This window comes from Gavia stellata, chromosome 11, assembly GCF_030936135.1.
Source record: "Gavia stellata isolate bGavSte3 chromosome 11, bGavSte3.hap2, whole genome shotgun sequence".
Taxonomy (NCBI): domain Eukaryota; kingdom Metazoa; phylum Chordata; class Aves; order Gaviiformes; family Gaviidae; genus Gavia; species Gavia stellata.
Window position 1 is genome coordinate 10,124,092 of NC_082604.1, and position 71,905 is coordinate 10,195,996.

Below are 71,905 nucleotides of genomic sequence, written 5' to 3' on the forward strand. Positions count from 1 at the left end.
CAGAGGCTCAACACTTCACCCAAGTTAACCAGGAGGCGGGTCAAAGAGGTATGTATTAACGTGCCTCAGGGCCGCAGCCAACACCAGGTCGCGGTGCGTTCTCCGGCACCAAGGCGAAATCAGCTGCTTGCAGTACCCGGCGACTCCTGCCGCTACCCGCCGCTGTGGGAGCTCCTCTCCAAGTAAGGAAATCAGCGTCGGCCTGGAGGTAATTAACAGGCGTTTTAACAGAGATGAAAGACGCCAGATTCAGGCAGGAGGAGGCCGGGTAATTTCTAATTGCGGTGATCCCGGCAGCCCCCGACCAGGGCTCGCCGTGCCCAGCGCCGCAGGTCGCCCCGCGGGGCGGGTGGCGGCGGCGGCAGCGACTGCCCCTCGCCTCAGGGCGGCGGGAGAACGGCAGTGCGACCGCGCAGGCGCGGTGAGGCCGAAGCGCGGTAGGGTGCCGCCGATGGCGCGGCCCGGCACGGGGGGCGGGCCCCTCCCCGCCCCTCCCCGCCCCTCCCCGCCTCCCCAACGGTCGGCGCCGCACCCTCGCCCCGCCCACCGCCGCGGGTGACCTGTAGTAACCCCGCTCCGGCTCAGGCCCCCCCGACTATTCCTCGGGAGCCCGGCCCCGCGCGCCACCCCGCTCCGGCCAACCAGGAGGCGCCGTGCCGCATACGGAATGAGGGCGCCCAGCGGCGGCGGGCTGCCGAGCCGCGGCTGAGCCCAGCCAGTGGCGCGGCGCGGCCGGGCGCGCGCACTCGGGCCGCGGCGGCTGGAGCGGCTGCGCCGGGGCGGGTGGGGGCGGCCCGCAGCGTCCTCTGGGCCGGGGCCCGGTGAGTGCGGGGCTGCGGGGCGCGGGGAGGCCGGCGCGGGGGTGGCTGCGTGGCCCTGCGCCGCGGGGAGCGCGCCCGGCGCCGCTGTAGTGCGGGGCCGCCGGCACGGGCGGGTGGCGCCCCGCCGGGCCTCCCGGGGCCGCAGGCCGGGGCGGGGCGGCCTCCCGCCGCCTCCGCGGCGTCGAGTGCGGGCGCGGCGGCCATCCGGGCCGCGGTGGTGCTGAAGCCGGGGTGGGGAGGGGGGACAGGGCGAGGCGCCGTCGGCCGGCTTGCGGTGAGGGGCGGCCCGGCTGCGCACCGCCGGGTGCCCCTGCGGCGGCCGGTCGGCCTCCCTGCCGCTGTGAGGCGATTACCGCCCTCGCAGGGCGCCGGGGCTGACGGGAGCGGCTTGCCGGCTAATTACGCTTTTTCCTTCTGCTTTTCTTTGTGTTTCGGCTCCTACGTACGAGGAGGTGGGGAAGGCGCGCCCTGAGTCACCGAGCCGGCCGGGGCTGGGGGCAGAGGGCTGCCCGCCGCGGCCGCGGCCCGCCCGGCAGGTACCCGCCCGCAGTGCAGGGTGGGGGGAGGCCGTGTCCCAGCCGCTTCGTTGGAGTATCCCAGATCCTGCCGTTGGGTACCCGGCGTGCGTTTGCGCGTAGTCTTCAGTCTCGCCGTGCAGCTTGTGGTCTGTAAGTGCACGTAATGTGAAACCAGGGCGGTTGAAGGAGGTACGAATCAGAATTTCCAGTCGTATTTTACGGCTTCCATTCTGATTTCTGGGGGTTTGATGCGAGGTTTAGTGCTGAGGTACTTCCCCTTCGTGGACTTGCTCGGGAAAGACAGCAGAGGAGCATTCTTCCCTCGAAGCGTATGGGAGAGGAACAAGTGTTAAAAAGTTATTTCGGGTCATTCCATAAACAGCATGAGGCTCAGTTTGTGAGACCCATACAAAATCTCTGGGAAATAAGCAGATAGTAACTTTCAGAAAAATGAAAACAGTGACTTGAACAAAAATAGTTGTAAGGTAGCTTATGAGCGCTGCTAGATTTTTTTTTTAACTTGCTGAAGAAATAACTCCCACAAAACATCCAATAATTATGTACAACAACTGGTATATAATTTTTTTCAAATGAGAAGTACCGCATTTTGGTTGGAAGTACCAGATTCTAGAACATGGCTTTTTTTGGCCTATGAAATGGATTTGATAACACCAAAAGTGAAATTCTTGTGTTTTAAATAGCCTCGCTCTCTAACTTTAGAATTGTTGTTATCAATACAGAATTTGTGAAAAAGAGCAAAACCAATGGTAAATGCTTTTGAGTACTTCTTTTAAAAGAAGTCTGATAAGGGTAAGGGCACTCATTTTTACTCAAAATCTTTTAGAATATTCTAGAAGTCTTAAGGAATATTTGAGTTGACAGGAAGTTTTTTTATTATGTTGTTCTAAGCATCATGTAAAAAGAAAAAAAGGCACAAAATGAAACCAAAAAGACTTAATGGGATTTTTGTCTGATTACGTTCTGCTGTAGAAACAGTCTTTCTCCAGAGTGGGCTTAGCATCTTGTTGTGCAAAAATTCACTGTGACATAGGAATTTTTTTTTCCCCCCCCCGGAGGTAAAAAGTAAAAGTCAGAAATGGTAGATGCGTTATCAGGTCTTAATTATGTCCTAAGAGAAAGATAATCATCTGGGTGCACTCGTAAGACTTCAAACTCTTAACCATCTGCACCACTGAGAGAGCAAGCACATTTATTGTATTTGCCTGTCCTATGTGCTTTGAAAAATAAAGGAAGGACATTGTTAAGGCTGGTAGTTCCTCATTGTCCTGTGGGTTTATGCTTCAGGAATGGTTGAAGCTAAACATTGTGACTGAAAGACTTAATTTTCTTTGTAGTTGTTCAGCATGGTTGTTCTTGCTAGTCTCTAGAAGCACGAGGTAGGTCCAAATTTCATGCTTTATATGTTCAGTTTTGATGACTGACTGACAGACTTGAGTGAATCTGATGGATCTGCTGATCTATGTGGTCAAGACTTCTGAAACACATAACACGTTCAGTCTGTGGTATGTATCCAGTCCCTATTGGCTGGTCAGGAAAGCAAGCTTCTTGCTAATGGAAGCAGAATCACTTGTAGAGAAGCAAACCTACTGAATTTATCCTAAAACAGCCTGTTTGATCCTCAATAAGCTGTCACTTGGTTCTGAAAGTTGTGCCATCTCCAAGCGTCCCATTCCACTCAAACTAATTGTGAAAATAATAAACCTCAGCCTCAATATTATTCTGTATATTTCAGAGTTGTGTATCTGTTGGTGTACTGTGACATTTTGAGAGAGATCTAGCTTACAGCTGTGGACAAGGGTAGGCTGTCCATACATACCTGTGCATCCGGAGTGCTCTGGGGCTTTGACAAAAGCAGTGTTAATGTCCTGAAGTGAGGTGTCAGGACTGTCGTGTGTTGAATCTGGTTCCTCTTTTCAGAAGTGTTGGTGGGTAGTTCCCCTCTTCCCCGCTCCATTTCTCTTGCTTGGAGGATTCTGATTATGTAAGACCACTGAGTAGAGCGTGTTGGGCTGAGTATGCTGGTATGTGTAACTTCCCAATTTATGACACTGTTATAAAACCATAATGCCTATGAGAAATAATTTCTCAAATAAAGAGGTCTGGTTCAGCCTGAAGCCTAAGAAAATCTGAATGGAAAATTTATTGGAAAAGTGATAGTCTTTGAAGAACTAGGGGAAATGTCTGCATGCTTGACTTAGTGTGGTGTGCTCTTGCTTAACTGGTGAGCATTTAAGCCATTGATTCCCCCAGCCCACATTTAGTGCTGGTGTAGGGCTTTTATTCCTCCTTTCTGTAGGCCAGTGAATGGTTTGAGCCACAATCATACTAAAGACCAAATTTTTGTCAGTGGATCATCAAGACGTCTGGAACAAAGCAGCACACATGGCTCAGGACAAAATGCGAGGGAACTGTGGATAAAGCATCCTTGTTCAAGGAGATCCAGCTATGGAGTAAATTTCCAGAAGGTAGCAGGAAGAACTGAATCCTGAATTGTTTAGAAATCTACATTTTATTTAAAAATATATGTTCCAGTGGAACAGTAGCTAAACTAAAACCTGTCCTGACAAACAAGCTGCTACTTAACTGCCACGGTGACAAAACCAAAGGAATAGTGCAGTCTGACGTTGGAACATTACCAGACCTTAAAGACTAAGTTCAGGTGGCCTGAATTCCACTCAAGCCCCTTTTCTCAGTCAATGGAGAAATCTAGATGGTTTTGGAGAGCAATTCAGAGAATTTACGTAAGATGCTGAATGGGGAGCTGCCTGAAAGCCAGCTAATAAGAAATAGGAGGCAGAAGGATTTATGTGGAATTTAGGCCATCTGAATATGGCCTTAAGATGCGACTTAGTACTACTAAGTAAGGTGTATTAACACTAAGAAGACTTGGCTTCAATTTCTATCTATTTCATCTGCTGCTGATTACTAATTTACCATTTAAACAGCTATATAAGGGTGGGGGCTTCCTGGGTCTGTTTCCTGGCAGGAGTAAACCCTTGCACCAGCCCAGCCTGGCTGGGGAGCAGCTCTGCTGAGAAGGCCCCGGGGGACGTGGCGGACTGCAAGCCGAGCACGAGGCAGCCTTGTGCCCTGTATTAATAGGAGCACAGCCAGTAGGTCAAGTGAAGCGATTATCCCCTGCCACTTGGCACTCGTTAGACCACAACCAGAATACAGCATCCAGTTGTACTGCTCCCCAGGACAAGGGAAATGTTGGTAAACTGAATTCAGTGGAGAGCTACCAAGATTGTCTTGAGGTGTGAGCTTTTGCCTTGTGAGGAGAGGCAGAGGGAGCTGTGCCTGTTGTTGAGCCTGGAGAAGAAAAGGCTTGGGGGGCCCTTCTGGCACCTGTGGGGAGGTTTTCAAGAAAGTGGAGCCAGGTTCTTCACAGTGGTGCATGGTCGGAGGACAAAGACAGCAGGCATGAATTGAAGTCAGAGATGTCTGTGCACATTAAGGCATTTTTTACTGTGAGACCAGTCGAGCAATGGGACTTGTTGCCCAGAGAGGTTGTGCAGTCTCCTTCTGTGAAGGTTTTCAAGATCCAACTGGATGAAGCCCTGAGAAAGCAGGTGTGATCTCATGGGTGACCCTGCTTTGAACTGGAGGCTGGACCAGAGGCCCCTTGAGGTCCTTTGCTGCCTGAATTATCCTCTGGCTCTATTTAGTTTCTGCCCACGGAGCGGTTGCAGTGGAAGTTTCTGAGCCCGCTTATTTAGGACTGCATGTGGACCGGCAGTGCAGGTTTACTCACCATACTTGGAGGAATATAGCAAGCACTCAAGCCCATCTCAAGCAGCTCTCAAATGGCAGGGCTTTATTTGTTTAATTATGCAGTTAGAGTTGGAAGAACTCCTCTTCACCCTGAGATCCTGATCTACATGAGGGTTTGCCATGTAGTAAGGCCTGAAGGGCTCTCAAAGGTTCCAGTACTCTGCTTCAAGGTACAGTTTGGGATCTATTGATTTGGAGGACGTTGAAGGAGATGACCTGGACAAGGCCATGTCCTAATCGCACCTCCTGAATGACTATTACTAAATCCAGGAGTATAGGGTAGAAAAAAAGTACAGCTCTCTAAAGGAAACTCAAATCTCTTTCTGTATTACCTTCTAAATCAATTAGAGAAAAGTTGTTCAAAATTCAAAACAGTTTTAGAATCAGCCCATTTCAAAACTTGCATCAGTCTTTACTGATCTTTGGGAAGAAATTACTCACACATGTGTCCTCTCATTCCTTAAGTGAGCCTGCAGCTCACGGGAAGTCAAGGTGCTGACTTAGTGTCTGTAATCCTGTAGGAGGAGGAGGTGGCAGTGGTGGCAGCTTGTCAACACATTTGTATTGGGAAGTCATGTTTCCTGCAGTGTTCAGGAGCCTTGTTAATTACGAAGGTGTGCTAGTTAATTACAATATCTGAAATGGGACAAGCTGGCTTCTCAAGTTTTATGAGTTTCCTGAAAAGCAGGGAAGATACCATTATCGAAAGTTACTTACAGTTCTTCACTGTTGATAGTGGAAAACCACAATAACAAAACTGCAAGCCTTTTCCCATTTCACTTAAAAACTGGAAACCTAGTGCTTTGGTTTTTTAGGTACTGTGTAAATATCATCCATACCCTGAATGCTGATATCTACTAGATGAAACCACTGTGAGACCCGGAAAGGGAAAATAGCAAGTCACTTCTAATCTTTATTATCTGAAGATTAAGCAGCAGAATAGCAGTAGTACTGCACCACCAGATCCAGTTCCCCATCTATTTGCTGTGTTACGTTACTGTCCGTGTAGAACATTCTCTCCTCTTGTGATAAACTCATAAGGATACTGTCAACGGAAAACTGTATAAAAACTGTTTTTCTGCATCTTTAGAGGAAAGACTTTTCTCCCTTTCCCTTACTGCTGTCCAGAACAGGGTATGGAACATGCCTCATTTTGTTCAGGTTGACTGCTGAGACAGGCGAGAAGCCTCGACCATCCACAGGAAGGGTTTTTTTTGCCTGGATTCTTTGCTTCTTGACCAGAAGACTTCAGAGCAATTAGTGCAGTATCATACATCAGTGTGCATGATGACATAAGGGTTATTGGATCGGCCATGCAGTGTGATTTCTACCAACCAAAGTTTTAAGACAGTATCAGAATATAGTCTGTGAAACAGTGGAGCAAGGTCTGTGGTTGTTTCACCGAATCATTATTAAACTCAAAGTTTATGGTCTCATTCTGTGAGAATCCATGAAAAACGTGGAAAGTGGAGCATCTATGGCTAGTTTTTAAAAGTTAGATGTGCATGTAATTTGTGTTTAGTAAAGAGGATGTCTGTAGTCTGTGTTTTAAGTATGTGGGTATGGAGAAAGGCAGAAGGGAATGGGAGAAGCAGGAGGTGACGGCTTTGCGGGAGGGTTTAAGTGGTTATGTAGAGAGATGCATCTGCTTTTTTTTTGTCTGCAGATTTTGTAAGGATTTATGTGTTTGGTGTGTGCTGAAGAGGAGGGAGGTAAGGCAACAGGCATAGGAGGGAGACAGTGGTCCCAGTAATGCTCAGGCAGGGAGCCTGATTTATGTGGCAAAATGTGGGTTCAGTCTATTCTGCAGCAGTAAGTCCACAATACTTGTCAGTCAGTTATAGCTGCAGTTTAATTGTTCTGATGAAGTATTGCTGCACTGTATTGTTCTAAAGAAGCTTTGAATAGAGAAATGATTTTCCTAATGGACAGCTTTGAGACGCCTAGAAAATATTTTCCAGTTCTGTGGTGCTGATAACTGTAGATTTTTTTTTTTCTTCCCCTCCTTGAGGGGGGGGTTGGGGAGAAGATGCTTATGGAGATTTTTGTCTGGTTCTTTTACAGTCTGGACAAATAGCTTAACCTGATAACATCCAATACTTTGAAGAACAAGGTATAAATCCACTTCCCAATCAAGCGTAGCAGGGCTGTGAGCTAGTGTGTGAGTGTCCTAGTGACAAAGTCAAGGCTGTTAGTGGGTGTTAGAAGGTGGTGTGAGGGTTTTTGATCGGGAACAGTAACTAAAATAGACAGTCGTAAAGAAACTTGTGACAACTTTTTTTTTTTCAAAAATCTGTCATTTACCAATAAAATAAGTTTTATTTTAAAAAAATATTCTGTACACATCCTGTGTTATGCATTCATATACGCAGTTGTGGCCAGGTCCAGGGTGTGAAAGAATGGAGAGATCTGCCAGCCTGACTTTTTTGTCTATGCATCTGTAGATGTCTATACATCTAAGATATTAGAGTCTAAGAGTACAGTGGTTGAAATTGTTTATCTTTTAATTACATCATTAGCTTAATCTTTCATGATTCTTTTGGGGATTTTTTTTAAATGCGAGCCTTAATTCTTTTGGTTTTTGAAATGTTAGTGGCTCATGAAACAGATTAAATATTTCATTTTTATTCTTCTTCTAGAAATATTTAACAGTTTATTCTGGACTTCCAGCTTGTCAACTTGTATTAATCTAATCTGACCATCTGTATAACAAAGGCAAAATAATTTTGCTTGAGAATATTCATCAATTTCCCGCAAATGCTGTTGGTACTGTGGCACCTTCCTTTTTAAGAAAGGGTCAATGTTCTTGTTTTAAAAACTTAGCAGTGAAGGCTCTACCCAGCCAGGTACTTCAATAATTTGGTTATGTTTACATAAGCAGAGTCTAAGGGTGTGTTTGTTTTCCCTGAATAGAAAAACAAGATTCCCTTCTGCCAAACACTCCACCTACCTACATAGTATTTGTATAGAGATTCTGAACTACTGGCTTGAATTGTCTCCTGTGAGGCCTTGGTTACCTCCTCATCTTCATCCCCTCCAGTCCATATCTGTGGGCACTGGATGTTGTCCTCTGATTTTCAACACCTGTGTTTGTAACTTTTATTTTTAAGGCTGACACATAACGACTCAGAGCTGAGGATTATGCTTCTTCAATGCTTCTTTGCATAGAATAAAATGGCCTCTAATTTAATGAGTTCTTGTTTTGCGTTTGTTTCATGTTGTGCAATTGTTGGGCATCTTTGTAACTGATTCTGCCTTGCTTTGCTTACAAAAAAGAGAGAGAATAATAGAAAAAGGGTATTCCTTCCACTGTGATGGAGGAGAGAAGTTGTCTTGATACTTTGTTACTTCTAAGGTTAGAAAAATAGGATAACTCAAATGAGCAGGGTAGGCATCCTTATGCCATACTTAAATAAGTTCTACTACTGGATTTTGAACAAAGGAGTAATTTTCCCCAGCAGTATAGATATAAAACCTAGATAAAGCAGCTCTTTAGGAAAACACTGAATTTGAAATATTTTCTTTTTCCTTTGTTATTTCTTTATTTTGTAATACTGTGTTCCCCACTGTCCCTAGAATTTCAGAGCAGCCAAGAGAAATAAAAACCTTAAAGTAGTTTGCAGTAAACCAGCCTGCTAGTCTTTCTGTAACTTAAGCTTTTGTGTGACTCCCTGTGGGTCGCCCCCCACTTTTTGAGTTGAGTGCAAAGAAAGAGTGCTGTCTGCCCATAAATATGTGGTGGTTGAGGTTGAAGCAGTAACAGCTGAAACCTGCTTCTGCGGTAGCCTTCCCTGGACTTCATGAAGTGCTTAGTTCAGGAACCGTTTTGGCCAGCTTTGATGTTGCAGAGAACAGGACTGCGCATCTGTGACAAAGGCGGAGAAGTTCCTAAGTAAGTGGCTTCCAGGTGACGTTCCTTTTGGCAACTTGGTGTTTATAATGTCATGCTTGGATTCATAGGAAACATTTGTTTAAGTCCTATTTCTACTGATTGACTGTATGTGCAGCATTCCTAGTGTCTTATAAATCAGTTTGGTTTAGTTTGATCCTTTTTGAAATCTGGATTTAAATAAGCCAAGTAGTTTTTTAGCGTTAGGTTCTGGAAAATACTAGGAGAAAGGCAGTTTCTATGCATTGCAGTACAGTTGGGATATATGTTCAAATATAACTAGTCTTAAACAAAGTATTTCTGTTAAAACAGCTTAGGAGTCAAGGGTAATCATCTGTAAACCTGTGTGTTTAGAAGGTGGGATTTCACAGATACTAATGGAAGCAGTCTAAGAAACAGAAGCCTATGTTTTTGAGAATAGATTTAAAACTTGTGGCAGAGGTAAGATTACTAAAAGCGTACTTGAAAATTGCATCTTCACAGAACTTTGAATGAGCGAATTTCATTTCTCCCTTTCTATTTGTGCTCAGGAAAAGCTCCACAAGTTATTTTCTGCATTTATATAGTTGCTGGAGTGAAGTACTGCTTTTGATATGTCTTGCTTAGTCCTTGCGGAGTGGTTCACTTCATGAGGTATGAAACACCCAGTGAGTCTTGTGCAAGGCAACGCTTCCTGGAGCACAAGTCTTATGAGGAGCGGCTGAGGGAACTGGGGTTGTTCCGTCTGGAGAAGAGGAGGCTGAGGGGAGACCTCATCGCTCTCTACAATTACCTGAAAGGGGGTTGCAGAGAGGTGGGTGTTGGTCTCTTCTCCCAAGTGATGAGCGACAGGACAAGAGGAAATGGCCTCAAGCTGTGCCAGGGGAGGTTCAGGCTGGGTATTAGGAAAAATTTCTTTACGGAGACAGTGGTGAAGCACTGGAACAGGCTGCCCAGGGAGGTGGTGGAGTCACCATCCCTGGAGGTGTTCAAGGAGCGTGTGGATGTGGCATTGTGGGACATGGCTTAATGGGCATGGTGGTGGTTTTTTTTTGTTGATGGTTGGACTTGATGTTCTTACAGGTCTTTTCCAACCTTAGCGATTCTGTGATCCCTGGGTCTGTCTGTGATTTTTATAAATTGCGTTCCTGTTGCTTTTCTGCTGTGTGGCTGGGGGGGGATCTCTTCATTATATGGAGAGTGAATGTTACAAAACACAGTCTGAAGCATGCACGTGGGCTTGGGAGCAGTGGTCCCTTCTGAGGGACTTGTGACTTCCATCGCTGGCCAGAGCTGAGAGTTTGCTCCTGTTCCGGAGATGCAGTCACCACAGTGGAAAGTCGGGGGGGAGAAAAGCAGATGTTCCTATGGGAACTTCTTCATCAAATTTTTTTTGGTAGTAAATACCTGTAGATGACTGGACACAATGATGATGTTAAAACCAAAACCAAACACACCAACAAGCAATTGGAACCTGAAAAAGTATTTACCTTTCAAAAGAGGAAGTGTATTGAAAATGTTAACAGCTCAGCCTTTCAAATTAAGTGGTGAAACATCCCACTTTATCACTCTGATAGCTTTGATCATGCTGTGGATGACCTTATTCCTTTGAAATGTATTATAAAATTCCTCTTGAAAGTATCGTTCATCTGGCTGATGTTTTTCTTGTGAGGAACTTCTCTAAAGACTTGGAATAAATCCTTTACTTTTTCTTCTGAAGCTTATATCATCATTTTATTCTCTCAGATTTGCTTTGTTGCTTGAGTGTATTCATCTGCTGCTTGCTCTTTAAAGAGGTTCTGGCTTAAGGTTATCCCGAACAAAAGCCCATCAAATAAAGAAGAAATGTTACAGAAGAAGGCAAAGACGATATAAATATATGGGCTTACCAGATTTTGGAACTGGCCATCTGGTATTTTAAAAAAAAACTAATACAGGATAATGGGTAATAATTTTTAGTGTCACACTACATGAACTCTAATTCATCTAAAAGTAAATGAGAACATTTTAATGCATGTATAGTCTCTGCTAGAGGAAAAAAAACAGAAGTACCTTTACTGTTAAAAATCTCTGGTATCGTTATATTAGATTTTTGTTCTGATCCGACGAATACGTGACTAGAATACAGCACACAACCAGATTGAATATATGGCAACAGAACATCTATTTCTGTTCTGGTTTTTGGGAAACAAACAAACCAGACCTGTTCACTCTTTAGCATTTCAGATTTCCCAGAAAATAGAGAACTGATCTAAGGCTGTATTTTGTAGTAGAAAATGGCATATCAAACCATTCTGGTCGTTCCATTCAAATGGAAAGCAGAGTCTGCCTCCCAGTGGAAGTACTTAGGAAGATTGTGCTAAAGTTGGAAAATGATTGTAGGAATTTGGACAGTGATAAACTGGGAGTGATAACTGGGCTGTTACTCCACTTCTCCAGTCGCCAAAGGTTGGGGGTAATGATGAAGCTTCTGGTTTATTTTTATGCAGACTTTTTTCATACTCTGTGTGTAGAGGTTTTGGTGTTCTTATTTAAGTGCTCTTCCATGTTTATTTTGTATTTGTGGTTTAAAAATCTAACAGTATATTTGGGAAATTGGTGGGTTTATCTCTCTTTGACAGTTAATTTGCAGATACCGAAGTTACTCTGAGGTCTTCTCCAGTAGTAAGGGACTTTATCCATTAATTTCTCTGCTTCTCTGACACAAACGTGAAAACATTTAGTTTAGTTTGGCATTAAATACATCTCTTAATTGCTCTAATAACTGCTTATGAGAAGGAATGGAAGCAATATATTGACTATCTGATAAATTAAAGTGCGTCAAACGAGTAAGACACTTGTTTGCCATGAAGCAGTATTATGTAGTGGGAAGAAAAGGAGAAAAAGATGTAGCAGCACTGGATTGTGTTCCTGGCATAGCCATTACTTTGTTGAATGACTTTGAATAGATGTTTTTATCGCACAGTTTTCTTCTCAGTATTAGTAGTAATGGTGATGTTAACTTCTTGGGAAGTGCTTTCAGGTTTGCTGACAAGTGATACCTTAGAGCTGTGTTTTATTACTCTTATTAATAAAGATGTATTCATCAATCCCTTAAATATTTAATCTGTCTTGTATAAGTTAAAAAATTAACTTATTTAAGGAAAGTTAAGTTTTAAAATGTTTTGAATAGGAAAATTTCTAAGATGAAGAACTGTAATAGGGTTTGCATTTTCAGCTGATTTTAGTATCTTGGAAGGGTATTTGCGTTGTAGATAACAGTAGCTTTAGGAGTGCCTATTTAAGTGTTGCTCCTGAATTAGTGCTGAACCCATTTTGATTTAGTTTTACTCTTCACCTGTAACAAAGGTTTAAACTTCAGTTTGTAGCCCATGCAGTCAGACTGTGCATTGAAAGCCCCATAGTTTTTTGGGAAAAATAAAGCTGTTTGTCTACTTTGTGATTGTCACTTAGCTTTCAGGTCCTTATAAATATTACTGTCTTTGTTTCATTAGAAAGCAGAGGATAGATTGACGAACCTGAGCCTCTCACTCTCCTGCAATGTGCAGTGATACTTCATACAAGTGGGGCGTGGAAGTACATGGAAGTTGATGGCAAATGGACGTTTATTTCGGAAATAACTGAATATACCAAGGATCCATTTAATTTGTGTCCCTGTTGTCCGCCACCACTAGGTGTGATTTCCAATCCGCCCCCCATGTTGTAAATGGGCCTGCTAAGAGGAAACGAAAATGTTAATGTTTTGCAAGCTTTTCTAGGTAATAAAAGTACTGTATTGGGTTTGTGTGGCAGCGTTTTGGTAGCAGGGGGGCTACAGGGGTGGCTTCTGTGAGAAGCTGCTAGAAACTTCCCCTGTGTCTGATAGAGCCAATGCCAGCTGGCTCCAAGACGGATCTGCCACTGGCTAAGGCCGAGCTCATCAGCAACAGTGGTAGGGCCTCTGTGATAACATATTTAAGAAGGGGGGGGAAAAACTGGAAAACAGCAGCCGGAGAAGAGAGGAGTGAGAATATGTGAGAGAAACAACTCTGCAGACACCAAGGTCAGAGAAGGAGGGGAGGAGGTGCTCCAGGCGCCGGAGCAGAGATTCCCCGGCAGCCCGTGGTGAAGACCATGGTGAGGCAGGCTGTGCCCCTGCAGCCCATGGAGGTCCACGGTGGAGCAGATATCCACCTGCAGCCTGTGGAGGACCCCACGCTGGAGCAGGTGGATGCCCAAAGGAGGCTGTGATCCGGTGGGAAGCCCACGCTGGAGCAGGCTCCTGGCAGGACCTGTAGACCTGTGGAGAGAGGAGCCCACGCTGGAGCAGGTTTGCTGGCAGGACTTGTGACCCCATGGGAGACCCACGCTGGAGCAGTCTGTTGCTGAAGGACTGCACCCTGTGGAAGGGACCCATGCTGGAGCAGTTCATGAAGAACTGCAGCCCGTGGGAAGGGCCTATGTTGGAGAAGTTCACGGAGAACTATCTCCCGTGGGAGGGACCCCACGCTGCAGCAGGGGAAGAGCATGAGGAGGAAGGAGCGGCAGAGACAACCTGTGATGAACTGACCACAACCCCCATTCCCCATCCCCCTGCACTGCTCAGGGAGGAGGAGGAGGTGGAGAAAATTGGGAGTGAAGTTGAGCCCGGGAAGAACGGAGGGGTGGGGGGAAGGTGTTTTTAAGATTTGGTTTTATTTCTCATTATCCTACTCTGATTTTGATTGGTAATAAATTAAACTAATTTCCCCAAGTCAAGTCTGTTTTGCCCATGATGGTAATTGGTGAGTGATCTCCCTATGTCCTTATCTCGACCTACGAGCCTTTTCCTCATATTTTTCTCTCTCCTGTCCAGCTGAGGAAGGGGAGTGAGTGAGCGGCTGTGTGGTGATTAGTCCGGCTGGGCTTAAACCATGACACTTTGTCTCAAGATTTAGTTAATATAGTAGGAAGTCTTTCCTTAGGGTAGAGGAGTTCTTCAGTTCATGTAATTCCTACCGTTACAGTATCTTGGTGTCTAACAAGTATCTTGGTGTCTAACAAGTACATAATAATATATTTATCCTAAGAACATGCCTTCTGGCTGCACCCTAAGGAAACAGGAGTATCATTTTACAAATGTAACATCGAGATATGAAGGACACAAATTAAAACCCTTTGTATTTATAAGAATGTTTAATAGCCTACATCCAAAGTTTAGAGGTATTTAGGCTGTAGCACTTGAAACCACCAAGGGTGAGCTCCAAAAAAAGTAAGCAGCGAGATCATTAGTACTGAGAGCAGAAGGTTAATCCTCTAGACCACAGCTCTTCCTGATCCCACAGCGTGCTGGTGACGACCAAGTCACAAGGCGTTTTGCGTATCAGTCTATTCTGATCTTGGTTCTCCTGCAGCTGGGTTTGATTTACAGGATGACTGCCAGGCTCCTTCCCTCTCCTCCTCCAGCTGTGTGTTCCCTCTTTGTGGTGGCATTAATGCCTGTTCACAGTTACCCAGTTTGAGATAGCACAAGAATAACTTCTTTTGTAGTGCTAATTTTCTGTTGATTTAGGTGCCTGCAATGACTCAGCCTAGGCTCAAGTAAGTACCAAAGTTGATACAAAGGAAAATCCACCCTTCTGCCCTAAGAAGGAGAGGGTTTAAACTGGATCAGCGCGCTAATCTGACTCTAGCCCACGCAGGCACTCATGTGTTGGTACAATGGAGGGAAAGAGATGGATTACGTTTTGGAGATGAACAGTCTGTTTTTATTAGCAGCCCAGCGTTAAATCTGCTTGAGCCAAACTAAAACCATACCCTCAGGCTGCGCACTTCATGAGCAACCTTGGCTGCCCCAGTGGTCTGTTAAAAGCTTACCTTGGAAACTGGTTTTGTTGTCATTAAAGATTAATAGAAACTGAATGCCTTTGTACTATAAATTAGTACAGAAAATAAATTTTCTGTCTTAAAACAATGACTGTGGGTAAATAATGATCTGCAGGATTAAGAGTCTGTGAAAAAGCAATTCAGGTTGTCAAAACAAGTGAAGAACTGGGGCAAAGGTAATTCTGGCAGGGGGAGATCACGGCCACCGACTCAAAGACCACCCACTCAAGAAGCCCACTGACTCAAAGATTAAGGAAATGAAATAATAAAAATACCTATTGAGCAGGCGTGACTACTTGCATGCTAGGTAGGAAGTATAAACTAATTAAATTGTGTGTATAAATACCTGTTAACTTGTACCAATGGTGTGCTGGCTTGTACCATGCACCCGTATCTGCGCATTTATGTAATAAAGGAAAATACCTTGACTCTTTGTGTAAATTAGGCGATGCGCACTGCGTAACGAACCCAAGTTTTTGGGACAACTGTTTTTGGCAACCCAGATGGGACTGCGCTGACAGCCTTGCCCAGATCATCTTGCTGTACCCGACGGGGACAAGTGGCTCGATTGGGCTCCAGTGCTCAGCGACCTGTTGTTTGGGGACTCTGTCTGTTCCTCTCCTGCAGTTGGGTGGTAAGCGACAGAATGGTGCAATGCTATTGAAAAGAGGTATTTGCAAATACCAGAATAAAAAGGGGGGGAGATCTCTTGATAAGCAGTAAACTCCTGTGAAATATTTACCTGTGTAAGTTGCATCAGAAAAGTTCCGCAATGAGGAATATTTTGCCCTATATAAGGCGCTTTTGAATAGCGCATTAGGGATAGTTATTTTGTTTCCACACTCTGGTCTGGTTTGTCTGGAATTGTCTGGTTTATTGAGCGTATGCAATACTAAAAATTAGTGTGAGAAACACTGGTTTGATTTTTGGTACCGGAATGGGTTTAACCGCTTCTCAGGAAACACCCACTTGTTCCCCTTTGGGATGCATCCTGAAATCCTGGAATAAATTTGGAGGGGATCCTATGACTAAGAATAGATTAAAGATATTGTAAATAATGGTGGCTGCAATATTGTTTGGAAGATGGCGCAAAATGGCCTGGAAATGGATCTTTAAACTATAACACTGTTTTGTAATTAATGTTGGTTTGTAGCAGAACTGAAAAATGGGATGAGATTCCATATGTAGATTTGGTTTTTGCTTTAAGAAATGATTAGGAAGCCAGAAAGAAATGTTGTTTAGTAGATTCTAAACATCAGAATGGAATATATTTAGTTAAAAAGGAAAAGGAGGACTCTTGTATAGATTGTAAGAAAAAAAAACTGGAATGGAGGAGAATGAAAAGGATGTTCCGTTATTGGTAGTGCCTTCTCAGGTTAATGAATCTGAGAGTTCTGAAGAAAGGGATAGTCCAGTAGCTGGTAGGATGAGAGGTCATAAAGTTAGTGTCCAGGCTCCTTTGAGACAGGCAGTGGGGCCGGAAGGAAATCCTGTATATGTGCATATACCGTTTACTACCTCAGACTTATTGAATTGGAAACAAGCGGTAGGATCATACTGAAATAATCCAGGAGGGATGTATAGCACCGTAAAAACTGTAACGTTAAAACATAATCCCAATTGGGGAGATACACAGGCCCTTTTAGAATATATGTTTACTCATGAGGAACGAAGAACGGTTTTAGAAAAGGCTAAAGAAGAACTGTTCCAGCAGCATGGGGGAATACCAAATGCCGATGCATTTATCCCAAGAGAAGATCCAGGGGGGGATCCTGATACTGATGAGGGGATAACAAGTATAAAAGAATACCAGAAGTTGATTCTATCTGGAATTCAAAATGGAGTAGAAAAGCCCAAAAATTTATCCAAATCATATGAAATAAGACAAGGAGATAAGGAGACCCCATCTGCCTTTTATGAAGGAATGTGTGAAATAGCACGAAAATGGACAAATTTAGACCCAGATGATCCCAGTAACATGAAATTATTTAAAATGTTATTTATTGGTCAATCAGCTTCTGATAGTAGGAGAAAATTACAAAAAGTGGATGGTGCAGATGGAATGACAATCTCACAACTAATGTCCATTGCATATAAAGTTTATAATAATGGAGAAGAAGTGGAAGAGAAAGAAAAAAGAAAACGAAGCTGCAAACTTCTCTGTTAGCTGCCCTGACAAATGGACAGGGAAGAGGTAGAGGAAAAGATAGGGGAAATTTTCCCAGTGGATTAAGGGGCAGAGGAGGAGGTCGTGGAAACCTGAGAGATAATTGGTGTGATATTCCATTAGGACCTAATCAGTGTGCTTATTGTAAGCAAGATGGACATTGGAAAAGACAATGTTCCCATCAGCCAATGGGTCAGGAAAAGGGAGTGGAAACAATGGCTGAGGTATTGGCAGAAATCGAGTTAGATTGAAGGGGACTGGAGGAATCTATTAAAGTTTCCCCAGCTGATCCTCTGGTTCCAGTAAAGCTGGAGAATGAAACAATGGATTTTTTTTTTTTTAATTGGTAGCAGGGCTACCCATTCAGTAATAACTAGTTGTAAGGGACCTTTGAGTAAAACCTCGGAGCTCGTTGTAGGGGCAACGGGAAGAAAAACTTTGCAGCCATTCTTACAACCTATGGAATGTACAATTGGAGATACTAAACTGACTCATGAGTTTCTATACATGCCAGAGTGTCCCCTTCCTTTGTTAGGACAAGATTTGATTTGCAAATTGAATGCTCAAGTAACTTTCTCTGAGAATTTTGTACAGCTGCATATACCTCGAGAGATGGCATGGAAGGCTCAAATCTGCTTACTGACAGATAGTACCTTGGAGGAACCTGAAAATGACATCTCGGACACAGTGTTGAATGCGGTAATTCCTTTGGTGTGAGCCTCGGAGAAGTCAGGTAAAGCGAAGAATGTATTTCCCATTAAACCTGAACTCATTCCAGGGACAAGCCTGGTGAGGGTAAGCCAATACCCTAACAGATTGGAAGTACGCAAAGGATTGTAACCCTTGATAAATACTTTCATGCAAAAGGGACTGTTTAGAGAGTGTCAATCTGAATTTAACACTCCTATTCTACCAGTAAGGTAGCCTCGTTCTCAAGAATGTAGATTAGTACAGGATTTAAGAGCAATAAATCAAATAACCGTGGACATACACCCTACTGTACTAAATCCTTACACCTTGCTAGCCTTGGTGTGTGAAACAAATGCTTATTTTACTGTTTTGGACTTAAAAGATGCTTTCTCTTGTATCCCAGTGGACAAACAAAGCCAGACAATTTTGCTTTTGAATGGGAGAATCCCACAACGGGAAGAAAGACGTAGCTGTGTTGGACTGTGCTCCCTCAAGGATTTAAAAACAACCCCACTCCTGTTTTGTAACGTATTGGCAAAAGAATTGGAACAGCGGCAAGAAAAATATGACAGCATAACCCTATTATAATATGTTTGTGACATATTAATAGGAGCTGACACTAAAGAAAGTTGCTTGGAAGCCACGGTTAGTTTGCTGAATTATTTGGATTAGCAAGATAGAGAGTTTCCCAGAAAAAGACTCCAGTTGCAAAAGAACAAGTGCGATATCTGGGCTTTGAGATATCAAAAGGACAAAGAGAATTGGGAATAGAAAGAAAAGAAGCAAGCTGTAAAATTGCAGAACCAAAATAAAAAAAAAAACAGTTGAGAGGACTTTTGGGGATGGCTGGATTCTGTTGAATATGGATTCCTAACTTTGGATTGATGGCCAAACCTTTATATGAGGCAGTTAAAGGACCAGGAGAATTACTGGAATGGACTCCTGAATGTCAGAAAAGTTTTGAAATGATAAAGTCTGATGGATGCCCCAATGTTGGGATTGCCAGGTATGACAAAACCTTTTCAATTGCATGTGCATGAAGGACAGCATGTGGCCTTGGGAGTGATGACCCAAGTTCTTGGAAGTTGGAAAAGAGTCGTAGCCTACTTCTCAAAGCAATTGGATGAAGTAAGCAAAGGGTGGCTGGCATGCTACGAGCTGTAGCTGCAACTGCCTTGTTGATACAGGAAGCTTGAAAATTGACCCTGGGACAGCCTGTAACAGTATTGGTCCTTCATGCAGTAATGGCCATCTTGAATGATAAAGGACACCACTGAATTTCCCCTAACTGGGTGGCTAAATATTAAGCTATCCTGATAGATTAAGAGGATGTGACCTTAAGTGTGGTGTCCACCTTAAATCCGGCCACTTTGCCCATTGTGGAACAAGACTATTTACAGCATGACTGCATGGCCACAATTGAACCAGTTTATGCTAGCAGACCAGATTTAAAAGATGTACCATTGAAAAATGTAGATTCAGAATCTTACACTGATGGTAGCAGTTTTATGCGTAATGGAGAAAGAAAGGCTGGATACACTGTGGTGACTCTCTGGAAGGAGATAGAAGCCAAACCATTGCCTAAAAATAACTCGGCACAAAAAGCAGAAATCATTGCATTGCAAAATGTGCTTTCGGTGTTGTCCATGCTCATGGAGCTATTTGGAAGGAACGGAGGTTACTGAATTCACAGGCAAGCGGTACGAAATATGGACAGGAAATCCTAAAATTGTTACATGCTGTATTAGAACCAAAAGAAGTAGTGATAATCCATTGCAAAGCCCACCAAAAAGGACAATGAGAAATAATTGAAGGAAACAGAAGAGCTGATTTAACAGCAAAGAAAGCTGCCCTGTGTGGATGTGTAACTGGAACCTTGATACCCGGTGGAGAAATTGACATGAAACCTCCTCAGTATTCTGAAAAAGATGACCGATTAGCAGCGATGTTAAATGTTCAAAGAATTTGAAAGGATGGTGGGTAACTCTAAATCAGCAGGTTATCCCCACAGCCAAAATGATGGAAGCCCTTCTCAAAAAGTTACCTGAAGAGACTCACATGGGAGCAAATGCTGTAATAAGCAGTGTTAAAAGATATGCTATAGGACCAAGGATGCAAACAAATGCAGGTGCAATAGTAAGAAGATGCCAAAATTGTTGTGTAAATAATCCTAAAATAAAAAGAAAACCTCCTGCAGATGATGGGAAAAGAGGAATAACCCCTGGGGAGCACTAGCAAATAGATTTCTCTGAGTTACCAAGATGCAAACAATATAAGTATCTACTAGTGTTAGCAGACGCTTTTCCAGGATGGCCAGAAGCTTTCCCTTGCCACACTAATCAGGCCAGAGAGGTTGTTAAAGCATTATTAAAGGAAATAATCCCTAGATTTAGAATTCCTGAAGGGATATCTTCTGACAATGGACCTCATTTCATTTCAGAAGTGGTCCAGGAAGTGTCAAAATTTCTCCAGTTTAAATGGGATTTACATACCCCATGGAGACCACAGTCTAGTGGGAAAGTAGAAAAAATGAATCAGACCCTTAAGAGGCACATCTCAAAATTATGTCAAGAAATTCAGCTTATATGGGTGGATGTTCCACGTTAGCTATTGATTATCTGCTTTTAAGACATAACCATGGGTGTGAAGAATTTACAGGGATGTGCTTTTTCAACTTGACTGATAATTCACAAATCACAGAAGGAAAAATATAACAGTTGAAAGAGTTAGCGGAAGATACCAAAGAAGGAGAAAGCTTAGATTTTCCTTGGTTGATTTCTTTGGTTACCTAATTTTGGATGGTTAAAACAACTATTTATAGCTGGTCATCTTTTAATATTGATAATCATGGTGGTTTGTATTATGTTTGGATGTTTGAGAACTCTCATCACTAAGCAACTAACTCAATCATATGAACTTGTAATATGAAATGGAGGTGAGACTTGCAGAAAACTAGAATTCCAACAACTCTCAAAGGGGGGAAATTGTTGTCATTAAAGATTAATAGAAACTGAATGCCTTTGTACTATAAATTAGTTTTCTGTCTTAAAACAATGACTGTGGGTAAATAATGATCTGCAGGATTAAGAGTCTGTGAAAAAGCAATTCAGGTTGTCAAAACAAGTGAAGAACTGGGGCAAAGGTAATTCTGGCAGGGGGAGATCAGTTTGTTCCAGGTAGTGGTTCCAGGTAGTTTCCTAAAGGTCTGTGTGTGCCCTTGTGAGCTTTTCAGAAACAGACTTGAGCACAGAAGCACCTGAGGTGCCATCAGGACTGGACTTCAGTTGTGGATTTGCTTATGCTGAAGCCTCCCTGGGGTGGGTAGAGTTGTGTGAACAGCTGTGGGAGTGCTTTAGGTGGCTCCCGGAATCTGCCTGTGTGTGTTTGTGATCCCCAGCAGAGCAACTGGCAGCATTTAAAGAGCCTGAGTATTCACTCAGGGTTGTTGGAGAGGTGGGTCACAGCTGGAGGCTCCAAGGCAATCTGGGCAAAGTAGTTCAAAATTACCCTAGACGTGCATGCAGAGAGTAGTTATTCTCCCCACGTCCAGAGTATTTGTGTCCTTTTGAGAGAAAAGCTGTAATCAGTACTAATTTTGGTCTCCCACTATACCTCTTTCTGTGCAAGCTAATAGCAGTTCACAACATGTAGCAGCGAGGAGGGCGAAGTCCAGGGAGAGATAGGTATGTCTTGCTCAGGACTTGGAGTGAGAAATCAAGGACTGGAGATGATGTGGGGATTAAGTTAATTCTGGGTCTGCCTGCTTGAAAAGGTTTTGTGAAAACCTCTGGCTGAGTGTAGGTCAGACTGTTACAGCCATGCAATCCTGTTCTCCTAGATCTTTCTTTAGCAAAGGCTTTTTAACAACCATAACAAGCCCTGCATGGTCAGGTAGAGCTGTTGTGGAATGTACCGCTGCTAGGTTTGTTTCCAGTGGGTGGTGGTAACTGAAGGGTTGGTGCACCGAGCATTTTTTTTTTTTCCTCCCTGTTGGAAGCAGATATCCTTTTGGACAGAGTTGCACGGCTGTTCCTTAACTTGACTCAATAGAGGCAGTCCATTTTGGAACAGGGTTTCAGGTCTGCCTGGTGAAGGGCTTTGTGGATGTTTGAGAGGCGCGGGGAGAGTCTCCCTTGCTCTAAAAGCCATGCCGAGATGCAGGCACCAGCCTGGGGGAGGGTGGCATGGAGGGGTGGAGAGGCTGGAAAATAAGCAAGCAGGCAATAAAGACAGCGTTTGCGCTTACATGGAAACCACTGTGCTTGGGAGAGAGAGGACCACCAGGATGGCTCGGAGGGAGCTGGGCCCTGGGGAGTGACACGGGTCCTGCAAGCAGTCCCGGGGCAGCGGCTCTCTGGGGACGCGGGAGGTGGTTGGGAGGCTTGCTGCGGAAAGCAGCAGGGAGGGTGAGTTGGGGAGCTGAGGTCGGTCCCTGCGCTCACTCTGCAGTTGCTTCAAATTCAGGAAAATGCGCTGAGCGCCAACTCATCCCTGGGGACCAAAGCATCATTTCCACCCTTCTCTAGGGCTTGTTGGGATTTCTGTCCTCCATTTCAAGAAATGTGTGAAAACACTTCTGCTATAGCTGTAAGGAACATCTGTTTTCAAATATAGCTATGTCTTAAATCTATGTTGCAAAACAGATCTTCCGCTTAGGTTACTATACATTTAGGACTTTTTCCTAAGCACTGTTTATTGCCTCAGGCTCTACCTCACTTCATAGTCAAGGAAGTTTCATTGTGAAGCACAGGCTGTTGCTTGTGTGTACTTTTGGTTTTCTTTTCTACTTTTATATAGATGAGTACATGAGTATTTATAAATGAATAAAAGTAATTTGGTTTTCTTGATATCTTTTTTGTAGAAGAAAAGCTCTCTTGCTGAATGCTAACAAAGAAATGTTTTCACCGACAGCTCTAATAGCAAATTCCAGATGTAGTAAAAAACCTGCTTCCTTAGGGTTGTTAATGTTGCTTTTTAAGTCCAGATGTAAACTAGTAGAGGCTAATTTCCGATGCAGTTAAAATTCTGTATTACGGGCTTTGTTACATTGTATTGAGTACTGGGATTGTTAGTTTTTATGAAGAATATATCAGGCAATACATGAAGATACTCAGTTATTTTGTCCAATAAAGCCTAACCCTGTAAATAACCTTTTTATTCTTTCTGTGAATGTTAACAAATCAGTTTCATTTAGCAATATTTGCTGATAAGAGAAATCTAATGTGTCTTCCTGTGACTATAAATTGTTGATGGAAATGTTTTTTTGCAAGAGTATCTTGGAATCTCTGGGTTTGAGTTTGGTTTTGTTTAATTAGTACGTGTGAAATCGTGGAAGTCAAGAAATGGGGCAGTGAGCACCCTGGTACTTACTTCAAGCAGCAAATAGTCAATCCACTGAAACTGTTTCCTGGAAAAGATTATCTGCATAAGAACTTAATACGTGTGTAAATAATAAAGCTTGCAGACAGGTAATAGGTATGAAATGTTTACATTTGCTGCATATTTTAAATGTGAATTGCTGGCACAGGTTTTTAAGTAAGACTTCTTTCTGCAAAGAGCAATAAATAAAACCTTGCTGTACAGTAGAGCAAAGTCAATAAATGTAATTATTACTATTTTATGTAGTCTTTTTATCAAGTGTCCAGGAATATTTACTACTCAGGCTGAAATGTATTCTCTGCATAGATAGATATACAAAGATAGGTACATTTTTTCCACCCCAAATGGTAGAACCAGTGTTACACTGAAAGATGCTGGGGAGTTAGAGTTTGTCAGGGAGGCAAGTAGCATGAGCTACTGAATTTAACTGATGCTTTTCCAGGCACCATGATTATACTGGACTTGAGTACAAACCATGACTACATTGTGTGTTACAATTGGCTTTATTTTAGCTTAGATGTAGTGGGCCTAGACTCTCCGAGCTGATACAGTGCAGTATTAGATGAGCAAAAGGTTTTATTTATTTGTTATAAAAGACAAGTGAAAGAATGGAGGATGTGTTTTATAATTGCCATATTTAATGGGGATTTTCCATTTTTAGATTTTGCACAGTTGCCTGTGACAGCTCCTGTTGAGTAAACCAAGACGGGAACATCTTGTGTCGGCTGTTGTACCTGTACCTGCCACGATGAGAAGTTGCATAAGGTTTCTTTTTCTTGTTAACTCATGCTTTTATTGTAGTGCAATTATTATAAGCAGGTCAATTAGTAAACACATTCCTTTAAGGATTATTTTTTTTCTCATTTAACAAAAGTTTTCTACTAAAACTAAAGGGTGTAACAGTATTAGTATAAGTAGTATATCAGGCCAAATCACTGATTATGTATTAAGCAGGATCAGTCCTGAAAAATGCTGGTTTACTTCTCCAGACTCATTCATGAGTGTGCTGGTTGCTGCTTCTCTTTGCTGTTGAAAAAAGTCTGTAACTTTTACTTGTGGTCTTACTCTTTCCCATTTGGTTACCCCTTCATGAAACGGATTTACATATAAACTGAACACCTATTATGTGTCTGCAGAAACATTCGCTTGCACAGTTTTTCTTTATGTTGTACTCTTGCATAAGTTACCAGCTCTTTCCTCCAGGATTTAATCAGCCAACCTTTCCTGCATCACTAGTCAGGGTTTGAACACTGGTTCCTCAAAAACCCCAACAGGATTATGTGAAACCAGAACGGATGCATGTTCTAGAACCTGAGTGTTTACAGCTAATCTGCAGACTGAACCACTACGTTAAAGATATTTTCACGTGTCATGTATTTTTATTTGTCAGTGATTAAGCAGGAGTTACCCAAGAACAAAATTCCGGTATTCTAAAGGCAGTGGACTTCCTCGCAGTGTCACAGTCTTAAGTAATACTTACTAAAAACTAATCAGGATGTTGTCCTCTGCTTTCCATTCCCTGCCCCAAAATGTTGGGTTTACTTACCCTCTTTTTACAGTCAAAAGCAGTCATATACTTCCAAAATTAACGAGGTGACCACAAATTGTATTTCAATTAAATTTTAAAGCTCCAGTATGGTATTTCACTAAGTCTTTCAGAGGTTTTTTTTTGTTTGGTACTTTTTAAAGGTAGAATACTAAACCGCAAACAGTGCCTCCTTTTCAAGCCTTTCAAATTTTATATAGCCTTGAAAATTTCCCTAAAAGTTTTCATTTTCAGATTAGTTCTTCAAGTTGATTATTAATTATGTATTTTCATTTTGAGTTTTCAAAATACCATACATTAAAGGTTCAAAATAGCAATTGTTATAGAGAAAAATGCATGTACAAACATTGTCTCTTAATGAAAACAATCTTTTTCTTTTATAATGTCATTAAAACTGGGTTTTTTTGAGGTTAAATGACCTTTTATTAAAAAAAAAAACACCACAAAAAATGTACTGTCATGTTCAGCTTCATTGGTTTTGCTTGCAGTAAAAGAAAAAGTCTTACTGTTAGCACTCTAGTCTCAAGTTAGGGTTAAGTTTTGCTTCTACATTGTTATCAAAAATTTTTTTTTTTAATTGGATGCTTAGTGATCCGTTTAGCTAACTTCGATGATGTTCTGCTGGGAATGGCATGATAAATCTGTTGGATGAAGGCATTTTAAACTGAAACAATGCATCTCCTTTGCTTGGAGTTTTTCTCTTCAGTAGTATAGCAAACAAACAAATGAAGCGATGAGTTTAAAATGCATCTTGTGTTCTTCAGTTATACAAGGAAAGAGGTGGAGCCTTTGCATTGCCACCAAGAAACTTCCTTTGTGTCGTGGCTCAGCTCTTTAGAACCATCACCCTACAAAGATATTGGAACTTACCCTTCTAGTGAGAATACTAGAATATATTTTTCTTGTTCAAAAAGAGACTGCACTTTTCCCACTCCCAATTACAATGGTAATTACAATTGTAATTACAATTAGTTACAAGCATAGATGCTCTGTAAGTATCACAGTCTGAAATCAATTGCCAAATGGCACAGGAGCACTCTCTTGCTAAAGTTTGCTGTCTCCTAATTACAAGATTTTAAAGAAAGAAAAATGGAGTCGTATTTGGCCTTTAAGGCAAGAAACTGCATTTGCAAAAGATACTTTTTTATCCTTAAAAAATTGCATTTTAAGTGAAAAAATATTTTTTGTAAGTGTTAATTTTTAAAAGAAACTGTTTGAAATAGATGACTTGTAACAGCCTCACTTCACTGAAGGAGAAACTGAAGTAATTAGCATTTTACTCAGGGTAACAGATGTACATCAGAATAGAGTTCTAGAGGTGGACGCTTACTTTTCTGAAGCAGGGTAACATTTCAAAATATTTCCCCTTAGTCTGTCCTGTTGGAGTGTTCCTTAGACCCTTTCTTGTGATGCAGCCTTTATGAAATGGTGGGCATAGCACAATTTATGATTTGCAATTCAAAGAAAACATTTCCAGGTTTGGGGGTTATGTGCAAGTCTTCAGGTAAGCCACAAGAGAGAGCTTGACATGAGACCTTGGCGTGGTTATTTTAGAAATGGTGGAACAGGTTCTTTTCTCCTTCTGAGCTAGGAATAAAGCTGTTGGGATAACTGCAAAATCAAATGGTAAGCTGCTATTCTAGAAGGGCTCAGTGCCTCTCTAACCAAGGGAAGTTATGAAAACCAGAGAGTATTTTTGGACAAGCTCAATTGTTTGTCAGAGGGAGTTTCTTTGGAGAACAGTTTTCCAAAAGGTATTAGATCAGTTGTCTTCATTTTTGCTTGTAACAGTGTTTGGTTAAATTCTCTGTGCCTACAAAGTAGAAACAGAAGTTCTCCTGCCGTATAAGGAGAAAAGATATCCGTCCCCCCCCCGAATTGGGCCTGACAAAGTTGTAGTACAACATATAACTTCTTGAAAAATCGCTAAAATTTTGTTGTGTGAACTCTGGGTTCAGCTTTAAAACATCATGTTCTTTGCTGCTATCAACAACAGCATAATTTTTCTGGACTGCAGTAGCTCATTGGCTGGCACGTGATTATTTCCATTAAGTATCCTTCAGTGGCAGCCTAAGAACATAAGTCTCTTCAAACGATTACTGAATTTGCCCTTTAGCCTATTTAGGTTTTTTTTTATTTGTCATCAATTTCTGCCTTTGATCTGAAAATTAAAATATATACACTTCAAGGTTTTTTTAAGGTTTTAAATCCCTTTCCTCCTCTGCAGCTTCATTCAGTAAGTCCCTACTGTGAAGAGCTCCTATGCTTTATTTGAATATATGTCTCTGGGTGCTTTGCAGAATAGACCTTGATGTTGCTTGGTTTCTTCAAACTGCCTGTAATGATGCAGTGTTAATGATGAGGTTACAGCAGCTTGTTAGGGAAGAAGCTGATGGTGAAATAGTTTTGCTTGGAGTTTTAAGAAATTGTATGGTTTAGAGAAAGATGGAATTAATCTCATCCCACAAATGAAGGATATTGGATCGATCTGTTCCCAAAAGGACCTACAAATCTAAGATTCATGAAGCAAGTTTTCTTTCCATTACTACTGAAGACTCTTACACAATTTAAACATTACTTTTTCAACTAAGATTTCTTTTCATTAGGGTTTTCAAAGAGTCAATGAACATAAGGTATCAGCAAAGAATAATATGGTATTGGCACTGTATCTTACTTAATTTAGAAAGAATTATCAAAGTTGTGCATCTTATGTATACATGATTATTAGTTGCTTGATTTATTGTATTGCTTTTAATACAGTTGTATCAATACATTTGAAAAGTTAACTAAGTGTATTTATAGTTCATTTTGCTTTTATGTGCAAAACACTGATTTTTATAACTGTAGCTCATTCACCATTGCAGAAATTAATCTTCAGCCATTATGACAAGTGTTGCTGTTTTCCATAATGATTTTAATTATTTTGTTGATTTTTCTGGATCTTTTAGATAGATAGCATAATTTATTGCCTCCACAGTAGAATACATGAGACAGTTGCATCATTGTGTTCTTTAGATATGATAAATGATGCTTTAAAAAAAGTCAAAGTGAATATCCTGGCATCATTAGGGACCCTGGAAAAAGTTACACGTCTCTTCATAGTGCTGTTGCTAGGATTTGGGGGATATTTCTAAGCCATTTTCCAGCATTTACCAAATACCAGTTAACTTATTTTCATATTTACTTATATAACAAGTGTGCCCATTGATAGAAAGTCCCTAGGAATAAAAGAACCAGCAAGGTTCTGTTGCATACAGGGCCTTCGTGGAGGAAGGTTAGAGTTTCCTTCTCTTGCGTAGGTGTCCCAATCTGTATAACGTTTGGAAAGCATTTCAACGAACATAGTGATCAGGGTTCCCCCGTACAGAGTGGTGACGTTACGTGTGTTCTTAGGGCTTGTATGGAGGTTGATGATTTACAGTCAAAGGTCATAAAGATTGCTAGGATACGCATGTAGGTTCTCTGAGGTGGTTGGAGAGAGTCTTTTAAATTGTATAATCGCGTAACATTTTCAGATAAATATGTGCCATTCATGTGTCATTTAATTAAAACCCCAGGTCCTGAATTCCTTAGGTTCTGTGTTTGTGTTGTGTAGTGTCCAAAGTAGTAAAAATACTAGTAAGTACTGCAGTCTGTTAAATGGGAATGGAAGAGTTTTTCCTTGTGTAATGGTGTCTTGTTTAATTTGTGTTAGGGGTTAAGATGTTTAGCCTAATTTCTGCATAAAAAGACCTACTTTAATATGGATTGCAATAATATGTTTGAAAATAACCCCCTTGCCAACAGCTATAGAGTTTACCAGTAACATTTTCTTTTGTCTTTTCAGATCTTTTTGGATCCCTGTCTAATTGATCCATGTTTCTGACCTCTTCTCTGTAACCTCGCAAGCAGCCGAAATGAAGTTGAAGCATAACATCAACCCTGTTCTTCTACAGTTTATAAACTTTATAATCTTGGTGTACTCCTTTGTAACGTACATTCCATGGTACATATTTTCAGGATCAAGGCAGGCTATAGCAAAAGCCAAGCAGGTTAAAGCTAAACCTGTGAATAACAGGCCTGGGGGCGCATACAGATCTGTGAACAGTCTACATTGCTTAGCTTCAGTTTTATATCCTGGGTGTGATACACTCGACAAAGTTTTTAAATATGCTAAGACTAAGTTTAAGGACAAAAAACTCTTGGGAACACGTGAAATCCTGAAAGAGGAAGATGAAATCCAGCCATCAGGAAAAGTTTTTAAAAAGGTAAGTCTTTTTGCAGTCTGCCTTCGAGAATTATTTCAGAGTGTGTTTACTTTTGCCACACTTCGAGTCCAGTAAAGCAAATTGGGGGGAAAAAAAAAAGTGAAAAGAGCTAAATAATCTAATTCCCAACCTTCCATTACTCAGCATTTAAAACAAATCTAAACCTTCTTTTTGCGTTCTTGAGTATGTCGCTTTTTATGGTTTCAGCCAAAGAAAAAACACAAATGTGTTTTAGGTATTTGTTTTTAATATTTAGCTGATGATGTAACTGGCTTTAAAATTTTCCTTTTAGGTTAGTTCAAAAAAAAGCCTCCCTTTGTGTTATTCTGAACTAAAATCAGATAAATACAGAAAAATTACTAGATGCCTATACTCAGATGTGCCTTTCCAGTAAACTTAATTGTAACTTAAGGATTTACTGTTTTGCCCTGTGAATTCAGGGCTTAAATGAAATTTTTGTTTGGAAAAGGATTGCACAGACTTTAATTGGAAGAGTCTCTTTTTTTTTTCCTTTCAATCTCCTTTAAGGTGATCTACTTCTCTGCTAATCTGTAATCAGTGTGTGTGTGAGATGTAATTTCAATGTAAAACTCTGTTGTTTCAAGGGACTGACTTTTTATAGTCTTTTAAGTTCAGGCCTGTATTGTAGTTGCTGCTTTGTATTTGTTCAGAGGCATTTAAAAATGCACTTTTGCCTGAAGAAGCAAGTCAAGATACCATTAACAGGATAAGCGTATACGCGTGGGTATGTGTTAAAGGTCTGCAATTCTGTATGAGCATGTAGTTAACAACTTCTATAAAGACAATTTTTAGTTAAGATTAGTTTTCCTGCAGAAGAAAAAATTATGTCTTCATATAATAAAGGATTCCTTAAATACTGCTAGTTTAAATTCTGATATAGGAGTATAATTTTTAAAGTAGAATTTGGTTAGTATCACAAATACATGGAAAAGTTCAGTTCTGTTAAAGTCTTTATAGAAGCTTTAATTGTTAGTGAAACTTCCTCCCAGCTGTGGAGTTAATTTTTCATTATGAAGGAAATGCTGTGAGAAATGGGTACCTACAATCTTCATTGATGCACGTTTTGCTGCCTCATTGCCCTATAAAGAAACAGAAAGTTCATGTTGTACAAAGCGGGCTTCTGAGCACAAATCAGGATTTTGGCTGCCCATGATCTGTGCTCTGTTTTTTAAACGTAATTAGTAAGGTAAGGCTTAAGAACTTAGGAGTTTTAGCCTTTTCCATTATGCAAGCAAAGTGTTCTGAATATTGGAAAGCTGAAGAATATTGGTGTTGATCTACGTAAATTACTTGGTTCTAAGTATTTAGACTTAGAAATTACTTAACTTAGGTAATTTCATCTAAGCTTGACACAATAGTTCATTATGGTCAATTGCCATACTTGCTCTCATGGTATTTTGTTCCAAGTTGTGGCATTATCACGTAAGTATACTTCAAAATTTTTTTTTTTCCATTAAGGAAACCAGTGTTTCTTAATACCTCATAACATGTTTTAGCAAGTGAGGAAAATCAGAAAATTTCACAAGATACCTTGTTGATTCTAAATGTCAGGGTTCTTTTCCTTTGATTTTTGTCTTTCATAACATACATTTTTTATTGCCTGGTTCCCTTTAGTAAAGGCAACTTGTTGAGGTCTATTTGGTGCAACTTTTCAAAAAGGTGCATGACAATTTTAATTCTTAGATATAATGCATATAACTTCTTTACCTTATAGGAGTCACAAAACTTGTTAATTAATTTTTCCCTTTCAGAAATTGAACACAGTGGTGGGATTGATTGATGCATTTTTCTGAGGTCATCTGCATGTCAGGGGCAGATCTGAATGTAGATCATGGCTCTGTGTACTGAATTGCATTACCTATTAGAAGATGTCTCTCTGTGCAAATTGCAATGGGCTGGATTAATGTAATTAATGATTCATTAATGGGGTAAACATATATTGCAAAAAAGTAAAATATTAAGCTTCTGATTCTTAGGAGAACTAAGTGTGCTCACACTTCCAGCTAAAATTATTTAAAGCTAGATATTTAATGTCCTTAAGATCAGATATGTTAATTTATTCTGAGAACAATGACATCCCAGATAATCTGTAATTTCTTGAATTTTTATTATATTATATTGTTTGAAAGATTTATTCCTGTGTAGTTACCAACGTAGCAGAAATTCATGGATGTTAATAAAATACAAATACCTGCTTCTGTTCACTTTCTTGCATTTTATAATATTTCGTATGTAGTTAGTTTTTCTGTTTCCTTCTATAGTGTCTTTTAATACATGGATTGGGGAGCATACGTAATATTAATGTCATAAAATATGTGTTTAAGTCAGGATAAAATAATGTTGAAAATACTTCAGAGATTAAGATGTAATTAATTGGAAAAATTAATTTAAGCAAAGCTTAAATTTTATGATGCCCAAAAGATGAACTTTATTCTGCTGGTTGCTTATTTTATATTGTCTTAGTTATAGGTTAGATTGTCACGTGCTTGCTTTTACATATGTTGGTATGTGAATTTTGCTTTTTGTGTGTGTGTTCTTTTGTTGGTTTTGGGGTGGTGGTGGTGTTTGTCTGTTTTTGTTCTGTTTTAAAACGGGTTTGTAACCAAGAACAGAATTAATGGAAACATAACAAATAAGACATAGTGGGGGAAAGTAAACATGATTTTGGTAGGGGAAAGTGATGCATCTAAAGCCTGTAAGACTTACGTGAAACAGTAAGCACATGGGCAAGCACTTGGGAATTCAGAACGTTACTCATGGTGGCTGATACTGAAACTTACTGTGAAGTTGCAGGAAGGTTGTTGCCGTGCCAAGTCATTGAGCAGTAAAAGAGTAGCTTATGATGTTGAAAAACATAGAGTGCTATGTAAATAATAATTTAGGGTGGGGTTTTTCAGACGAGTTCAGCTGTGATCCATGTTTTCATATGAAAAAGGCCCAAACTGGACGTTTCAAATAGCCTCCTTTGTGTTATTTCCAATATACTTTCTACAAGGAAATGTATTTAATTTGTGATCACTGGTTTCCAAACTGTAGTCAAGGTTCTTCAAGCCTTATAAGCTACTTTCTGGAAGACCTTGAAAGGTAACTGAGGTCAGGTAGTTTAATGACTCTACATGTGCCTGCAGCTTTTTTGAGAACATTTTATGACACCTTCACACTAAAAATTTGAATATGGTTGCCCTAAAATCCAGATTAAAAAAAATGTTCACTGTGCAGCAGGTATTTAGTCTCTATACTTTGCTGGATTTCCAAATATTAGTACAGTAATGATATTTAATAATATTTTCCAATGCATGAAATGGGTAACAAATATAACTTGCAGTTTGTGTTTAAAAGCTGGTGCACTAGAGGGCAGTGTTTTTCTATTTAATGTAGTATTTTGAAGTAAACATTCAGAGGTGCTGTCTCTTCTTATTTAGTGTTCGGTTTTATGTGTCTCTTTAATCAATTCTCAATAATCTTGACTTCTTGGGGCCCTTCTCGTAAACTCGTGGACAGTTACTTTCTTTACATGTGTAAGTAGCTATCTAGCAGAAATAAGTTCTGAAAGTTGTAAAATTCAGCGTGTGTGTACGTTTAAAAGATTATGGCACTTAACATCAGTTTTAACAGCTGTTTACAGTAGAAACTGTACACTGGAAGATATTAGTGAAAGCTACTGAGGGAAGGGCCAAGAAGGTAGATGGATTTGGAGACAAACATAAGGAAGGATGAGAGAAACCATAACCTGCCCTGTGTCCTGCAAAAGAAGCATATAGGGAAATGCAGAAGAAAGGGGCATACAGACAGAGGCAGCATATTAATATATGTTATAGGGAGGGAATAGAGAAGAAATGTTGGGCATGGGAAGGAAGGGAACATGGGAATTTAAATATATGGAAGGCAGTAGGAAAAGTAAAACTCAGAATAGCTGCATTGAAAAAGGTTTTCTCATCTGTTTTAACATGTCAGTGTTCTTCAGAAATACAACTGTATTTCTATATATATATAAAAATAACTACAACTAACAGTGCTATACTTCGTTTCTGTGGGTTTTCTAACCTCTTAGGAAAGCACCAATAAGGCCTTCTTTCACTACTTTATATCAAACTTGTTTAAGCAATGAGGATAAATTATTTAAGAGAATAAAAGAAGGGAAAAAATCAGAATCACAAGTGTTGTTCAGAAAGATCCATTTTTGACCCTTTAATGATTTATTATTTCAACTTTAGTGAGTTATGTAGCGAATGGTGGAAACTACCAAAACCTGTTCATTTACAGATTGGCAAACTTACCAGAAATAGTAACAAGAATCTGCTTCTATTTCTTGGCCTGATTATTTGAGAGCAGCATACCTGAGGCCACGCCTTAGGTAGAGTATAATGGTGGAAATGGTGTCGCCAGATTAATTTCTGTAAATTGTTTTCAACTGATGAGCTTCTCAAGAATTTCCAAGTCTGCCAAAAATACTGTGTTTGGGGGAAAAATGTCCCAAAGTGGAATTAAAATTCCAAATTACTGAAATTTGGATGGACAGGAAGAGGTGCAGTATTTTCTTTGGAAGCAGTAAAAGTTTACCACACCAGAAATATCTTGGTATGTCGGAATGGCAAGGAGCTCCCAGGTCCTTCTCCTTGGGGGGCCATACCTCTGAGCACAGGTAGCTGTGAGCCCTCTGCCCTGTGGTGCTGTGGATGTGCTCAGGCAGCAATTCTGCTGAGATTCTCTTGCCCCTTACAGCAGAGAAATTCAATCTGATCTTTCCACTCCAGTAAGGGTTTTGGCTCTGTAACAGCCTGTATACCAGTGAAGCTGAGTTTCTGTAAATACAACAAGAAAACCTGAGCAGATATTTGAGTGAGAAATGTTTATTTTCTGGTGAAATTGCTAAGTATTGCTATTGTTGGCAAGTATTGCTTTTCGGTTTTGTTAAGTGATACTTTCCCGTGAAAACATTTGTGAAATTTCCAAGCAGCTGCACATACACCTGTCCTGAGTTTAAAAAAGGTTTGTCCTGCTAAATGAGTAGGTTAATGAGCAATATGCAGCAAGGCTGTAACTCAGTTATCCAATAGTAAACTTCAGCAGTTTGGAAAAGTGTTTTGATAAAAGAAATCTGTTAGATTTTATTTTTCTATTAGAGTTTGAGAGAGATTTTCAAATTCAGTTTATGAAGGAAGTGGATGTGGAAATACAGACTCATTAGAAATGTAGTTACATGCCAAAAAGTTGTTAACTTTTACAGCCCACAAGTTTGAAGTGTAGTTGAAATTGATAAATGAAATCTGGAAAACAGAACAGAGCGAGGAGGGAGAAGTTTGCTTTTCTAGCTTTTTTCTTTTCATCGTTTGCTTGTATTTATTACTAATGCTATGTAGCCAAAGGAAAGGTCCAAAATAATTCACAGAATCACATAATAGTTAAGCTTGGAAAAGACCCATAAGATCATCAAGTCCAAGCATCAACCCAACACCACCATGCCCACTAAACCATGTCCCACAATGCGACGTCCACATATTCCTTGAACACCTCCAGGGATGGTGACTCCACCACCTCCCTGGGCAGCCTGTTCCAATGCTTCACCACTCTCTGAGTGAAGAAATTTTTCCTAATATCCAGCCTAAACCTCCCCTGGTGCAACTTGAGGCCATTTCCTCTTGTCCTGTCGCTAGTCACTTTGGAGAAGAAACTAACACCCACAACTGCCGTTCAGGTACTTGACTAATAAAAATTAGTTTTCAAAATTGTCATGGTGTTTGTATAACTAGATAGGTAAGGTATAATAATTTGAGTCTTGTTTTTCAGTGCAAAACATTTTCTTTGTACTATATCTGTATATGAAATTTTCTAGGATGTTGTCAGAGAAATAACCTATCACTCAGTGAGAAAATAGTACTGTAAGGTGCAAGTGCACACATAGTGTGCATGCATGACAGATAGTGAACTGTAAATTCAAATCCAATTTTACTGTGCACCAGCTTTCCCATATAGAAGAAAAGTGAGATTGTTTAACTTTTTCCACATGACTTTTCACTACTGAGATCTGCCAGTAATTTCCAGTCAAGTCTTCTGTCCCAGTTTTGTTTAGTAGTAAAAAAGGACAAAAAGATTGCTCCTCTTCCTCCTGACATTTGTTTTGGAACAAACAAAGGGAGGGGGATTTCACAATTTCTGACTGAGGACCCATTGATATACTGCTTTTCTGGATTCCAGTTTTCCTGATTTATTTTTTTTATTTTAATAAGAAGGAACACCCAAGTATCGTATTTGTATAGGAGAATTGTAGGCCAAACATCCAAGAAAGCAAATATAGAGTATGTATTGTACTAGCTAGTGCTTGTCACCCTTTATTTAAAATAAAACAAACCTTTGTAAAAAATCCTAAAGGCATGTTGGTCAGATAACCACAGCCTTTCGAAGGGCTTGAGAAGCTACAAAATACAGTGGGAATCGTGTGCTTTCCTAATGTGAAAACAGAAACTGAGGTGATAACATGCATGGAGATATTGCAGTATTTGTGTTGGAACTTCCACAGTCCCTGTAGTTTTTGGCAAGAATATTATTCATTATCTTGAATAAACTGCTTTTAGAATTTAAGCAACTTTTACTTCAAACATATGTGGTTTCTTCAGGTGGATAAAGATGTAGTAGCACATGTGTTAAGGATTTTCATTTTCTAAATTGAATTTATTATTCTTATTAGGTCATCCTTGGCAAGTACACCTGGCTGTCATATGAAGATGTATACATTAAAGCTGTTAATTTTGGAAACGGCTTAGCAGTATTGGGTCAGCAACCGAAGACTAACATTGCTATCTTCTGTGAGACTAGAGCTGAGTGGATGATTGCAGCACAGGCCTGCTTTATGTGCAACTACCAGCGTAAGTATGCATCTTTCCTAAAATATTTATGTCTTTTGATCTTACAACACAATCTGAAAACAAACTTTTTTCTTACTTTACTTTACACGCTAAGAAAACTTTATATAAATTTTATACGGAGCGTTTAAAACTACAAATAAAAAAATACTGCATAAGGTAGAGACTGTGCACTTTGCAGTGTTCTGCCTTACTGAATGGAGAAATGTGTATCTGTTTGCAGCTGGAATACGGTTTCAGTAAGTATATCTTACTCAGTGGATTTGTAAGAGGTTTATTTTCTTTTAATCTCAAATTGATACAGATTCCCAAGTTTCTAAAAACAAACAAACAAAAATCACACATGAATTCGTTGACTCAGTTTCAGGAGTTGACGTCCAACCTTCATCTGTGCCTTTAAATTTTGTTTTAACTGGGTATTTTGTCAACTCTTCAATTTTGATTTTGGTTAGAGTTTATCGTGTTGTTATCTCTAAAAAGTGAAAAGGAATGAGTAAGTCCTGAACTTATTTTGGACAGTTCTTTTGAATTAAAAAGTTACTAAGTAACTCCTTTACCAAACTGTAAGTCATTCCTTAACTCAAACCTTAGGGTGAGCCTGATACATTTTTTTTATATTTTTATATTTTTCTTTCTTCTCTCCATCTCTTGACTTTCTCATAGTCTATTGCATGTAATTTAATACATCCTAATTTAATCTGAATGCTGATTTGAGGCTATGCTCAAGGACAAACTTGAGTCCTAGTTATTACTTCAGAAACCTAAAGACTGTGTTTAGTTTTGGTGAGCTATTTAAAGTCAGTCTCACTCTCATTCATAGTATCTGGTTTAATCATACACTAACTGGATCCTTAACCCTGGCAGTGGACTGAGGCTAGGTTCTCTGACCTGGATGATACTCCTCATTTTCTCATGGAGTGACCATAAGAGAAGTGTCTTTTGGGCTCTTCTGTCTGATGACAGTCTTAGTCCCATTCTGTAACTTCTAGTTACTTATCCTTTAGTCTTCTGCTGTTTTATTGTGGAGACCACTAACTGTGTTTGGGGTAGAGCTGAGTCTGCTCAAGGAGGAGAAGTTGCTTTCTTGGCAGGATGTGTGTGCTGGGCAGTTGCAGGTTATGTTGGAGGTGCCTTTGAGGGGTGGTAGAATAGGACAGAGTGGCTGGAGGTGTCCTTACACAGCTTCACTTCACAGCACAGGGCAGAGACAAATGCAAGGCCAAGTCTGCTCCCCTTTCACTCGAGCCATGTAGAGAGCCAGAACTGTGTCCGAGGTACATCTCTGCCATATATATACCCTAACCTAGTCTGAGCCTAGGCACAGGAATATGCGTAGGAGCTCTAGGCCTATTTTTCTTGCTGAGAAACCTGTTGAGTTGACCTTTGACATGGTATCCTGTAGTAACTGTACATCTAAACTAGATAGAGACTGGATAAGTAGCTGGTAAGATGAATGGAAAATTCATTGGTCCATTGGCTGCAAGGATTGTGATCAGCAGGACAAAGTTAGCTGCCAGCCCTCATGGATTGATACCAAGTCCAATACTGTTTAATGTCTTTATTGAAGATCTGGATGATGAGACAGTGTAAACACAGCAGGTCACAGCCTGGAGCAAGTTGGCGGGAGCAGGCAGAACACTGGAGGGCAGGGCTGATGTTCAGAGGGGCCTGTCAGCTGGAAAAGTGAGCTGTTGGGAGCCTCGTGGAGTTCAACGAAGGCAATTACAAATTCCTGTGTGTATGCTGGAATAGCCTCATGCACCAGTATAGGCTGGGGGACAACTGGATAGAGAGCAGCTTTGCAGAAAAGGGCCTGGGGGTCCTGGTGGATAGTGAGTCAATCATGAGTATGCAGTGCCTTCTTGCAGTGAAAGCCAACAGCATCCTGGGTGGTAGTAACATGAGCATAGCAGGTGGGTCCAGGGAAGTGGTCCTTCTCCTCCATTTGGATGCTGATGAGACTACATGTAGAGTACTGTGCCCAGTTTTGGGCTTCCCAGTAGAAAAAAAGACCCTGACATACTGGAGTGAGTGCAGTGGAGGGCTGCCAAGATGCTGAAGGGGTCGGAGAACGTGACATATGAGAAGGGGCTGACAGAGCAGGGTCTGTTCAGCATTAAGATGAGTGAGTTGAGATCTCGTTGCTGTCTAAGACTATCTAATGGGAGCATACAGAGAGGATGAAGCCAGACTCTGCTCAAAGGTGTGTTTTGATAAGACTGGAGGCAACAAGCACAAGTTGAAACACAGGAAAATTTGCTTAGATACTAGGACAAATGTCTTTATTGTGGGGGTGGTTAAATACCAGAACAGGAGCCTAGAATGGTTGTGAAATCTCCATCCTTGGAGATACTTAAAACTGGATTGGCCATGGCCCTGAGTGCTCTGCTCTAATGAACTTGTTTTGTGCAGGTGATCTTCCCAGGTGCCTTCCAACCTAAATTCAGTGATATTTTTGGTCCTTTCTTCAGCAAGTGACTGCTGCTAACTTGCCTGCCAGAACAGAGATAGATCTGCACAGGCTGTTCTCAGGGAGATGCCTGTGTTGCTTTTAAACTAAATGTCTCATAATACACCGTGTCAGTTCCCTTTTATCACTTTTGGGATCTGTTAGATTCCTAGTGACCATCCTGGGAATAAAATGCAAAGGCTTGTATCGATTATTTTTTCTTCGTAAGTGAAGTACACTTACAAATCCTAGGAAGATTTCGTAATTTTAGGGGAAAAAAAAAAAATCTGAGATAGTGGATGGATGTCGTGTGTGGGATGGTATGCATGTGTGTTTTGTTTTGTTGGATTAATGTTTTAAAATCCCTTACTGAGACGTGCTTCAGTACACTGTCTGACGTGGTATTTAGCATCTAAGCTGTATGTCATCTTACGTGAAGTTGGCTGACTTGTGTGTTGGCAGATGATGATATTACCATGCAGTATTCACGTAGTCAGTTTACTGAATGAACTATAACATTCAGATGATGTTGAAGAAGTTGTGTGGCAAGATACTGCTAAACGACTTATATTAGCATTTTACAGTTTACAGGTTTCACAACAGCTGCTGTGGTAGTCTTGTGACATTCTTTCCAAATGTGAAATGTATTAAATCTGATGCTACATGGTCCAGAACTGATGCCAGGAGAGCAGGTTCATCTGCTTCATACCTAGTGTTGGAAAGAATGCCTTTTGTACTACAGAATTAAAATGGGGAGAGTAATTTTTATGTTATGGATTACTCGCACAAACAAGTGGTTTTATGATTAGAAATACTTGCTTGATGGTAAATTTTATATTGTTTGACACTATCTAAGTCTTGTATTTGCAGGAGGTAGAGTGGGATTGCTAGTTCAAAAATGGAAAAAAAAAAAAACCCCACTAACATGAAAACAGATTTTCTTCCAAAGTATCTCCTCTTCATCTGTGTGAAGAGCTCGTCACCAGTGTGGGCAGATAAACCACCTGAGTGTATAACCAAATAATGAAATAAATAGGAAAGGTTATGTTTTATTTTTCAATCATGCCTTCCTGAAGCTTGAGCAGAAGTGGTTTTGTCAGAATGGATTTGGCTGAAGCCTTTAAAGGTATACTTTTCTTTTTATGTATGATGGATGCTGTAATACTCAGTTTAACATTTTAGTTACATTGAAAGAAATGGCAAAAGTTCTATTTGTTTCTTTAGGGCAAGGCTTTGTTCTTGTGTATTAGCTGGCAAACTTAGTGGTGTTGAAATTTTTCTTTTTGTCAGACTTGCAGAGCAGTATTCCTAGCAGACATCCAAATATCAAAGGCTCACTTGTACTATTGCATGTGTAAAGATGAACACAAAAGATAATCCCTTCTCGGTATGTCTTCAAGAGAAAAAGGAGAGAAAAAAAAAATTACCTAAACTTTCTGATTGGCACCTAAAACTTTTTCAGGCAAATGTGGAGAAGTGAGAATTTCACAGATCAGAGTCATTGCTCAGGGTTTTTTTTCTCTCCATGACATCAATGTACCGTCATATAAATGGTCTCTGTCTCTCTCTCTCTTTGGCTCCGTCATATAGCTCTAAGTTGTCTTTGACGTACTTCTTTGTAGATGAGTAATTAACTACATAAATGGTTACTTCAGAGATTAACTTTTCTTTCTGGGCGGTGTGTTGTCTTGGTTGTGCTTGTTGGCTTGGGGAAGCTGAATTTCTGCTAGATGTTTATATAACAGGGGTCACTGCAGTAAGTAGAGAGAGCTCGTGGGAACTAGTAGAGGCACTCTTCTGGACTTTGCTCCCACCAAATTAAAGAAAACACAGTGCATGTGCATTTGCCCTGCAACAGTTCTGAAGTATGATGGACTGTTTTAACAAGGAAAAAATAAGTAGAGGTCAACTATTTACTTTTCTTGTAAGAAAACTGCTTTTGAGTTCTTCCTTAGTATGCTTCATTGGGTTAGTAACTCCCTGGATTTCAAATCTTAGAATACAACAGAGTTTTATTTTATTTTATTTTTATTTTTTATTTTTGCTGCAGTGAACATAGCATAGTTACAGCCCGAACGGACAATGGGGACAATAATAATTATGTTGTTTAAATATTCAGCTAAATCCAGACTAAAATACAAAAGAAATTCAGATACCTGATGTGTACAAAACTTCCAGCACTAATATTGTAATTATGAATGATTGTGTTGATTGACCTTACCATTTTCTTGAGATGCCTCTGTTTAGCATTCTGCTTGGAAAATAGGAAATTATTATTTTTTTTGAGCTGCCTTTTTCTTCCCCAGTCTCTTCCAGTCTTTTCTCATGCAGTACCCATAAAAATGGCAGGAAATTAAATATGATTTTAAAATTGTTACTATGAAATAATTGTGGTTTAACACTCTATTGCTAATGAGCTGTCCTTAAATACAGGAAACAGTGTTTCTAATAATCAATTTCCTAAATATTTTCTTTCCTTGTTGTTCTGTATTCTCATGATGTCAGTTCAATGTCTAATGATTGTGATGATTAAACCTTTATTATGGTGTTTTAAATAGATGGGAGAATATGATAGTCACAGATTACTGAGTGTGAGGCTTAATCTGCTGATGACATGTATTACAATCTTATAATAATTTCTTATTAGCAGTCAATTGTAAAAGGCTAGTAATGGGGCATGTGAATTCTGAGAAGGGAAGTCACATAAATGAAAGCTGTTTCTTTCCTATGTAGAAGAGGACTATTAAACAGTGTATTAAACTGAGAACAGATGGCTACTTTTAAAATGGTAAAAACCATGAAGGTACAAGAGTAGATCTAGAAGAGAATTACATAGGGTAATGTGGTTTTAGTATCTCTTGTTAGACCTTGAAAAATGGTAAGCAGTCACATAGACAATGGTTGTTCTTTATTCCTTCTGTGAGTAACTGAAAATTATGTTGTATTTAAATCCATGTAATACGTATTTTTTTTAAAGCATAAAACTATACCACCTTTATATTAGTTCACAAATATTTTTACTGTTTTGCCTAACTTAATAAATGTCTGAGATTAACCTATTTCGTAAACTATACTTGAAAGTGTAAAATAGAAATTCACTTTTCCCCCCCCATTTTCTGTTTCAGTTGTTACCCTGTATGCTACTCTGGGAGGCCCAGCAATAGTACATGGGCTAAATGAAACGGAGGTGACCACGATCATTACTAGTAAAGAATTGATGCAAACAAAATTGAAGGTCAGAAAACTGTTCTTTGTCTGTCGCTTTCCAGTGTACCTGTTGTTAAAAGGCCTGGTTCCATTGTACAGAACAATGATTTACTGCCTTTCTGTAGGGCAGACACTTCTTTTTAGAATAAGATTTATGTATCTGTCTCCATGTACAGAAAAAAAACATAGTTAGCCTTCAGCAGTATTTAGGCTCCTCAATGACTTTGGAGAATGGGATAAGCAATTTGCACTATTGAAGAGCTGCAGTGCTGCCTGGAACAACACCTTTACAAGAAACTGCTATGATTTCCAGGTGGATTTAGTGCCTATAAATGTAACAGTTGAAGCAAAGGGGAAGAATAGAAAAATGTATAAACTGTATATGAATAGCTAAATGTGATTATCCTTCTGATTTATTGTTGGATGTTTTCCCAGCAGAGAATGGCTCTTAAATCTAAAGACGGGTGCTCAAAGAGTTAGAGCTGTTTTCCAGTCCACAGGAAAGCTTATTAAACATTGAGAACAGTCAAAAAACTGACTTGACTTACTGTCCTAGATCAAATACACAAGTGGAACAACTAATCTGCATGAGTTTCATCATGATGTGTTTTGGGGGAACTAGACATTTCACATAAGGGAATAATTCATATAAGGTTTTAATTAAGAACTGTGCGCTATTGTTGAATTTTGAATGACAATTTTCCAAAACTTTTTTTAAAGTTACTAAAGTGACAGTAGATATATACAATGCGCATTTATTTCAGCTTGTAGTAAGAGAATGAATTTGTTCTGCTAGAGATGATTATCATCTCTTCCACTAGAACACTGATAATTGTTTTAGAACTCACATTTTGTTTGAAGTGCTTAACTAGTGCTTAACTAATAATTTTCTATATTTTTGCTAGCTGTTGCTTATTTTAAATAGCATAGCAATCAAGGAGCAACATAAGAATTACTGTAAGCTCAGTGTCGCCAGCTGCTCAGGACCTTTTCTTCTCATGAAAAGTGGAAAGTCAGTTATCTCTACAAATCTTTGCAGTCTTATTTGTGGACTTTTCTTGAAATAAGACCCAGATCAGTAAATGGCTGGAAAAGTTTTTGGACTTGTAAGTGGAAAGTTCAATTAGTCCTGCGAATCTAAACGTGGAAAGTTTCAAGCTTTGCAGCTGTTTGAGCTAGACAAGTTTATCCTCTGATATTTTAAATCGTCAGATATTTTGTGTCACTACTTTCATTTTAATGTATACAGTAGATGGTGGGGTTTTTTTCTTTCTTCTTGTTGGCACAGTCCTCATGTTTGATTTCTGAACACGTGTTCATTTCCACAGGAAATTGTTTCTCAAGTTCCACTGCTGCGACATATTATTACAGTGGATGGCAAACCAACGACATGGTCAGAGTTTCCCAAGGGTGTCATTGTTCACACTATGGCTTCTGTGCAAGCTATGGGGGCCAAGGCAGATACTGGTAGGCTATCTCTTCTTTCTATTTGGATCATCTCATTTGTTGTCCTACTTTGACCCTGTTGAGTAAACTTGGGGAAATTGCAGATCTCAAAAAAATATGCAGTGATTAACCTTTTATCTTCTGATTTTTCTTTAAATAAAACTTTTGGGTTTTTTTGGTTTGGTTGTGGTTGGATTTTGGGGTGGGGGGTTTTTTGTTGTTTTGTTTTGTTTTTCAACAGAGTAGAGTAAAATGCTTTTAATAAAAACTGTTTTCTCCACCACAAGTGTCACATGTTGAAGAATAATTTCTAGGATAAGCATTTAGGCCAGGATGGAAGCTTAGAAAGCATTCTTATGATCAGACATATAAAACCAGGTTATTCAGAGCACACAGAAAAGTATTGTGCATTTTATAGCAAAGGACATCAGTAATTTGCTACCATTAAGTTTTGTTAAATTCACAAATAACAAAATGTTAAATAGCCATTTAAATCTGATAGAACTCGGTCACTTTCATTGCATTTCTGAAAGTATCAATTTACTGTGTAAATTTCTTGAAAACTATTTCCAATCTATGTAACATTTTTAGAATTAGAATTCAGAATTTTGGGTGATTTATAACAAATTTTTATTCTTGGCTCTGAAGAGCTGCTAAACGTAGTATCTTAAGTTTTCATTATATTCAGTAGTTGCTTGCTTCTGTTCTTATTCTTTGTGTTCTCAGAATCTTTTAACCACTGAAGGCACGTAAATGTTGGACTGAATTTTGTTTTAGGAGTAGGGTGGGTGGTTAATCCATCTGCTGTTGATGTTCAGGGGAATGGCAGGTTTGCTCCCAATACTGTGACCTCTCCATTTCTTTAAAAGAAAATTTTCCCTTTTTGATGTACCAGTTTTATGTACTATTAAAACTGTTTCAGACAACACCAACAGAAAAAATTATGGCTATAATTCATTAGCTCCTTGAGATTTGTTAATCTATGTGCTATGTAAAAAGGTGTCTAATCCTTCTTTTTTCAGTCTTTTAAATATCACATACTACGCGCTATAATAAAGCAACATTATCTTTGTTAAGTTAACCATTCATAAATTGTGGAATACTACAATGGATTGTTTATGGTCAAGCATGTTCAATTAATATTATATTAAGTACATGAGCTGCTGCTTATGTTTTTTTATTTCTGTGTTGTTCATCGTGCAGGATGGACAGGATTCAGTGAGTGGGAAATTATTAAATATGCTTTCACTCCTTATTCAGCATTTATGTTGTGCTGCATGTATTGCACATGATGCAGTTTTTCCTCTGAATAAACACGATTGGTTTTGTATTTTCTTGCTCTCAGGGCAAGTATTTAAAAAACACTTTAATCCTATTAAAGCTACTGTACTTTCTTTAAATATTTATAGAAATTGGACCTCGTGTTCGCTCAGCAGTGCCTTGCTGCAGGTGTTGCAAATGAGGCAGTGTGTTGTTCTCCTGCTGGGGAGCGTGTGAGAAAGTAGGTTCACAAATGGGGATTGACCATGCAGCAGCGTGGAAACAGCGCAGCATACCTGCCAAAGGCTGTGAAGCTCAGTGGCGTTTTGGAGAAACCAAAGCTCTGCCCATTTTTCTCTTCTCTGCAGGAATATGGGAAACATAATAGAAAAAGTGTTGTCATGGTAAACTAGGACAATCACTCGAAGTATTGCTCAGCTAATGCAAAGAAGTTCCTACTGTTTGTGAAGGCACTTAAGCTTGACCACAATCTTTTTAACCAAAAGCAAAATATAATAGCAATAGTCACGTAGAGTTGTATTGGAATGACTGCTGAAATATGTTAGTATATCAGATCTCCCAGTCTGATAGGCTCTCCATGCATTATACATTCTCTTTTTTAACACAAATTACAGGAAACAAACAGCAGGCCAGGCCTGTGCCCTCAGATATCGCAGTGATCATGTACACAAGTGGATCCACAGGAGTTCCCAAAGGAGTTATGATCTCCCATTGCAACATAATTGCTGGGATAACTGGAATGGCTGAGAGGATTCCAAATCTGGGGTACGTACGAACAGTTACTAGTAAATAAAGAAGTCATGTAGTTGCATATAATTTTAGATTAATTACTGTTTTATATTGTTTTGTGTGTGGCACATTATACTATGCAGTGATGTCTGAGCAGCTTCCAGTTCTGCATTAAATGACATGACTACTTCATATGCTGTTTGTTCTCTCATCTTCTGTATGTGGGCAAGACTGGGACACACAAGCCTGTGAGGCCACCTTGCAGTAGAGTGGTTGAAATCTTCCCTAAGCAGTATTTCCTTTAGTTAGTGTTAAAATCTGTGGTTTCTTTCTGTTTGATGCAGTTTTTAATCTTGTCCACAGAGTTGCCTTTGCAACCATAATACATGGTTAATTGTCTCGGGATGAGCAAACATGACACTGTTCACGCCTTAAACCTACAGTATGTAGTATGCAACTTCTGAAACAAAACCCGTATTATTTGCAATATGTTCTCAAGCTCAAAGGCATTTTTCCACTTTCTCTAGTTCTGCAGTAAGCTCTGTATAAATTTAGCTTAATGACTCATCTGAGGACTCTAATGGTACAACATAAACCTATCTTGTAAAAATTCTTCACAGGGAAAAAGATATCTATATTGGCTATTTGCCTCTTGCCCACGTTCTAGAGCTGAGTGCTGAACTTGTGTGTCTGTCTCATGGATGCCGCATTGGTTACTCTTCACCTCAGACATTAGCTGACCAGGTACGTTGTAGATGTAAGCCCTTACGGTTTTTAAAAAAAAAAAAAAAAAAAAATTACTCACATCAGATCTCTGTAAAATTTCTTAAAAAATATTACAACAAATCTTCATTTCTATAATTCATGAAACAGGGTATTGGTGGTTATCACTCATACTCTGGACTAGTTTCAATTGTTACAAAGCAATTTAAATTAAAATGATCATTTGAAAGATGTGCTATGTCATCTTGTTTTTCATGTTAAAAATCTTGAATGTGTCTGCTAGTAAACTTGTTCTTCACTTTAGTCCTCTAAAATAAAGAAAGGAAGCAAAGGTGATGTTACTACACTTAAGCCAACCCTAATGGCAGCTGTCCCGGTAAGTGACTGAAGGATAAATAATTTTTAAAATTATTTTTAAAATATAATTCATAATTCAAATTTTTAACAACAAAATTAATACAATGATAATTTGAATAAAAAAGGAAAAAAGGTAGGACCTTTAATGTTAAGCTAGCTTAAAATAACATTTTTGGTATTTATCTGTATGTTGGGGATAAACATTCATCATATGAGTGTCAACATTTTTCAAAGTTTAAATAGCTATGGAGATTAGATTGCCATTTTAATTAGTCATCTATTGTTCATCATAGTAGATAAATGGAAAAAAGATAGTTGGCGGCAGGTGGCTTGGGGTTAACTAGTGCTCCTGCTCAGATGTTTGCTTTACTCGTTTCTGTGAACTTCTTGCTATCTCTTAGCAATGGAAGAGGAAGCAACCTGGAGTGGGTTGTCATCTGAAGTGTACGTGTTTCCTTTTTGTTGTACTGAATTTAGGATTTTTGTTTCTTTGAGTTGAAGTTAATCTTTTTACATAACTAGGAAATTATGGATCGGATCTACAAAAATGTCATGAATAAAGTGAATGAAATGACTAGTTTCCAGCGGAATCTATTTATATTGGCCTACAACTACAAAATGGAACAGATTTCCAAAGGTTACACTACCCCGCTCTGCGATAGGTACTTTTAATTTTATTTTTAATGCCACCAGAAAAATGCTTATCAAAGTCTTGCAACATGAGCAGTATCTGAATTTTTTTTGTGTGCTTTTCCTTGTGTAACGTTGACACTTTGAACATGAACAAGTCTGTAATTAAGTGTAAATTGAAACAACAAATCAGTAGTTTGTGGCATGTTTTTAAATATTTACTGATATAATTTAAGTGAGTGTCATTTAACTTGAAACTGATTGGAGGTATATTCATTGCATTATTTTCATCAGGACTTTAATAATGGATTTATACAACTTTTGGGTAAGGTGGGAAGTCTATTCCTATAGATAACTGTAGACTTCACATTTTCACCGAAGTGGATCATAGAGTATCTCAAGTTGGAAGGAACCCATAAGGATCATCGAGTCCAACTCACAACTTTAGTGATACTAAAGGATAATATAACCAAAAAATTTATACAGCTTATTTAAATTATTTTTGAGGAGAAAAACCACAGAACTTTACTGTCTCACTAAATCTACATTCTCAAATCATTTAACCCATCTTCAAATTAGAATATAGAAACAGGTTTAGAAAACTGTGCCTGTGTTTTTGAAGACTTAAATGCGCTCCTTCAAAGTTTTCCTTGAATGCTGTAGAAGTTTCTTTGAAGATGGTGGAAACTTTCAGTTCAGATACAAAATAAGGTTCTCTCTTGTTTTGTTTTTAAGCAACAAATATATACTCTTATCTTTGCATTTTAGCCTTATTTTCCGGAAAGTACGAATGCTGCTAGGTGGAAAAATTCGCATCCTGCTTTGTGGAGGAGCTCCACTCTCCGCAGCAACTCAGCGGTTTATGAACATTTGTTTCTGTTGCCCTGTAGGACAGGGGTATGGACTGACTGAATCAGCTGGAGCTGGAACAATCACAGAAGGTTGGTGTTGGTGCATCCTGCTGAGTGCTGTGATCCGTGCTGAGCGCTCTGCGTGTATCATCTTTGACATAATTGGGGAATCCTGGGAATTACTTGTAATCATAAATGTGTAAAACAGTAGGAGTACTAATTTTGACACATTGTGCTAAAGCTGGTGACCTACATATAAAATGAATGTTCTCATTTGTGACAGAGAAACCTGTAATAGTGTGAATGGGATCCTGGCATTATTGCACTTACTAGTTGAACTGAATAAATTATTTCTAATTTTGGTGGGTATATTCAGACATTAGGAAAATAAAAAATGGAATGCAAAAGCCTGCACCGGATTTTAATTTCATATAACAGAACTTAAAGGTTTCAGTTGCCTTTCAGTCCTAAAATTTCACTCATATTCAGTGGTGGCAAAACAAAGCTGCTATTTTTTGGCAATGCAGAAGTGTTTGGGATTGAGACTTCAGGAAAGTAAGTCAAAATATAGAATCCCTGAACTGTTATGAAATATTGCTACTTATTCAGAGTCCAGCAAAAGCTATTAAGTTGTTGTGCCGCTTCTGAAGCGTGATCCCACATGGACAGCTTACTATCAAAGCTGTGTTGATATGACTGGAGGTATCTGTAAATACAGCCATCTATTCTCTTTGCGGGATAAGGATTTTATCTGCATTACCTTGATACATGCATTGGTTTTCTTGGAAGTTCTGTTCTATGAATTAAAGTTCAGAAATAAATAGTAGTTAATTTTCACTAAATAAGATGCATGAAAACAAAGATTTTTCTAATCAGTTTTGGCAAAAATTTTTTCTGAAAAATGTTCTTTTTAAAATTCTAGTTTGGGACTACACTACAGGGAGAGTGGGAGCACCTTTGGTCTGCTGTGAAATCAAGTTAATGAACTGGGAAGAAGGTGAGAATTTCTGTATGTGATTAAATTACAGTGTGTTTGTAAGAACTTCATATAGCTATTTTTCTATTGGGCTTTGCTCAGTAGTAGTAATTAGAAGACTATTTCTTGGCTTTTTAAATTCTAAGTGCTACTTTTACCTATAAAAGTTTGATCTTGGGCAAGAAAAAAGGTAAAATAGATTCCTCAGTGGTTTTTAAACTTACATATACCTAGACAGAAGCTATCAATGCGAGTGGCATTTTGACTGGGTTGTATTATGACTCTTTTTGGCTATACTATTTCTTTTATTCCAGGCACTATAATTGTGTATGCATATTGTGTAAATGCATACAGCATTGCACCTCTTTCTGATTTAGATCAGTATTCTTGCAGGACAGGGTGCAGGTCTTGTACGTTCTGTCTTAGAAGTGCTGGATTCAGGAGACTTCAACTGAAGTGCATGCATGATACGTTCTGTTGCCATTAAGAAATTATTTTAAAATACTCTTCATAATATTATTATTAATAAAATCATTAAAAAATTGGCATGTGGAATGGAAGCTTAATGGATACTATATAAAATATATTTAATGAAGTTTGAAAGGTATGTAGGTGATTTCTTTTCTTTGTAGGCTTTTACGTATTGTAGAATAAAAATACATAATACGTGGGGGTGGTTTTGGCTAATGTGAAACCTTATAGATTTTTCCTTTCCTAAAATATAAGGTGAAATTTCTTTTATTTGAGCCCATATGAAACTGATAGAGCATGTTATTCCTGGCAGAAAGATTGCATAGAGGTGGGTGGCGTTTGCCCTCTGCATGTATGTGAATTTCACTGTTCGTAAACACACGTGTTAAATAGCTCTTTATATGCTGAAAACAATTGGAACCACCTCTTCTCTTACTGAACTATTTAGGCAAGTGGTAACTTTGACTAAGGACTTGGCTAAAGTGTTTAGTTGTATATTTAAGTAGTAAAAAATATAGGAATTGTTGCTTTGGAATATATTGTAATTCTTGTTAACTTAATAAAAACCATACTTTTAGGTGGATACTACAACACTGATAAACCATATCCTAGAGGCGAGATTCTTATTGGAGGGCAAAATGTGACTGTGGGCTACTACAAAAATGAAGTACGAACCAAAAAAGATTTCACTGTTGATGAGAATGGGCAGAGGTGGCTCCATACTGGAGACATTGGAGAGTTTCATCAAGATGGATGTCTAAAAATTATTGGTGAGTTAATAAATTCAGGTGAACATATATAGAGATTTTTCAGGGCTGCTAAGTACTGTAATTAACCAAAAAATATCTCCATATCTTGGCATGCAGTCTAAAACCCTACCATGTATCCCAGGGGAATTCTGATCTGTTAACATAAACTTGATTGTGTATTTTAAAAGCTGATTTTTAAAACAATTGCTTCCTTTTAAAACAGTCTTAACGTTGACTCCAGTCTGTTAGTGAGACTGGGTAGTAATTAGAGAGTTAAATGTAGGCTAATCGAGCTAGATAAGCTGCCTTAGATTTTATAACTTTGTAAGTGTGTGGAACTTGTTTCAGTGAAAGGGCTCTTTTAGTAATACGTGCTCAGGAATTAAATAGACCTTTCTTTAATCTTGCCATTATTTATACTAAGACTATCCCTTTCATAAAGGAACTAGGGGAAAAATATACTAAGGTAAAGGTGTTATACATAAGCTTGTGATAGGCTTATAATTCTTTGACACCTGTAGGCACAAAAATAGGTGCCCTGTAAACTACCAGGTGTGTCTCTTGAAGTCAGTGGGTGATTCAGGGTGCTCTTTAATCCTGAAAACTAAGCTTATTTGGGTTTATGTATGAGAAATCTTAGGTCCCGCTGCAGCTGCCTTGCACTGGTCAAACAGGTCAGACAGCTATAAAACTACTTGCCTGGTTGCACAAAGCAGCATGAAGGTATACAGTAAAGGCTGGTACTCCTGGCTGCCGTCACAGCTAGGTGGGTAAGGCCCTCTAGTCACTTTTGCCTTCTTTGGGCTATATATGATAAGCTCAAGTAATTTGGGCTTCATTTTCAGTGCCTGTTGCTGGTGTTTCAAATAACAGGTGGATAGTTGCTCTTTAAATATGGATTTAGCCTGGGAATAAATAACAAAATGTCACCAAATGGTGCATCTCCTGCCTTAAGCTTTGGGACCAGACAGCACGAAATGTGTGCTTCTAGCCAAACACTGCCTTCTGCATAATCCTGGTTGTCTTCCATTCACATGCAGTGTTGTCATATAGGAAATGCTGTTCTAAAGGCAGAAAATGCATGGAATTGAAATGTGCCTCATTTTTTATGTTAGGGACAGATTGATAAAATGCAAAGTCTGGAAACCTGGTATTAAAAGTTTCTGGTATGTTCACCAAACATGAGTCAGCGTACCTTTTGGCATTCATACATACATTTCAGAAAAGTATAAAATCAGTGTCTAAAGTTTTGTGTTCTGTAATTAACGTTTAATTCCTTTTTTCCTCAATAGATCGTAAAAAAGATCTTGTAAAACTCCAGGCAGGAGAATATGTTTCTCTTGGCAAAGTAGAAGCAGCTCTAAAGAATCTTCCACTGGTAGATAATATTTGTGCGTATGCGAGCAGGTAAGAGGCAGCTGATAATTTGTTATTGCTGTATTCTTTGTCTGTCCTACTGAAGCCAGAAGCAAAATTTTTTGCCACTCAATATGTGGAATTTTTTTAAACCAGTTGAAAAAGGATTTTACTTACAATACAATGGAATAACTTTCTCTGTCAAAACTAAAACATCTAAAACGTATGTTTTTATTTTTCCTTTCCCATTTTTTTCATCATTCATTGGAAAATGCCAAGAATGAGTCTCTTTCAACCCCTTTTCCCCAATCTGAAAAGTAGCTAAGCTCTGACTGCATTCATAACAGAGATCACTCAAGCACTTCAGAGATTATTACCTATAGAAGCCCTAGGACACCTTGTTCCTTGCTGTATTTAGCTGTGATCTGTTCTTCAGAGGAAGTACTGTTGTACTTCAGAGGAAGGCAGGGGTAAAAACCACCAACAGCCCAGAAGCTGGCTTGCGCATTAAAAATACTTTTCTTTAATCCATGCAGTACACCAGCAGAAGCCTTGAAGCTTGAGAGAAAACACTGTAAATACTATGCAAACACACAATTAATAAACTATGATCAAATGTCCTTCCTATTTGCTTTCTACATGTATTACTGAATTAGGCACATAAGGTCTCAAACATGTCTTAAGTTTCTATTTCTAGAATTTCCTACCTGTGCATAATATAGACTTAGATATATAAATATATTTCAGGTAGTCTATGTTTCCTGTTGTCATTTTGATGTTTGGAAAGTCATTTTGGAGCTTCTGAATGATCAGAAAAATTCTGATTTCCAGTATGGCCAAAAAAGGCCCACTTGATAACTTTGAAAGAGGCCAGGACAAGCATACCAGAGAATTGCTCAGTGGTAATAAATAGAAAATGAACTTTTGGTTTGTTCACCTGGTTCTCTGTGGTATTTATTGTGTGTTAACTGGTGGTAGTTTGGACAGTTTTGCATCAATAGGCTAATAGGCATTGGACATGCCACTGCTGAGAAAACTTCTGCTATATTAAGCTTTATTTGTGGTTTTGACCCATTGGGTGAGTCTCATGTTAGCTTGTTTTGACTGCCTAAGATTATGTGCCTGTTCTGAGCGCTCTCTGTAGTCTATGAAGAAAGAGGTTCCTACAGATGGTGATTTCTGCTGTTCTAGGGTTGAAGTTCACTATTGGAATTGTACTATCAAATTCTGTGTTAATTTTGCCAGATCAACATAACATTGGAGGCCAAAATGCACTTGCCAGACAGGCAGTTGACTCTGATAGTCTGTGTCTCGTCTATTACTTAAAAGTAGGAAAACCTATCAGCAAATTTTAGCGATAATTTACAAACAGAGTCCAAGTACATTCCAGATTGGTTTTTCTGCTGCTGCTGTATTTCTTCTTAACACTTTCATGTGTGTAATTTGGTGTAAGTAGCCATGTGATACAGATTCTCTGAATGATTGTCCATATGCACATTTCATTGTGGGTATATACTCACCTCAGCAGTGTGAGCTTGGAGACTTTTTGCTAGCAGTGCCTATGACCTCTCTTATATCTTGTCTCTCCTTATACTTTGCCTGGGTGATCACGTATGCAAGAGGAGTCCTTCATTTGTAGCTGTTCTGTCTCCCACGTGCAAAAGGACAAGGAGGGCAGACTTCTACAGATGGGTTAAATCTGTGATTTGACCTTAGATCTTGGGGTGCAAAGCTCCTCTGAACATGGTAGTAGAGAATCAAAAGAGTTTGCACGATATTGCTGCTTCAAAAGCTGTATTAATTGACCACTTAAGACAAAATACTTGGCACGATAAGGCATAAAACATTTGTTGAAAGGAATCATAATTAGAGCTCCTTCAGAGGAGACTCTTACTGCTTTATCAGCACTTCATCCATCCAAAACGCATTCAGTGGGTCTGAAGTATCACATCAGGAAAATGAGTAGTTCAGTAACCTGCGGAATGAGCAAACATGGCAAAAAACCCAAGGGAGTTCTCAGCAGGAAGCTCAGACTTTACAGAATAGAAATGGTGATATCGACATGTAGTACCACTGTGTATGTCTCTTACCATAGGTCTGAGGGCCATACTCGGGTAAGATCTCAAGCACAGCAAGGCAATGAGGATGCCTAGCATAGGAGAGACGTTTCAGCAAAATCTCTTGGCATGGAGGAGATGACTAAGGAGGTCCTGAGGACCAAACTCTGAAAATTTCTTCCTTCATGCTGTTGTTACGACCTCGAAGACTGAAGAAGCTAGCAAATTCAAAAGATCTGCAGAAGGAACAGTAGTGGAGAGGGAAGTAGCTGCTCCAGAGAGACATAGTCTTCAGGATACTTCTCAAGACAAACAGTGTTTTAGCATTTGAACTGCAACAAGTGAAGATTTAACTTAGTGGTACAGAATGAAAAGCTACACGTTCCAGGACCTGTGAGCTCCAAGGTGCTCTTTCCAGAAAAAAGTGTAGTTGGATGAACCCGTTTTTCCAGAGGAAGTATGCTTCTACTCAAGAGGCTGAATTTTAGATGAATCAAAAGTTTGAGGCTTACCCAGCCAACTGATTACTTCTATATGCTGTTTATCCCTGGTGACACTGGTGATACTGCTGGACATGACCGTAAGCATGTCAAAAGACTACAGGAACCAGGGATGGAAGTGCCAGAATCCTTTTGTGTTCTGGATGCATATATGTACATATATATACACACACACATAATACATACACATTACAGAGTAGACCCTAGACGAAGTTATGAGGGTTCAGTACAGAGTATAGCACAAGTGTGTGTGTATGTGTGGGGAAATCAGAGAGAGGTAAAGACAGAAGGTGAGATGCAAGCAGTAAGTGATACTAAGGCTAATCTGAAGTCTTTCTGTAAGTATGTTCTTAGCAAGAGAAAAATGAGAATGGTTTTGAGTCAGCCAACAGGCAGGTGATGCCAGGGAAGCCTGTGTTTGTAATGGAATTTTGTGCAGTCTTCACAGCTGCTGTCAGATGCCCGTTATAATTCATACCAGTAACAAAGGGGAAAATTGCAATGTACAGTAACCAAAAAGGTATTCAGAGTTAATATTTTAAAATTATCTTGGAGACCTTAAAGAATAAGATAAAGTAATCGCCATACTGATGTTAAAGTTCTGTATTTTGCATTAATGATCTGGCTGGTGAAAGAGTTGAAAAGATTTAATAAATCTGTCGATGGTTAAGGTGGGACAGGATGAAAGGTACAGTGGAGGACAGGATTAGAATTAGAGCAAGCTTGACTAGATGGAGATTTGCTTGAAAACAGCAGTCAGTTTAAAGAGGGGAAATGTAAATTATACTTACACGTAAATAAACTGCAAAAATATAGGATGAGGACCACCAGCTGGTAGCAGTTCTGTAGGAGCTGACATGAGTCAACAAGTGCCATGCTGTTGTAAGAAGGTAAATAATATGGCGTAAGCAGATGTATAGCCTACAAGATGCACAATCTTTTTGCTCTACCAAGCATTAAAGGGTCTGAGCTGCACAAGCAACGCTTCAGAAAAGGTGGACCTCTTGAAAAGAGTCCAGGAGAAAAATGGGAACATCTGGGCAGAGATCGGTGATGCATGACTTAGGAGGAAAGGGCATTGCTTAAATTCCTAAAGAAAATTCAGAAAGGAAGGAAGACCAGAAAGATAAGAAGAAAAAAAAAATATAGTAACACTCTGTTAACAAATAAATGGCTTCTGTGGAAAGGAGAGGAACATCTGACTATTGGCTGTATGAAAATACAACTGGTGTAAACTGCAGAGAGGAAGAGTCAGGAATAGGCATCAGGAGCAGCTTACCAGTGCTAAGAATAATGAAGCATTGGCATGAGTGTTTGCCTGATAAGTTTAAGAACGGGTTAGACGAACATCTGTTAGATGTAGCTGACCTTGCTTTAAGGCAGGTGAATGAATTAGATGATCTTCTGAGATCGCTTTCAGCTCTCCGATTCTGTGATGTGCTTTGTTAGAATGTGTAGAGTTGCTATATGAAGTTCTGTTCATATTTTCCCTAAACTTTACACCATCTGAAAAATCTTGAAAACCTCTTTCAGGGTGAATTGTGCTTCAGTGTTTTCCAAAGACTCTGAGATCACAGCTTTGTATGTTCTGGGCATATCAGGAGCAGAGAAAGATTGCCAACAGTAGAGTGAGTGTATGGACAATCACTTGAAAGAGAAAGAGAAGTCACTTACCTTACAGAAGCAGGCGTTCTTTGAGATGTGTTGTGCATATGCTCATTCCACAACCTGCTCTCCAACCCCTCTTCACTGCAGTCCTCTACTCCTCTACAGTAACTGGATTCTGCAGTTGAGAGGAAACTGAGGTAGGGAAGCCGCACACCAGTCTTCATACCGGGATGCAAAACATGAGGAGAGGCAGGGCGCATTGACATCGTATGGGTACTGCTTCCCCAAAGCTTTGAGCATGAGACACAGTGGAATATGCATATGGACAGCACACCTTGAAACAATCCAGTTGCTGTAAGGTAAGTAGCTTCTCTTTCTACTTACTTTTAAGCAGGCAAAGGTAATTTGTGTACTATTTCAGAAAGATTATCAGGTGAACAAAAGCCAACTGTTGAGAGCAATATCTCTGTATGAAGTGCAACCCTACAACTTGAGATGTTATTTTTGAAGACTTGCTAACTTTACAAAATTCATACTAAAGTACATTATACTTCTCAGTTTCCATTCTTATGTCATTGGATTTGTTGTGCCAAATCAAAAGGAGCTTGCAGAACTAGCTCGAAAGAAAGGATTTAAAGGAACCTGGGAAGAGATCTGTAACAGTCCTGAGATGGAAAAAGAGGTACTGAAGGTGCTAGCTGAGGCTGCCATGGCAGGTGAGTAGCTGGGTAAATAGTATTAACCTTGTGGACTGTAATGTCTGTGAAACAGATAAGCATAGGCCCTAAAATATTTCCCTGAGCGTATATATTTCATAGAACATATATGAAGTGAAATTTTGATACCAAAAAAACCCAATAACAAAACATGAGTTGGGTCAGTCCTTTTGGTTCATGTAACTTTTTTTTTTTTTAACGTGGCCAATAGCTGAGGAAAGAATATAAAAACAGGGCGGACTTGGCAAGCTCAGTTCAGATCCCTGTGTGTGTGTGTGTGTGTGTGTCAGGCACTCTTCAAGATGTCCTGTAGTATCTTTTTGGCCTTAGCTGCTGGTTCAAAAGAATGTGTCTCATCTGTAGATCCATGGTATGTGTGTTGGGTATCACATGGTCTCACATGCTACATACTTAGGCATAGTTGAAATAAGCCTGTGACAGAGGCTCTCCTCGCTTCCAGTGACTTGCATCTGAGGGGTTTCCTAAACTGAAAGCAGCATCTTTATAGTTAATAATTTTCAGTAGACTTTTCTTCCCTTAACTCTTCTAGTTGCATTTTAAAGTTACGTAAATATTCTGTATCAGTATCCATACTATCTTCTGGTGGAGTTGCACAGCTCAGCTATGTTCATGTGAAGAAATGCCCCTAGTTTGTTTTCACCCTGCCATCTGCTAGTTCAATTTGGTTCTGCCGAGCTCTTGTACGGGAAGAGGCAGTGAGCAGTCTCAATGGCAGTTGTGATTTTTTTTCAGCATCTCTTATACTTCCCCTTCAGCTGTATCTTTTTCATGCTAATTGGTCATAGTCCATATAGCTGTTCTGGTGCAGAATTAAACAGTGGCACAGTGATATTTTGTTTGTTCTTTCATAATAATTTCTGCCTTGTTTTTGCTTTTGACCATTACTAAGCACTGAGCTTTTTTCATAAAGCTGTCAGTTATGACCACAGAATGTTTTTTTAAATGGTCATTGTAGATACTAAATTTGTTTTTCATATGCATTCTCTTTTACACTTTTCTGCAATGAATATTTTCTGCTGTTTTGCAGTCACTCAGTATTATGATGTCCTTCTGCAGGTCTTTTCAATTTGTCCTCATCTTTTCTACCCTGGATAACTTTATGCTTCCAACAATCTTTCTCTTGTTAGTCTTCATCTCTTCTCCATATTACTTGTGACTATATTAAACTATGATTAGTATATTTGCAGACTTCTGTTACAGGAGCATACTCTTATGATGAGTGCAGTCTCAATACTGCAGCAGACTTTTTTTTTTCCTTGCCCCATGTCTCTAGTCCATTTTTCTTTACTGCGTGGCGCATATGGGCAAAGTCATTCTAAGAAGCTGTTGAAATGGAGAGCATTTACAAAGTCTCTTTCCTTTTCTTCTTTGTGCAGCGCTAACTATTCTAAAAACAATTAAATATGCTGTTAAAACTGATGAAATGGAATATTTGATTTAATCCTGAGGCATTTCTACACATTTTAATGTTATTTTATATTGGGGTTTGTTTTTCACTTTGGTATTATAGGCTTTAAAGTAATATTATAATTTTTAGTGCTAAATTGCAAAAAAAACCCCAAACCCAGTGATTTAATGTCAAGGGGAGCAAAAGGTACAGGAAAATCTAAAAATGGCGGGTGGCAAAAGGTAATTACACATTTGTGGATTTTGTTTTAATTTAACCTGAAAATAGATTTTTTTTTTTAATATTGCCCATCTGTTGATTACTTTCTTAGAGTTACTTTTCTTGTCTTATGTCTGAAACCATAGCAGAAGCTCTAGCAAATGATAGTGTTTTGTGCTAAAGGTGTAACATGCAGAGCACTGTTCTGTTTCAGTAAGGGGAACAGCTACCATATGAACTTACTTTCCTTGAACAATTTAGTACTATCAGGAAAAAACACCCCCCCACTCCCCCTCCGTTTTTTCAAGCTTAAGTAGTATGGATTTTAAGACTTTATCTCCAGAAGATGAGTATCGAACACTGATACAACAGTGTCTATTTTGAGGATGTCACTTCTACGCACTGAGGCTTTTCTGGGAGCAGCACAGATATCCAAACAGCTGGGGCTTATTTCAGTATTTCTGTGGAAACTGGAGAACAGTTGCTGGTGGATCCTGTCACTCTACTTGTGACCACGTAGGTTTTCAAAGCTAACCATGGGGGGTTTGAGGAGCACTTCTGCGTTTATGTCACGTGCTTTTCTGTGTCAGAATACGGTTCCTCCTTTTGTGCTTAATTGTAGAAAAATGCTTACATTTACGTTTTGTATTAAAAATTTTTATTTTTACAGCTAATCTGGAGAAGTTTGAAATACCAGTAAAAATTCGTTTGAGCCCTGATCCTTGGACCCCTGAGACTGGTCTAGTGACAGATGCGTTCAAACTAAAACGCAAAGAGCTTACGGCATACTATCAAATGGACATTGATCGAATGTATGGAAAAAATGTAAAATAATTCTTTTTTCTGCACCACTTTGCTACAATGAGCTTGGATCAAATAGGAAATACTTGAATTGCCTGTCTCAACACTTGAGATCAACACACAAAACCACCGTTCCTCATTTGCAGCCTAAACTGTTATTTCTGATAACATTACCGTGATGACTGGCAAGTTTAGTAAAATGTTACGGCAGCAAACTTGTGTCTGTCTCCTTTTTTCCAGTTTTCTCTGCTACCTTGTCAGTCTGTGGATTTTCCTGAATCTTTTTGGGAAACCATGATTCTGAAGCCTCAAGTTTTTAAACATTTATAAATCCTGTATAATGTTTTATTTGTATCTTTAAAATTTGGATGTATATAGAGAGAACTTGGCTATATAAGAAATGGTTATACTGGGGGCCTTTTTTTACCTAATTATTTAAAGATAAGAAGGTATTGATGTTGTGACATTATGTACATTGCAAATGCTTGTAACGAGATCATTGTTAAACAGAGGACCAGGTTATTTGCTGCTGTGCTATTTTTCTCTGTAAATCTGAGGGAGAAAATGTTTGACATTCCAGCTTGTGTAATACAGCTTCGATATGTGCCTAACAGTTACTTTTATTTTTATCTGAAAATGAAAAGACGGTCATGGCACAGCTCTGCATAAAGGCTGGTACTCTTGCAGGTGTTAGTTAAAGCTTGTTTAATACAAAAGATGCTATTAACACAGCAGAAGTTAAACCTAAGAATAATCTCTCAAATAACAGAAACTCCTTTTTTAAATAGCTCATGACCATTTCATCCAGTAGTTGAATTGTGTAGAGCTAATAAGAACTCTCAGCATTAGTTTCACTTAACGCTTTGTAAGTTTGACAGTGTCCTTTTAGCAGAGGGACTGTGACAACTTTTGTCTTTTCTCGTTAGGTTTGGACATTACACTGGGTTTGCTCTTTCGTTGTTTGTGAAAGTCTGGCAAGACCCCTGTTCTGCCCTAGCTGCAACCCAAATCTTACTGGGGGGATTTTTAAAGTCATAATGACAGTTATGTTCTCAGCTCACACAGTGCCTAGCTGCCCTTTGTGCCATTAAAAATCTCCCTTTAATTCTGTGTTCTTCGGTTTAGCATTTTTTTTGCTTTAAAAACAGATATTTGAAGTATTTGTCAGCCAGAGTTATTTATGTTGCTTGGTTTGTTACACCCAATTCTTACTTTGGAAAGGAGTCTCAATTTCTGTTTTACTATAGATATGTGAATATTGTTTGAAGAACTATGGGGGATCTTTTCTTCTTCAGTGAGAGTGTTTAGATTTGTTTCAGATGTGAATTTTATTTTCGAAATATTTCTAGAAAGAATATTTTAATCAGGGTTACATGAGAATGTGAAAAGGTATACATCAGTCAACTTTGTGACGGAGCAAATATTAAAATGGCTTTAATTTGGAGATTATTCTCTCGTGTATCATTTACTTGTAGTACTAAAAATCAAGGTCTTGATGCTCACTTAGTACCCTACTATGGTAGCATATAGCAATTCTGAATGGCAGAAGCTTTTTTTGGGGGAGGGAGTTCCTGCGGTAAGCATTGTGACATGGGAGTTTTGGGAGATGTTTGATATACAAATTCTCATTTTAAAAAAATCTGAAATATTATTGAAATTAACACTTTCCATTGATTAGAGAAAGCAGTTCCATAGGAGTTGAAAGTTATCGAGTAGGTTCCCTGTACTTTGGTTTTGATGAAACAGTGAGAAGGTTTGTGCTGTATTTTGTGTTATGTTGCCATCTCTCCCACTGGATTTCCCCTGCTGCTGTCTGAGAAGCTGTTACCACTTGGTGAATTTTGGTGTAACTAGTCAAATGGAAATATAAACAACAAAAAGAAATCAGAACCACATTATGAGATTAATGCCTTCAGATATCTAGATCATAAATTAAAACCTTCCAGCAAATAGAGATAGGACTAATGTTGGAAAAATGACTGAAGAATCCGAATGTGGAAATTGCCAAGTCTGTAGGGAAGTGTCGCACCATATATTAGACATTACTAATACTTATATATGTATCTGTGCTCCATCAACAGGTTCTTAAATAGTTCGTGCTCAGCACAGGATGTACATTGTTCAAATCTTTTTTTGTGATTTTTAGTGAAAATACATTGAAGTACTATGTATATCACTTGGTGCATTGTGCAGCAGATTTAAGAAAATAAATCTGCTTTTTGGTTAATTCAGAAGAAATCTGAAGTTAGTATTTCATTCTGCTAAGGGTTTAAATACACTTTGGATAAATTACATAAATGAAACTTTTAAAATGGTTTGGAAATAGTAGTTTTAATTTTTCTTCTAATCCAGTCACAAGATTGGGTTGCAGTCTAACTGTGCATTTGATTTTACAGTTCAGTTTTTTTATATATGTCAACATCCATTTTAAATATATAGTTCTGCCTTTAGACATGAGATTCATTGTGGACATTTATTTCTTCTACAGAATGTGAAAATAAAGCAGTTCATTGATTTTAGCCTCAGCGTTGAAGATAGAAAGACTTTAAAAATATTTGTATGGGTTTAAGATATTTGTGACAAGTATGTTTTTTCTTTTGATTTATAACAAAAGACAGACTTTGGTACTACTAGGTTCTGAGTACTTCCATGTTCTGTTGAGGCCACCTGTCCTGTGGGTGCCCAGGCTTCGCATCAGTCGACCAGGGCTCTAATGGAACAGTAAGTCATAGTTGCTGTTCGGATGTAGGGCTTCCTTGCTCCGGTAGTCTTAGTCCTGTAGACTGCTACGCCTCTCAGATACTTTTGGCTGCCACCATGTTCTCACCCTGTGCTCTTGCATTGCTGAGCAGAAAGACAACTTTAGGGGAGCTTGGTGAAGCCCTGTGTAGATGCACTACATGCCAGCCAGGAGTTTACCTGGTGTCTTTTTTTTTTGTGTGTCTTCCCATGCCCAGTGTAACAAGAACAAGAAAAGTACCTGCTGGAATGTATTGCACGTGTCCCAAAGGCTGCGGACAGCTGTAGAGTAAATTAGGAAGAGTGCATGGTTGGAAGTAACAGTCGCTGTCATGTGGGGACTTTTGTAATGGAAAGAGCCGTAACTTTTAAACAGTCTTTCTGAGTTCAAACTAAGACCAAGGGGCATATACCTCACCTGAGGAGCCCCAAAAGGGGGGGGATTCTTAACAAAGCTTTTGTAAATACAAACTTCCCAGGACTCTGAATCATTGGAAATTGTAACTAGTTAGTCTGTTGTGAAAATTTACATATTTCATTATAAAAAATGACTGACTAAGAAATTCCAAGGATGCTGTGAATCTCCTTTAAATTCTTACTATTATTTGAAAATATTTCACGACTTTAGGCTAAATTCAATCTAGATGTCATAAGTGTTCTTTGCAGAGAATAGTGTTTCTGGACTAGGTTAGGAAATTAAAAAATTACATGTCAGAAAAGACCTTGCAAGTTTACCGATGCTGCTGCTGCTGTGGTTTACACACAAGCAGGACCATACCTCAGTGGGAAGCTGTGTCCTAGCAGTAAAATATTTTGCTGAAATGAAAGCAAAAAGCAATGTGCAGCTGAAACTAAGAAGATAATGCCTACCTATGTCCTACTGGTTTTATAGCTAGGATGCAGAGAAGGGTATGGAATTGAAACCATACATTAAAAGCATCCTGTAAAGCTTGTAAGTTTATGCAGAAATTGCTATAGGACGTAAGACTCCTTTGCAATAACCTTTATCCTGCTAAAATTCACAAGCTTTTATTCTCTACTAAAACTACATTTAGGCGATGCAATGCAGCATTTTTATTTTTTATTAATAAGATGTATTAACTACTTTGGAGTCAATATAAAATTGTGTACATCTGTTTCTTTACTGGTAAGAGGAACAATCGTCAACTTGCATACACCTTGGACCAGGCTGAAACGTTAATTGAATGACCAGTTGTATATTATTGTAATTGGTTATTTAATGTAAACTCATTTTCAGTGTGATCTTGGTTGTTACTATGAACTGCCTGAACATTGTATATCATAATTGAGTTATATTGTATGAATTATTTATTTGTAATTGGATATCTTGTTTCAAAAATAAAATTAATTTCACAAATCAGGCCCCATACGTCCAGTTTTTTAAGTGGCTTTTCATTTTTATCTACTTGAGTCTAGATAATTTACGGTTGTAAATTAGTGAGTAAGTTGTGTTAGTTGTGTAGGTGGCTGTTTAGGAAGGGTGGTGGGTTAGGATAGTTCAAAATGTTGCATTGCCAGGGAAACCTGTTTGGTAGCGGGCATGTCCTTTCGTTTTGCTCCCTGCCTCACGTTGCTGGTGACCTCTTGGAAAAGGCTCCCTCCCTGCATTGCTCGTGTTTGGTGCCTTGACAGTTTTCTGTGTTAATAGCCGTGTGCTTGTGCTTTACAGATAGTGAATATTCTGGTTGACTACTCGGCCATTTGTGTTATACAGTTATCGCTAATGTATTTTTCTGTATGTTAATATTGTTGGTAGTGAGTTAATGTATCTGGACTGGGTAGTAATCACCCTTATGTGCAAGGCTTGCTAATTCAGGAGTAGAAATGATACCTGATACAGTGGGAATTCAGCCAACTTGTGTCTTTTGAGACTACAATTTCAAGTCCTGTCAAATATTCAGAATAAATGTGACAGTTTCAAGATGAATGCAGGAACACTAGTTACCAGGTTAGCCTGGTTTTCCACTACAGGGAAGTTACCATCCTGCTTCGCCTATTTTATTTGCATATGATTTGCCATTTACGCTTTTTTAAGAGCACCAGCTATGGTAATACCTTATGTAAAGCTGTAAGCTTCTGACATTTTTTTTACTATCCAGGTGTACTAGGACTTACATTTGGTGTTTAATTTTCCTTAAGTTTGTGGGCTTGAAGGGTCAGATCCCAAAGAGATGTTAGATGCTTGCAACTGGACTCTTAAGAGATCCTGAGCACTTAAATTTAAGGTTTTGTTTGCAAGCTCGCAAGTGTTGCTGGTAACCATCCAACCTGGGGGCATCTCAACTTAACAGATGCCTCTTTTTCTTTTTTTTTGGGTCTTTATTTACAGGTTCCCCAGATGCCTAGGGTCATAGGGCTGGCTAAATGTCAAGCCTTCCCTGCTGCATAGCTGATCTTTATCCCTTTACTCAGCCATGAGAAGGCTCCAGCTTCCTCCTCATTTTCAGTTATATTTAAAGTAGTTGTTTGGTTTCTTTCTTTCAAAAATACTGGGTTTTTTAAGACTGAAACCTTTTTATTTCTAATTCATTTAGTATACTATGACATACCTGAATTGATTTTTGGGGTTCCCCCCCCCCCCCCTTTGGCATCCACAGCTGCTAAAATGCCTTTAGGGGGCTCTTTAATAAAATCGAGAAGTAGAAAAGTTCTTGAACTATTATAGTAGGTAATTTATTATAGCAACTAATTTCAGAAAGGATAAACACCTAATCATTTTAGGAGCCTTAGTTTTCAGAAAATACTATGTTAAGGAAGCCATTAGAGAGGCATAGGATCCAAAATAATAGATACAATAAAATTACAAATAAAAACATTAAGTCATGAGTTGCTATTGTTGTCTACACCAGAAGAATCTAGGGGAGAGAGCAGGAAAAGGGAGTACCCAAATAGTTGAAGAAGTGAGTGATTTGTTAAAAAAAAATAGGAATAATGTTTTTGAAAATATTTTAATATTTCTGTGTACATACAATTTCTATCTTGGCAAGAAAAGTACAGCTGTAGAAGCGTAGCCCAGGCACTGTTCCTGTTCTTGGGTGCCATCAGTTTGGAAATGGCCTTGCTGCTCACTGAGCCGGGGGCTGCCACGGGGCGTCCTGGGCAGCTGTATCCGGGTGCGGGGGGCTGCCTCCCTTCCCGCGGTACAAGTTTTCTTGCAGGCGAAAGCAGATGAAAGGCAAATGGTGCGGAAAATTACCACTGTTTTCCCCTAGAAATCGTACGAATGAAGTGGGTTTGTCTGCACTCAGCAAACTAGGGGAAGAGATAATAAATATGCCTTTTCTTTGTGCTGCCGGGGGACCCAGTGGTAAAAGTATTTCTTCTTTGGGATGAAAAAGTTGAGTAGTTTTCACCTGCCTTCTGAGGTGCCAGCGAAAATGGGGAAAGTACTAAATGTTCCCAGGAGGGATAGTGTTTGCACGTGGATAACTGAAGCTGAACTTCAGGGCCAGAACTGATGTTGGTGGGCGTGTGGGTTTCCCCGTGCCTGTCCGGCTGGGATCCAGCTGCTGTGGCTGGAGGGACCGCCGGTGCAGGTAGCTCAAATTTCAGAGAAAATTTGTAAATGTTTTCTCTGCTGAAGCTACTAAGTATTAAAACAGTCACCTGTAATTTTCAGCAAGTAGCTATCTAAGATTTGAATCCCAAATTTCATTATACCTTTGTTTAAACCAAGCATTTCATTCCTGCTTTTATGTGGAAAACGCAGCTCAGCTTTAACAGCCTAACGTAAAAATCTCGCAGCCTTCCCGTGCGGCTGGGCGTCCGCGTGTGGTCCTGGATGGGCATCCCCGAACTGCTGCCTGGTTCCCTGTCGGAGATGGCTGTTAGAAAAGCAAACACTGTTTTCCTCGTTGGCATAGGTGGGTTATGTTGGCTGTGAACACACCTGCCTGACACAGTGGCACAGCTGTCTCTAATGGAATATTCCACGCACGTAAGGTCAAAAAGATGCTTTACTGCAGACTTCAGGGTTATGCAGCACTGCCAAGGGCAAGAGGAGGAAAAAGCCAGATTTTAATCCCTAGCCCCTGAATATCCATGTATTCTGATACACCCTTTCCCACTTCATACAAGTGTGTTTAATTGTTTGGTTTTTCTCTCAAAAACTAATGCTTTCTAGTAGTGGCAGGGTGGGTTTTTTTGGTAATTATTTCCAGGTAATTTAGAGACAACTTTATAACGTAAGTGGTTTTAATGGGAAAGTTCACACGGCTTTCCATTGGAATGCAATCACAGTAACTGTGTTTGGCAACAGACCTGGTGGGTAGTGTCCTTTAATCCCCCTGAAATAGCAGGATCTTGATATAGATCCTTACATTTCCATAGACTTTCTGCTACTTCAGGCTCCTAGAGAGGGTGAGGGAGAACGTAGCATTGTTTTGAAATAGGAAAATATTAATAGCAGCAGAGAGTGTCTAGTGTATCAAATGCCTGTAAAATTCACTATATCCCAACCTGATAAAAAGTCCTGGATGGCTAGCTAATTAATACAGACTTCATGACCCTGATCAGATGCAATTCAGTTTTTTCTAAATAAGATTTACATCAAGGATCTTGCTGCAAACTTGCTGTTTTTGATACTGTTCCTAGTGCCATATGTATCTATAGTTGTTTTTAAAGCTTAAGTGTATAATTTATAAGATTTAAGAATGACTTGGAAAGCATAGTTTCCATTACTTAATGTAGTTGGAAGGTAGGTTGTGGATGCTTAACAAGCTGTAAGGGAACTAGTTGCTAAAACTCATTAAGAATTTTGTGTCTCATCTGTTCGCTTCTCTGCATCTCACCCACAGGTACTGGGTATTACTGCCAGGCTTCTTGGAAATGAAACTGTTTGGCTTAGTTTTGTTGCAGTTCACGACTTGGTCTGTTCCAGGTAAAGTAGCGTAACCAAATTATCAGGAAAACTGAGAATGCCAGTGAGCAATCTGGCCTATTCAGCATCGCATCCTCTTTCCTCCCCCTTCTTGTGTAAGAGCCATATAACAGAAGGGGGAAAAAAAAGGTAGATTTTCAAGAATGATTTCTGTATCAGAATGGGCTGATAAATCTGTGATTTAGTGTGACTCCACTGGGATATCTGCATGTGCGTATGCAGTCATGCTCGCTGATGTGCCCAAGCAAATGCTGTGTAGGTGACTTGCAACAGGGCAGGAAGGTGGAATAGAGCCCGTATTGAGGAACAGATGTTGGGCTGTCCCTGCCTGGTGCAGACCAGCGTGGAGCTCCTGGGGGGGGTGGATTCTGAGAGGCAGCCTGTGGTCAGCCTGGCCGCTGAGAGAGTGGGGGTTTCTGCTTAACTGCTTTATGTCTCACTGAGGATGTTGGGACCAAAATGTACTAATACTTCTTTCAGAGACCTATTTTTATTTGTTTGAAGTTTTGATAAACTCGATAAATATTTCTTTGAAACCATCTCCCATGTAGTTATTCCGCCACGTCTCTAATAATGGATTAGGTGATGTTTCCCAGGACTGGCAGATGATGGGTCTCTTGTGTTGCCGATGGGGTGTGCTTCCCCAGGGCTGGCTTCCTTTAGATCCTAAACCCGAGCAGCCGCTGTGGGCTCTGCGTAGCCTAACTTTAGTTTGCTCAAATTTAGTTGTCCCTCCCATTGCAATTATGGTGTTTCCACTGACCGTGCAAAAAAGTTTCTGTGCCCTCATGTGCTCTCCAGTACCCGGGATCTGCTTGTTTTGTATTTGCTTCTGTTTATATTCATCGATGGGCCATTGATAATGTGTTTTGCAGTAATTTTCATAATGTTTTCATAAATAAATGAGATTTGGGACTGTCTCCCGAATTTTTCCCAGTGGTACGAAGGGATGTGTGCTTTTAAATCGTTTTTCCATTTACTTGTATCAGCTTTATTTTCTGCCAGTAACTTTTCATTATACCACATGCTGATCGGATCTTTCTGGCTTGGTCCTTTCCATAACTGATGTTTTATCCTTGTTAATTGTTTTACAAAATTGGACTACATTAGATGTAGATACAGTATGGGTTGGTTGCAAAGGAGGCATGATGCTCTCTGTAAATCTTGACTGGCAGAGATTTCTAGGTAAGTTTTTCTGAAACCCTGGAAGGGTGAGCCTGTGCCCGATGCCGGGAGCAGACCGTGCTCCGGGGGGTGCGCAGCTGTGCGCCCCACCCCGCCTTTGCTAGTCCCTGTGGAAGGTGGGCCCACTGCTATTTTGGGTGGAGAGAAAGGACCGCATTTGGGAAGTGTGGCAGGGGAAGCAAAGGCTCGCTGGCCTCAGCCTCTAGCTCCAGGACCTGTGAACAGCCGGTGCTGCTGGACTGCGGCAGCCCCCGGTTCAGCGGGAAATGGAAAGAAAAATTAAGAAAAAATAATCAAATTTTACATTATCCTGACACCTTTCTTTGGGCATTGATCTAAATATTCCATAGTTAAAATTAAACAAGGGATTGAATTGCCATGTGCTGTCTTACAGTTCATCAGGCTCCAAGACGCGCCCCTGGCGAGGGGCTCCCGCCCCCGCGCCGCCGGGGGGGGCACCCGCTGCCGCCTCCGCTGACAGCAGCGGCCCCGACGCGTCTGGCGAACCGCTGCGCTTCCCCGCGCCCCCCCCCCCCCCCCCCCCCCCCGCTGGAGTCTCGGCTCATGGCCCCCGGGGCGGCTCGGGAGCCGTCCCGCCGCCGGGCGCAGGGCTGGTGCTGCACCGCGCTCCCGGGGCCCTGCCGCCTCTGCCGCCTCCCTCCCTTCTCCCCTTCTCTGCGGTTTCCCCCCTTCCCCTCGAGCCCTCCCGTGCTGCCAGCGCTGCCGTGCGGCTTCCCGGAGCGCGGAGCCTTCTCTGCCGCCCTGCCCGGCCTCCGCCCGCCGCCCTGCCCGGCCGTGCGCCCGGCCCCGCGCTCGCCTTCCCCGCTGTTCCGCCGCGCAAGCGGGGCACGGCAGGCGCAGGGCGGCCGCGCTGCGCCCCGTCGTCGCGGCAGGAGCGGAGGGGCAGCTCCTGCGCTCCCCGCCGGGCGGGGGGGGCCGCGGGCGGCGCTGCTGCAGGCGCGGGGGCCGCGCGGGGCACTGGCGCTCAGCGACCACCCCCCGCCCGCGGTCATCGGCCCGCGGCGCGTTTTGCAGCCGCCGGCGCGGGACGCGCGTGTGACGGGCGGTGCCGACATCGGCGTTTCAGGCCGCGGGACTCCCGGGAAAGCCTGTTGCGCCCTCGGCCCTGCTCGGCCCCGGCCCGTGGCGCGGGCGGCGGGGGCTGGGACGTGCCGCCGTCCTCCGCGGCGGCAGCCGGGGCCCGGGGGGCCGCACCCCCGGGGGAAGGAGCTGCTGATGCCGCCTCTCCGTAGAGGCCTTTTTTCCTTCCTCTAGCCAAAAATGGCGTGCAGGGAAAACTGCGGTGCTCTGGGCCGGCTGTCAGGGAGTGCGGTGTAGTGCGGTGCTGTAACGTGGCAGGCTCCTGCACGAGAACGGTGGGGGGGCAAACCGGAACATGTCAGGGAGGCAAAAAATCTTAAATTATGAAGTTGTAATAAGTAGCCAGTGTATGGTGGTAAACCAGACACTCCGCCCCCAATCCTTCAGACCTTCCCTGTGTTTTCCACAATGGAAAATAAGCCTAAATAAACCTTTCAATAGCTACAATTAGATCAGCTACAGATTTTTTTTTTTTTTTTTAAGTGGAGAGTTAGCAGAAGGTCGAGTTATCCAGTCTTAAGCAGCTTGGAAATTACCTACTCTGACAAAGCCCTTTGAAGGGAAGGGTTGGCCAAGGCGGAAGAAGAAATGTATTTTACATCAACCCTCTTTTCCTTAGGGAAGAAGAAGCTGAGATACTTTGAATAATAGAGGAATCCGTTTAATCGCACCTGCTGGGCCAGTGCTTTGGGACCCCCGTGTGCCCCCTCCCCGGCCCAGGGCCTTGGGCGGTGGCTCGGCTGCGGCTTGGGGCAGGGCTGCCCCGAGCAAGAGCGGGGACATCCCTGGGGGGAATCTGAGCCCAGGACGAGCTTCACAGGGGCTCACAGGCATCGTCGTGCCCCTCAAAGCTTCGGGCGTGGGGAGCTGCAGGGCTGGTGGTACTGGCCGGCTCTTGGGGGACTGAGGACCCAGAGCAGAATAGCTGTGGTCATTTGGTGCCGCTCGCAGGTTTTCATCATGAAACAAAACCCCCCACCCCAGTACTGATCACCAGCAAGCCCTTAGCCATCAGGCGTGTGTCCAATTCTCTCTGGGTTTTTTTGCCACATGACAGTAGCTGTGACTTTGTGGCAACGCCACACAAAATCGCTCGTGTCTCGGGTGGCTTCTGGAGCTGGTGTCATTAGCGACAGCAGCAACAGCGATGGGCGCCCTGGAGGTAACTGCTTTGGGTGAGAAATCTGCAACACAGGGTTTTTTTCCTTGCATATGGGAAGAAGTTTCATGGTGTTTTCTTTAAAACTTATATAATTAGCTGTTTATTTTTAAATTTTTTTTTTTTTTTTAATGTAAGAATTCCCTATTTGCTGCAGCTGGAGGAAATGTAGGTAGATAACTTCTCGGTCCTGCTCGAGGAGGCTGGAGAAGAAGATCGGCTTTGGGATGCCCCCAGCCAGGAGGTGTTTGCCAGAACTTCTCCTGCGGTACCCGGCGCAGCCGCCTGAGTTTGGCTCAGCCCCGTGCAGGGAGCAACATACCGCTCCATGGTCCCAGCCCTGCTGAGAGGTGGGGGGTGCAGGGGTCCCCGGCTGTGTCACACGGACTGGCAGCACGGAGCACTCCTCTGCAGCCCTGTGGGTGCCGGCATCGGTGCTGGTGCAGAAGCCCCACTCCGTGCCTGGTCGGTCTTGCTGCTGTGGGCCGGAGGCCCCGCGGGCATGTGAGGGCCCCGCAGCCTCCTCCCAGCCTGCTCATGCCAGGAGGGAATTTTTCCCCCCCTCTTGTAGCTTTAGCTGTTTGGATGGGTTTTAGGGCCTGGGCCTATCTGGGATAATTGAAAACTGCGCTCCAACAATCTCAAGCATTCGGATGATAATTATTTCCATCTGTCTGTCTTCGTTTATTTAGTTTTTCAAGAAAGCTCCAGTAGTACTTAGAACAGCTTTATTAGGCTAGAAATTTCTAGCCCACTGTGATTTGCAGATTCCTGTGCTGATTTAGTGCAGCAAAGCCTTAGGAAGTCCGTTCGAGACCACAGGCTGACACCGTCTGACGTTTCCTTTCCCACCTCGGGCTGAGACTACAGTGTGCTCCCCGGCTTCTTTCAATTTTTGTTTAATTAAGACTTGCTTTTAAAAATGTTTGGTTGTTTCTCTTCTGTGCTTTTATTTTTCTCTTTACATCTGGCTGTACCTCCAGGTTTTCCATGGTATTGCCTTCATCTTTCGGGTCCCCCCGGAGCCAGCTGCATTGGCAATGTCATGGGGAACACCGGCAGTGGATGGACTCCCCATCCGCTCTTTCCGGGGAGTTTGCCCGTGCGTTTGCCCTCCATCACCGCTGAGAGCGGCTGCGTGCGGTGACGCAGGCTTCCTGGTGGGGAGAGCGGAGCCGTGGCGTGCTTTCCCACCCAAAGCGCCGCGGTCCATGTCACCACGTGCAGCCAGCTGCTGAGTCAGGACTCAGGCCAAGGCCCAGCACGGCAAAGGGAGCTTCTCCCCCTGACGTCAGGAGCCTTTGCATTAAGCTCTGTGAGGGCTCCTTACTCATAAACAGTGACTTTGTACAGTGAGGGACACTGCTGTGGTGACCTTTAGTAGAGGCTTCAGAAAATTATACCCTTCCCCTGTTAAATAGTCCAGCTTTGGATTTCATCCCAACTCCACTTAAGAAACCCATTAGTATCTTGTTTGCCCTATTTTTTTCTTACTATGATTTTTTGATTTTGTTGCCAAGACCTTTCTCATAGTTTTCAGAGACAAACAGCTTTAAAGATTGATACATCTCAAACACTTGTAGCAACTCCACATCTGGTATCTTACCCATAATTTGTAAACCTTTGGAAATTAGGAAGATGTTTGGACTGCAGCAAAAGACTTCCTGTGTTAACCAAGTAGACAGAACTCTTGTCAATGTTTTTTTGTAAGTATAGTGAAACTTTAATTCTCTTCATTACCCCCTTTCTTCACCTGCTGACCCGTTCTGTTCTGGAGCTGATACCTCAAACCGTCTCTGGGAGCTGATACTTCAAACCGCCTCTGGGAGTTTGGTGCCATGACTGGGCATCGCTTCTGGAGGTGGCTGCTGACGCAGGAGCTGTGGGCTGGACCCTTACTTGTTGGGGTCCCCAACCAGCGTGTGATGCTGGAGAGATCAGCAAATAAGTATCACAGATAAACTGCCCTTTGTCAGCGCAGCTCCTCTGGGAGTGGATAATCCTGTAGCACTGGAGGGAACCAATAACTCAGCCTGTCTGAGGTTGAGTTAATTAACTTGTATTGGGTTTTTTTTATTTCCCAGGCTAATAAACTGAAGTGTTGGTAGTTTCAAAGCAAAAAGCTCTACTGGTTTTTCGCTACTGATCTGCTTGCTGATCTTGAATGAGTATCTTAGGGCACAATCTGAGTATGTTCATACCCTCAAACTGCAGTGTAAGAAAACATGGCTGACAATAGGTATGAAGGATGGCAATAGATATTTATGCTATTTAAATATAATTCAAGTGATATTTAAAACATTACTTGGGGGTAATTTTTATGCTGCTTCACAGCTTTGTCTTGATTTTAGCCTGGGCTGTGTGAGCAGAGGTGTCCGTGCAGTGGGACGTAGCGGGGTCCCCGTGCCGGGGCCTGGCAGCCCCGGGGAGCTGCTCGCTGCAGCGCCTGGAAAGCAGTGAGTGGCTTCGCCCCGCTCCCGTGCAGAGCCTAACGCTCGGTGTTTATGTCCTGCTTCGTTTGTTCTGGTTTG

At 40.5% G+C, this 71,905-nt stretch overlaps 1 protein-coding gene across 3 annotated transcripts; it reads left to right on the forward strand.

Moving 5' to 3' along the window:
- The first annotated feature begins 795 nt into the window (after positions 1-795).
- Positions 796-59,734, forward strand: ACSL3 (acyl-CoA synthetase long chain family member 3). 3 transcript variants are annotated; one of them, XM_059822647.1, is made up of 16 exons: positions 796-821; positions 23,744-23,847; positions 28,455-28,875; positions 35,582-35,759; positions 41,331-41,440; positions 42,741-42,879; positions 44,754-44,904; positions 45,489-45,612; positions 45,896-45,967; positions 46,471-46,610; positions 47,347-47,519; positions 48,352-48,426; positions 49,455-49,646; positions 50,918-51,032; positions 55,705-55,862; positions 58,160-59,734. In XM_059822647.1, the coding sequence occupies exons 3-16, from the start codon at positions 28,525-28,527 to the stop codon at positions 58,321-58,323; spliced, it is 2,142 nt and encodes a 713-aa protein (XP_059678630.1). In that variant the 5' UTR covers positions 796-821; positions 23,744-23,847; positions 28,455-28,524; the 3' UTR covers positions 58,324-59,734. The 3 variants fall into 3 exon arrangements, with proteins under 3 accessions (XP_059678630.1, XP_059678632.1, XP_059678631.1); XM_059822648.1 differs by lacking the exon at positions 796-821 and adding an exon at positions 15,468-15,480; XM_059822649.1 differs by lacking the exons at positions 55,705-55,862; positions 58,160-59,734 and adding an exon at positions 55,312-55,357.
- Positions 59,735-71,905: the final 12,171 nt, after the last annotated feature.

Coding starts and splice junctions, on each gene's coding strand:
- ACSL3 (XM_059822647.1), top strand. CDS start 28,525: ATGAAGTTGAAGCATAACATCAACCCTGTTCTTCTACAGTTTATAAAC. Junction 45,613..45,895: donor CTCAGACATTAGCTGACCAG/GTACGTTGTAGA, acceptor TCTTCACTTTAG/TCCTCTAAAATAAAGAAAGG. Junction 47,520..48,351: donor AGCTGGAACAATCACAGAAG/GTTGGTGTTGGT, acceptor TTAAAATTCTAG/TTTGGGACTACACTACAGGG.